Source organism: Falco cherrug, chromosome 7 (assembly GCF_023634085.1).
Source record: "Falco cherrug isolate bFalChe1 chromosome 7, bFalChe1.pri, whole genome shotgun sequence".
NCBI lineage: Eukaryota > Metazoa > Chordata > Aves > Falconiformes > Falconidae > Falco > Falco cherrug.
In genome coordinates, this window is record NC_073703.1 from 12,489,463 (window position 1) to 12,560,936 (window position 71,474).

General features: G+C 43.9%; 2 protein-coding genes across 2 annotated transcripts; one reads left to right on the forward strand and one right to left on the reverse strand.

Annotated features, from left to right (window-relative positions):
* The first annotated feature begins 677 nt into the window (after positions 1–677).
* On the forward strand, positions 678–17,577 carry FAH (fumarylacetoacetate hydrolase). Its single transcript, XM_005436601.4, has 14 exons — positions 678–857; positions 3,184–3,294; positions 3,939–4,060; positions 5,176–5,225; positions 6,590–6,680; positions 7,222–7,319; positions 7,571–7,623; positions 9,015–9,114; positions 9,815–9,945; positions 10,719–10,794; positions 11,410–11,456; positions 12,439–12,540; positions 13,528–13,645; positions 17,356–17,577. Exons 1-14 carry the CDS (start codon positions 777–779, stop codon positions 17,433–17,435), a joined length of 1,260 nt encoding a protein of 419 aa, XP_005436658.1. The 5' UTR covers positions 678–776; the 3' UTR covers positions 17,436–17,577.
* A 7,856-nt stretch (positions 17,578–25,433) lies between these two features.
* Positions 25,434–33,171, reverse strand: CTXND1 (cortexin domain containing 1). The gene is made up of 2 exons (XM_055716605.1): positions 33,029–33,171; positions 25,434–28,210 (listed from the first exon to the last, which is right to left on the reverse strand). Exon 2 carries the CDS (start codon positions 28,154–28,156, stop codon positions 27,977–27,979), a length of 180 nt encoding a protein of 59 aa, XP_055572580.1. The 5' UTR covers positions 28,157–28,210; positions 33,029–33,171; the 3' UTR covers positions 25,434–27,976.
* Between the last annotated feature and the right edge of the window lie 38,303 nt (positions 33,172–71,474).

Consider the following 71,474-nt stretch of genomic DNA (forward strand, 5'->3'; position numbering starts at 1 on the left):
GCTTGGCTATCACAAGCATCTAACCTTTTTCTTCATTGAAAAGGGGTGGTTTTTGCTATTTAGTTCTAATTTCGAGGATACTCCCTCATTGCTTTCTACTTTTCCTGAATATGGGTGAATTTTCTCCTGCAGATGGGAGAAAGCTGGGGCTGGGAGCAGAAGGAGCAGCTCCCCTGCTCTTCAGAGTTGGTTGCACATATGTTTCTGGTTTTAAGCTGCTGGAACCACCTGGAGATAATGGAAGCACCCTGTCGGGTGCAGCAGTACAAAACTAAAAAGCACACAAGGTGCATTTTCAGGTGTGGGGTGTGCAACTTCCCAAGAGCTGCAGAGCGCCTGGTGGAAGAACCGCTTGGTGTGGGCATAATCATTTCTCTCTTGCTCCGGCATGTAAATGACCCTCAGAAGGTAAGTGAGTGGAGTTACACCTGGTTGTAGAGCTGCCTGCTGAGATCCCCCACCCGCCGTAATGCACCTGTTGGAAGCTGGAGCTGGCAGAGCCCGTTTCTCCACAGGTCCCTGCCTTGCTGGCACAGCAAACAGCTGCTGACTCACAAACCTCTGGCACTGATTAACTGCTGTCAGGGGGAGCAGGCAGAGGGGTGGGATGGGGACGGAGCAGCGATTGGTTTGGGGCTGAGGACAGAGGGTGGGATTTGGTGCTTCTGTGCTCTCGGTTACAACATCTGGAGAGGATTTTCCTCCTGCTAGGAAGGCACCTAGCAGCCCGCGAGTTGAGGGCTTTGCTCCGTAAGAGGGACTGCTCCGTGTTTAGCATGTCTTTCATCCAGGTAGACAAGGACTCAGATTTTCCTCTCCAAAATCTCCCCTACGGGGTTTTTTCCACTAAGGAGCAGGTGAGTAACAGCAGACTTTGTCCTTGGGGTGTTGTCATTCTTCTGAGGCTATGAACAAGTGCAGAAATTCCCAGCAGCCTGGGATAAAGGAAACCTTCCCAGCCTGGGACACTTGCATGGGCTTCCTGATTCGACAGCAAAGCTGTAGCTGCCGCATTGTCTATTTTTTTCTTGATGTGGTTGATTTGATGACAGCTTCTTTAAAATTGCACACAAAAAAAGAAAAGTTAATGCTGACGAGAAGTACTTTGGCTAATGCATGCCGTGGTTTGTGTGCGTGTGACTGGTTTTGTGAAATCACTAAATCTGCGTTTGGTCCTTACACTAAGAGGCTCAGCGCAGTTTGCACTGGCTTTTTTATTTTTTAACTCAATTCCTCATTTTCGTTGTGACTAAGTGTAATCACACCGTCACCCTTAAAGAAGCCGCATTTTAATCTACCGTTAATTCTGTAGCACCCAGTCCCTCTTGAACAGCATCAGCTGGCGGAAGGCGATAGCGAAGCCTGAATAGAAACCATTGTGTTTGAGCGAGTATTGTCTCCTGGTCTGTTCAGAGCTGCTCTTGGTGAGTTTGGTGGCTGGAAAAGTGCTAAACCAGGGCACCAAGTGCATGTTTCAGATCTGAAGCAGACCTGTTGTGTTTTATTGGGCGTATGTTTATGCAACCATACATTAAACACGTAAAAGTGTGTTACGTTTAAAGCTGTGCCCAAAGGCTACAGGCGGAGCCAGCTTCAGGCCTTATATTTTATGGTCAAATAAGAAAACACGGTTCAACCATCCTTCCAAGGAGGTAGCTCCCAACTCCCATTTTCATACGAACTGAGCCCAGCTAGGCTGAACCTCACGCCTCCGGGTGCCTGATGGGATGGAGCCCTGGAGATGTGACCTCCAGGAGTCAAGAGCTGCATCACGGAAGGAAAAAGCGGAGGATTTATTTATCACTGCTCACAGAAACTTCACCATTATCTGTAGGTTTCTGCTGTCTCAGCTTATCCATGCAGGCTTAAAAAAATAGAATTTAAACCGGAAGATTGTGTTTTCTGATGTGGTATTTTCCAAAGATAAAACCGAGATGGTTCGTTTAATCTCTTCCTAGGTGTGTGTGTGTGTTATCTAGCAAGTTTGGATTATTTTTCTACCTTCTCCAGTAACTGTTCTCTGATGAAAGCATCTTCACTCAAATCCTATGAAAAGACAGGCAGGAACTTGTGGAAATTATTTAGGAAAATAATGTTCTAAAAGTAGCCCAGTATTTTAATGATTTCAAGCTAAAGCAGTTGGTGTCATTCCTGACTACCCCGGTTACAAATTAACCTGCCATGACCTGTAGTTTTTTCTGCAGGAATGTTTGCTGAATAAATACTTACTATCGTATTTGGAATCTTGTTTAGAAATTAAAGGTTAAAAAATAGTTTTAATAGCATGGATTTTCATAGATGGCTATTCCCTTTCGGTAAGCTAGTTTTCATGATGACTAACTAGTTTGTCTTTATGTGCCTAAAGACACAAATAATTGAAATTTGTCTTTGAACGCCGCAGCATTTTTAGAACCCTCATACAGCTGTGGTGGGGTCGACTGTGCTGCTCCCCCGCCGTCGCCGCCGGCTCCGCGCGCGCTTGGCGCAGCCCTGCCAGAGCTGCTGTGGATGAACGGGGTCTTTGTGTCGTGGGTTGCATCTGTCGGTGAACGCAGCTGCAATGCACCGTGCGTGTGGAAAGCTGTTCCCCAAGCGAGGATCTCGGCGAGGGTTTGCACGGTGTGAGGATGGGTTACGCGGGGCAGCCTCGTTCGAGGGGGTCCAGAAATAATGTGGCTGAGCAAGGCGCGCTGCGTTCCCGCTATCCTCGCTGGAGCCCAGAGCGCCCTTGGTCTTCTGGGGAGGAGCAGTGGTGTAGAAACGCCTACTTCTCTCTCTGGTTACAATTAGATCAATCCTGCCCATAACGTGTCTATGCTTCAGTTCCCCGCCTGTAGGAGGAGGGATAGCATTATTTGAATTACACGAAGTGGGAAGCATCGTGCTTCACAGCGTGTTTCACGTGTTGGCTTATTGTGCAGTGCTTGTCCTTAACAAGGGGTGGGCAGATACTTCTGGGGGAATGGGAGCTAGTCATCAACTAGCTTTTAATGGGCAATTAAAATGTGGTTTTTTCAATTTTCTTTTTTTCAATTAAAATGGTCCATTGCTGTGATATCAGACCCTTGTCCCTGATGGATTAAACTCTCCATAGCTGCTGCCTTCCCCCATGCCCTCTTTGGAAGATTTGTGGGTACAAAGCATAAACTCTTCTTCTCTTCCCCCTCTCCTCTGGCTTTGCAGCCTAGGCACAGGCTCGGGGTAGCAATTGGAGACCAGATTTTGGATCTCAGCGTCATTAAACATCTATTCAATGGACCGGCTCTTGCCAAGCATCAGCATGTCTTTGACCAGGTATTTATTAGTCTCTTGTTCTGATTTCCACACACATTTTAGAAATATTACATATGGGATTGTAGCAACTCGTGGTGAGATAATGGACATGAACTGGAAATGTGTCATCAGGCAGGCTCTGCTTACAGAGAAAACTCATTGCACCTGTGATAGCAAGGAGAGCAGAGGCACCAGGGGTCCAAAGGACATTTTTGCTGAAAGTTTCATCAGACTTTGGCAATGCAGAGGGCTGACACGAAGCCTAAACTTCACTTCAATCCTGCTTGTACCTTCAGCGCTCCATGGCAAGGGATTGGATGGGATTTTAGTGATGGGGAGGTTGTGTTAAGGGGAAAGATAAATACAAATGACCTCTGGTTACAGCTAGTTGAGATATCAAAGCTGCTAAGGCCTGAAGCAGCATGTGGGGATGGGTGTGATGCCAACACACAGCAGGTCCCGCTTCAGAGGCTGGCGGTGGGCGGATGGGAGCGCAGTGGCTGTGAGCCCAGGATGGGCAACCTGGGCACTGCGCTGCTGCGTAGCCCCGGCCCACAGCCGTTCAGCCCCTGGCTCAAAGCGCAGGGCATCCTCCATGTGTGTGAGGGTTGCGCAAAACGTGGCCTTTTACCTGCCCCCCCCCCTCTCTCTGTGTCACCTGTCAGCCTACCCTGAACGCCTTCATGGGGCTGGGCCGGGCGGCGTGGACGGAGGCGAGGGCTGTTCTCCAGAAGCTGCTGTCAGCCGGCGAGCCGGCCCTGAGGGACAATGTGGAGCTGCGGAGCAGGTGGGGGAGTGCAGCTGCTGCGGGGTGCGGTGACCTTTCTGCTGTGCCCTGCATCGCCCCATCACTTGGCGATCCAAGGCACCCAAATCGGAGGTCTGAATGTGGCCGCCTGCCACCTACGTGGGAGTGAAATGGGGTCTGAGTGTGCTCAAGAGCTTCCCTCTTGCAATTAGATCTCTGGTGAACCCTTCGGCTGCCCACGGGTGCGGGGTCACGCTCCGCCTGGGCACAGGAGCGGGCTGCCCTGGGGGTGCCGGGGCAGGCGTGGGGCCAGGCTGCGCTGAGCACAGCCCCTCTGCCATGGCCGGCAATGGGGCTGCAAGGGTCCCCACTCCCCCGCCCCCGCCTTCCCCAGCACAGACCTGCCTGTCACACCTGGAGCATCTTCCGGTGTGGGGACACCCCTCCGGTTGCTCCTCAGAAACCGCCTGACTCTGCTAAAATGGATCTGTCGTGGCTGTTTGGCTTTGGGTACGGGGCAGCACAGTGGTGTTGGAGCGGGGGGGGGAGGGCCCTGCTCCGCTCCCTGCTGTGCTGATGGAAAACACATGTGGCCATTAATCACACACCTTCACCTCGGTCCGGGGTGATGCTTCAAATGCTGCAAGCGCCTGCCCTGGCGCAAGCAGGAGCCATCCCTCCGTGTCTTGCTAGGGTGATTGAAGCGCACGCCTGCAGGAGAGGGGCTGAACCGCTGCTTGATGCAGGGAGTTTCCCTGAGCAGGCCCAGCAGTTCAAATTGGGCACCCTGGGAGCCACATCCCAGAAAATCATCCTCCCCACGCAGCAGGGACCCGCTCGGCTGTGTGCACGGCCCAGGGTGTTTCTCTGTGCCCCTTGGGGAACCAGCTGGGTTGCCCCAAGTGCGCTTTCCCCCTGCTCACACCCCGATGGATGCTCCTTTCTGCCATACCCACCCCAGCACCAGCAGCTTGTGCAGTTGTCTTAGTTTTTCTGCAAGGTTGGCTTTTTTTTTTTTTTTTTTTTTTTTTTCTGCAAAGCTTTGAAAAATAAATTAAGGAATGACCTAGGAGAGAGTGCCAGCCTCTGACATGCTTCTAAACGGTGAGAGCTGCAACTTTTCTGAGAGCTGAAGTCATCATTTTTCATTTCAGAGCATTTGTACCTCAAGCTTCTGCGACGATGCACCTGCCAGCCCACATCGGTGAGTCCCCTGCAGCCCAGGGCTGCTCAGCCCTTCGCTCCTGCCTGGAGATGCTGCTTCATTTCCAGCTTGTTCAGACAGACAGATCATAGCTGTGACAGGGAATGGGTTTTGCAGGAGCCAGAAGTAGATTATTGTACCTAATGAAAGGTAGGTGCTCTCTGTGGCACAAGAGGGAGAAAAAAAAGAAAAAAAAAAAAAAGGACTGGGGAAGCTCAATAGCAGCCAGAAAATTCCTGGATGCAATGTTCACTAAATCGGGGCTGTTGGGTGCCATGTAACTCTTGTCATCAGATTGGTGTCACCAAAGCCCTTTGTGACTGGAGCCAGGGAAGATACATTTGTTCAGTTGCCAACGTTTTCCCCATTTGCCATCAGAAAATAATTCGGATCTTCCAAAGTTTTGCAAGGCAGATACTCTGGCACAGCCTCATGAACAACCATGAGTCTCCACTCCCAGACTACTATTCTGCATCCCAAATCTTACCTCTGCTCCCGTGAGGCTGTGGACTGGAGATAACTGCTTTGGAGTAGGTGCATCCATATAGATATATGAACATTTTCCTGGTTTTAACAGAAGTTTATATTTGGCCCCAAACCAACTTGATCAAAATCACTCGAGGGATGTGTCCGCCACAGGAGCAGGGATGTCACCTTGCTCGTTTCCCAGCCGAACCCTGTTCCCGCTGGGCTTTTGGCTTTGGGACAAGGTTAGCTTGGCCCAAAGGAGCCACGAGGAGTTTCGGTGGATGCGCTGCCTTCCCAAAAATAGCTTCAGGGGTGAATATACCTTGCCAAAAACCTGCTGGCTGCTAGCACTGGGAGCGCTGGGAGCAGAGCCCTGCCCGGGAGCAGGCGCTGCCTTGTGCCTTCGGGGATGCCAGGGGGCTTACCCAGCCCGCAGAGCAACGCGCCGGGCTGGATGCGCCCCCCCCCCGGTGCCGTGTGTCCCCCCCCGGTGCCGTGTGTCCCCCCCCGGTGCCGTGTGTCCCCCCCCGGTGCCGTGTCCCCCCCCCGGCCGCGCGGTCCCGGCTGTGCGCGCTGGCGGCGGCAGAGGGCAGCAGATGCCCTCGGTACGGCCGGTGCCCCGACGGGGCGGGCTGCGGCGCTGCCTGCGCTCCCCCCGCCCCCGCCCGCAGGCGGCCGGGCTCGCACGCACCGCTTGTAGGCGAGCTGCTAAGCGCCACTTTTATCCTATTAATTGCATCCCTGTGCTAATAATGTTAAATGTTGCTACATGCCTCTGCGCAGCGCCCCGGCTCTCTGCCTGTCCCGCTGCCGGCGGCGCGCCGTGTGCTTCGGCCCCGGCACACCAGGGACTTTCCTGCCATTCATCCCCGTGTTACGGGTTTCTTTTCATGCAGGAGATTACACTGACTTCTATTCCTCGCGCCAACACGCCACGAACATTGGGATCATGTTCAGGGGGAAGGAGAACGCTTTGATGCCTAACTGGTGGGTAGTCCAGGTTTTTCTCTGTGCAGCACTGTTTTGCACGCTTATCTGTACTTTTATATACTTTTTTTTAAAGACCTGAGTATTCTTTCAACAAAACGCGGATTTCAGTTCATAGCGGCAGAGAAGAACCTGTACTGCCAAGAGTCCGATAGCAGAACTGAAAACCACGTGTCGCCAGCCTCAGCCCAGTCCGCACTGCATCTCGTTGCAGCAGCCGCACCGATCGCAGTGCAGCCCTCGGGTTCGAAGACAGATTTACCTAAGAAAGCAGGTTTTGCTGAGTGGCAAGCAAGCAGGGTTAGAGCTCCAAGGAATTAAGTGGAGCAGTGGCACAGAAGCATTAAGACTGATACATGGCTTTGAATTATAGTTTGCTTATGTCTGTATACCAAAGCAAGTAAAGTGCCAATGTCCATGACCATCTATGCAGAGTTCTCTCCTCATACCTCACACCCCTGTGGCGCTTCCACCCCAGAAAGCGGCTCTGGATGGTGCTGGTTACACAGCTAACCCATACTCTGTGATGCTTTTTCACAAGGTTGCACTTACCTGTTGGTTATCATGGCCGGGCATCGTCTGTTGTGGTGTCAGGGACACCCATCCGGAGACCCGTGGGGCAAATGAGACCCAACAATGGTGAGTCCATGGTAGGCTTTTAATGTGGCTTCTTTTTTCCTTTTTTTGGTTTTGCCATAGAGTAGTGGAGAGGAAAGGTCTGGGATGTCTTGTCTAAAGCCCAGCCTGGGGTCAGGACAAGAGGAAGCCCTGAGTTAAGTCCATCTTGTGTTTGCATGCCAGGGAGCATCAGCTGCTCTCTTTCTTCTGGCTGTACCTTTCATTTCTCTACCTGCCTCCCTGTCATAAAGTACTCCTTCTTCTATCCACAGATAAACCTCCAGTGTTTGGTGCTTGTAAGTGTCTGGATATCGAGTTAGAAATGGTAAGATGGAGCTTTTTACCCTTACTACTTGACAAATGTTAAAATAGGAACAGGGAAGATAAGGGAGGTTTAGCTTCTTCTGGCGTGAACGTCTCATCAGGCCCATTCTCTGAGGAGTCTGTGCAGCAGGCAATAAAGATTTCCACGGAGGCAGCCTGCCCTTCTGAGGAGTTGCAGGGTGCATCTGCTCACCAAGGGGTTTGCTAATACAGCTTTCAGGCTGGAAACAGCTCGTCTGGCCAAATCTGAGTGCTGGTGCAGCACCGTGAAGCAAGCAGGCATCATTCTTTTTATCGGACACCACAGCCTGTTATCTGGTTAGCAGTTACCTCTGCACTGCAGCCACGACCTTTTAGTGGTTGCTGGGGATTTTAAACATACAAGTTGTCTGTGCCTTGCGTCTAGAGAGAGGAAGCCGTGAGTTCTTGGGAGTGCAATTCAAACTGCTCAGCCTTCTGGCTGGGAAGATGAAACCTGTGCTGTGGGTGTTGTAACAAAACATCCTTGGAAGGTGCCTCATCTTGTGGCTTAGTGTGGCCCAGAAGGGAGAGTTTTATAGGATTCTTCATTATGATTTATATCATTTTTATATGGTTTATTCCCCGTATCTCCCCTTAAAAAAAAAAAAAAAGTGGAAGAAGTCTAACAGTAAGGGGAAAGGTACTACAAATGACGTGGCAGCCTAATTGAATGCTGCGTGCTTTGCAGACCAGCGCTGTGAAGTGGGAGGCAGCCCCACAGAGAGGGATACGCAAAGTGCTGCCATACGTCTGCTTGGCAGCCTGGGTCTGCTGTGAGAGCAGATTTAGTCTGATGAAGGCTTTGGAAGAAAAAAACTTCCATACTGTTGGCAGAAAGGGACAACTGAGATTCCCTGTGGGATTCTCTGCTGCGTGCTCAGGCTGTGTGTTTTCTAAGGGAGCAAGCGCAGGCACCCAGTTCACGACCTCTTTTACTTCGTGGGCACATTTCTCCACCTGCCTCCCCTTCCCTGCTGTCATGACAGGCTCCAGCCGCGTTCAGCATCCCCTCGGATGACTTCCAGCTCTGTCCTGTTCACTGTCTGCAGCAGTCACTTCAGTCAGCAAATCTGTTCCGCATCCGGAGTGTAATTAGGAGGGACCAGTTTTGCTCCTGCATTTTGACAACATCAGGCTCTTGTTTAATGACTGCCTCTTAGCAACGCTGTGCTCTTAAGTATTTCAAGCCCATCAGCTTGATGGAGGGAAAGAAAGAGGGAGCAGGCCATAGGTTTTGTCTGACTGTGTGTGTAAAAATATGCAAAATCCCATCTGGTCCAGCCTCTCTTGCTTGTGCATGTAACCCTCTGCAAAGTAAAGGTTTTTAACTTCAAAAGCTTCCTTAATCAACATTTTGCTTTTCAATTTCAGGCGTTCTTTGTCGGTCCTGGAAACAAGTATGGGGAGCCAATTCCTATCAGCAGAGCCCAGGAGCACATCTTTGGGATGGTCCTTATGAATGACTGGAGCGGTAAAGGATGCTGCAGCAGTCTGCCTGGAGAGGGGGTTACAGTGTCACGGGAAACCTTAGACAGGGAAGAATTATGTGTTTTAGTAGTAGAACAGTGATCATTGAAACCACTGGGTACAGTTTAAAGGAATGAAAATGAAATGCTGTCTGCATTTCTCAGGCTTTATCTCAATCCATCTTCGATCAATCAGTAGAACCAGAAATTGCTGCCTAATGAAGATTTATTTACTTATGAAAGAGCTAATATCAGTCTGGTTTCTTGGGGGTAGGGATGGAGCAGCACTAAGGATGGTGATTCCAACAGAGGATTGATTTCAGTGTCGGGTCGGGGTAGAAAAAGTATTCGGCCATCACAAATCCCTCAGTCTCTGCATAGATTTAACTGGCTGAAATTGTCCCTACAACTGACATGGGCCATTAACTTGTGTAAAAGCATCACCTAAACTGGGGATAGAAATACTGGTTTTATGGGGATGGCCTGACTTATTTTAATTATTGCTGACTTTTCTTCCTAATCTAGCTGGTCTAAGAAAATTGGTCTGAGGCTCTGAAAGGGATGGATTTAAATCAGGATTTGGGCACAATAGCTAGAAAAGGGTGGTGATAACATTTCAAATCTGTGTTACTCTTTCATAGGTGTGATGGCCGTGCAACTCCTAGGATATGTTTAACAGCATTGCTTTGCATTTTCCCTTCCCAGCCCGTGACATCCAGAAATGGGAATATGTTCCTCTGGGTCCATTCCTGAGCAAGAGCTTTGGCACAACCATCTCTCCTTGGGTTGTCACCATGGAAGCTCTCATGCCATTTGTGTTGCCAAACCCTGTACAGGTGAGCAAAAGAAAGGGTTGAAATAAAGGAAAAGCAGTGCTAGAAAAATCTCAGCAGAACTGGTAGGTCCCATCAGTAAAAATCGCTGAGCTGTGTCAATGCAAAGCCCTTTCTTCATAGTGGTTACAAGTGTGATCCTGCTTCCAAACATACGGAGGCACCCTGGGCCCTCTGAGTTCAAATGCTCATTGATGTCACTGGTGCTGGCACATGACGCCTTGAGCTGTCACCTTGCCTGCTTGAGCAGGGTGGAAAAATCATCCCCTTTAAAACACCTGGAAAATAAACTGATCAGAGAGCTTCTTGTTAGCGTTTGGTAGCACGTAGCATCCAGCAAGCAGCGCAGAGAGAGTACGCTCAAGCCAAAACACTTGGTTCAAGCATTTCCAGTTGTCTGCATTATGTAGATGTTTAGCTAAAATTGAAAAAGATAATAAGCAGTCTTGCAGAGAACTCCCAATCTTCCCAGTGCAGGCACAGAGCAAAGGCATGCAAGCACTGTGTTGTGGGTTAACATCCATGCCACAATGGTGGAGAGGGCTTCGGAGCCCATGCACAGAAAAAGGAATCACATTATATGGATATCACATCTGTTCAGAAAGATCTTTAAAAGTGTTTGCATGAGACTAAGCAAAGCAATAATCTGAGCAGTAACAAGGGTGAGGTAAATGGGGTGTGCAGCGCAGGCTGGTTAAACAAAAAGGCACTGCGGTGGCTTGTGGAATTTTCCCTTTCTGTTTGTTTAGACTGTGGTGCCATTTATATGCTTTTAGGATCCCAAGCCACTGCCCTACCTTCAGGATAAGGAACCCTACACTTTCGACATCAAGCTCTTCGTTGCTATTAAAGGTACGGCAATGCTGAGTGGGTTATAAAGCTGAAGTTGCCAACTCAGGAATGCAGAACCACCCTGTATTTCAGACGATTTGCTCTTGGCTCTGCAGTCCTCCTTTTGCATTTTTGCCCAGATTGCCTCTGTCAGAAGAAGAGGCAAAGCTTTTCATGCTCCTGGTTGGCCGGGCAGCAACGCGTCAAGGAGGGAATGCCGCCCAGGTGACCAGTTTACAGTGAGGCGGGTCCATGTGTGGGCTGCCTGCATGGGCAGGGGTATGTAGGGCATGGGCAGGGGTACACAGGGCATGGGGAGAGCAGTTGTATGTGAGATTCAGGTGTTAACCTGGCCCAGACCCCCAGCTCATGGCCCTGCTGACCGGTGGACCCAGGTGCTGCTCCTGTAGTAGAGCAGAGAGTAGGACACTGGCAGCTTGATTCTACCCCGGTGCCACCCACACGCTGGTTTTCTATGAAATGCTGGCCTTTGTAGCAATAGAAAATGTTATTACCTGTTTCTTGCTAGGGCCTACAATGATATAAGAAATCTCCATCCATCTGTAAAATCAAAAGACATCATTCATCCAACACAAACAAATTACTTCCCCGTTTCTTATTTTCTGTTTTCTGCAGGAGAAGGAATGAGCATGCCAACTACTATATGCAGATCCAATTTCAAGGTAAGGCTCCAGTGTCTTTAATTTCTTTGAAATCTTGCTGATGCCATCAGCTCCATCCTTAGGCAATTTCAAACACTGGTTTTTGCATCAGCTGAAGATCAGACATGGGTATGGGGTGGGGACAGACGGACACAGAGGGAAGAGAGCGGAGGGTGGTGAGAGTTCGCCCCCCCCGAGATGGAAGCACCCCAATGCTTGGGCACTGATGAGGGGGGAAGCTCTTGCTGCTGTTCAGTTTGGGGTGCTCAGAGCATCGTCAGCTGTGTGCTCATTTGGCAGGGATGCTTCACTCGCAGCAAAGGGAATCACCTCCTGCCACTCTGAGGTGTAATACAGCCTCACAGCTGCAGCTGCTGATTTAGACGCAATTCGGTGCTGCAACGATGCCCCTAGCCCAGCTCTGCCCCAGCCCCCCTGCGGGCAGCGCGGTGGCTCGGCCACTACCAGCTGCTTGGAGGCAAGAGGTATATGTATCAGCTGCAGGATTTCTCAACCAACTTTATATTCACATTTGGTTCTTTGCATAGTAATTACCTTAATCAGTAAATCAGCAGTCAGCAAATCAGTAATAAGGAGACTTTTTCTATAAAGCCATTAAAATATTGGACTTAATCATGGATCCTGAGTCAACAGTACTGGCCTTAAAGAGGAAGAAGAGGAAGAATGACATCCAGCTGAAAGAAGAGCAATTTTAAGGGACTAAATTGTATGTTAAAGTATGTGTTTTATATGCACATAGCAACTCCTGGTCATCATTTAGAAAGTAACAGGCCAGGACACAGTAACTACTGAGCATGCAGCACTAAGCAACTCGGAGATTGCTTTTAGGTTGCTGAAGGTTTCTGATTATATAAGGAAACTTTTCTTTAGGGACAGTCTTACCAGCAACATCTTGCAAATGCAATACGTTCTGCATAGCCTAGTGGCATGCCAGAGATGTTTGTCCTTCATTGCTTTAGTGTCCTCCTCCTCCTTCCTCCAGCACATGTACTGGACCATGAAACAGCAGCTGGCTCATCATTCAATCAATGGGTGCAACCTCAGACCTGGAGATCTCCTGGCCTCCGGCACCATCAGTGGACCCGTAAGTGTTTCGATAATGACGGTCACTGAGAACTGGTCAGCAAGCCAAAACCGACTGAGCAGGGCCTTGGGTCTAAGCCCTGTTTGATTTGAGCAGCCATGAAAACGACTGCCGGTCTTTCCTAGGCACTTTGGGCTGCTGCTTTGGCAGCCCCAAAATCACACTGAGTAGTGGTGGGGTTTCTGTTATTGTTTTTTAATCTGTCCTGCACTCCTTTCCCTAAGAACTACTTTACTGTGGATGCAAATTAATTTCTGTACACAACACACCCATATGGCCTGTTTGCACTCTCTGAAATGCAGCTTCTTTATTTCTGAGAAGAATGTAAAAGGTGCCAGTGTATAACTTTTAGTTTCGCTAGTACTACATGTGAAGTTAGCTCCAAACAAGCTACTCTTCCCCTTGAACTGCCATATGGGCAGCTGCTGCAATATATAGGTAATTTGCACCTTCTGAAACATCAATTATACATCCTGTTCGTGCTGTCTGCAAGACAGCCTCAGTAAGTTGTTTCCAAGGTGGGATACCTGTATTTCCATTTTAAACATTTCTGGAGTCCTTTTTCTTTCCTTCAGACTATTGTTACTGCAGATTGACATTAAAGACTTACACACGTTCACCAGCTTTGCTCTTCCAAAGTACAAAACATAAATACAAATCTGAAACGTGACTACACAGAAGCACTGGATTTGTAGAAGTGCCCTTGATTTGGTTCAGTTCTTGCTGTAGCAGACCCAAACTACTTTTACAGGGTGCAGCACTGTGTTAAACACACCAGATAATGGCGGTAAGCATGACTGCTTATAGCGAGCAAGCAATTAAAATGCAACGGCAGGAAAACAAGCCAACATATCAATGAATTAAATCAACAGCCAAACTCTTTTCTATAGCGCTAATGTACTTGTGTGCCCGCTTCCAGCAGCAAGTAGCTTAACAGCAGGACCGATACTAAAAAGTTGTTTATTTGTTGGTGAACTCTTGCTGCAGGAGCCGGAGAGCTTTGGCTCCATGCTGGAACTGTCCTGGAATGGAACGAAAGAAATCCCTCTTGGCAGTGGACAATCTCGTAAATTCCTGCAGGATGGAGATGAAATCATTTTGACAGGTAATGGCCAAACAAACGCTCTTACACTGCACCAAGGACACGTTTCCATCGATTGATCCCGGTAGCGCAAGCCCCTGGCAGGGAGATGGGCTGTTCTGTGCACACCTGCCATGCAGGCACAGTTGTTTCCATCCCACCTGTCACAGGAGGCAAAACAGGTGGATAGAAATTTCCCTGCAAAAAATGCTTTTTGGATTAGGTTATTTGCTTTGCTAAGTACTTCATGATCATGCTGTGCCTGTGTGTGAGTGCTAAGGGGGCGATGGAGGTAGGTTTGCCTTTAAAGGCGAAAATATCCTGAGACTAGAAGCAGTTGATGTATTGTTGCCGCCACAGTCCACATTTGCATGTGGAGCAGAGCTTGACAAATGCTGGAAAAAGTTATTTTGCAAATAATATTTCATTTGTAACATAGGCATATTCAGTGAAGTGTGCTGCAAATCAAATATGTGGAAAACAGCAGGAAGCCTACCAGAACAGCTGACCAGCTTGCTGCTGAAAAGGGCTATGGTAGAGACCTGTTTCATGCTGGGTCATGGTTTTGATTTTCATCTTGATAAATTAAGGATTTTATGAATTAAAATCCACCATGGTGTTTTGTGATCTAAATCCCACTCCTACTTCTTTTTAATCCAAAGACTAGTGCAAAAATAAATCTATTTTTTCCTTTCCTCTCACCTTATCAACCACTTTATGGATTTGAGGTGGCAAATATTTGGCAAGATCAGCCATGACAAACTTTTGATTCAAGTCTGTCTATGTCTTTGCTACATCGCCTACTGAATTTTTAGAGAATATAGTGTTGGACGCTGTGCATCATCAGAGGAGACCCAGCCAGTGCCACGCCTGGCTCTGAGCGAATCCATCACACTGTGATCAGAGATAGGCTGCACAGAGAACGAAGCAGCTCAGGTGATGAGAAAACACTTACAGATGTGACTTGGGGCAGAGAAAATGCGACTAATGCATATGCAGCTACCCGAAGGACATGATGGTGTGTTGCTAGGATGTGTTCACATAGCTGTGCCTGCTTAATCCAACCAGGACTTAGGATTTTTGCCAAAATAGTCTAAAATTTCTCATTTTTTCAGAAAGCATTTTGTGTGATGAACCATCCTACCCCCCAGCATATGGATATGTTGCAGTCTCCCAGTGATGGCTCTACAAGCAATTTTGGTAGTGCTGCAGCCAGAGCCCCAGTGCCTCCCGTGCAATAGCTTTGGAAATCATGGGTCTGTGAGGTGCTGCCAGTTCTGCAGAGGAAGATGCCGAGACAATTGGAGGTTGAGCTGCACTGGAGAGAGCCCCAGATGAATGAAACAGAGGCATCCCCCATACCTCTGACATCCTTCAGCCCCCCAAACACCCAGTGACTATTCATGCTGCAATGTATAAGGCATCTGACGCTGCTCTCCATAGGTTCCCTATACATTCAGTGCAAAAAGATGCTCCTCCAGCAATTCAGAGTGCCACGTCGCCCTTCCCAGTTGCAGATGTACCTCCAGTAACTATGCCAGGAGCCCTAATGAGGGTACAGTTAGGTATTATGAGTGTCTCTTTGGAGTTACATGCTGACATCTTTATTGGCAATGGGCACCTTGCAGTTTGGGAGCTGCTGGCCCAAGGTGGCCACCTGAGGGACAAGAGGGACTGGACCGTGACCCATGCTGTTCTCCGTGCCCGAAGCAAGCTGTGTTAATTTGATAAATACTTGAAATCGTGAGTGTGAATGCCTTTTATCTTTAAAGACGGCACGGTGGCACTGTCGTTAACCTGGGTGAAGGCGCGGTTGACCCAGCGGGACGGTCTGGTGTTAGACACTCTGCTGGGCTGTTTTACACTAGCAACAGTTTGTAATTGCAGCGATCAGGGCATCACGCCATCTGCGAGAGCCAGGTGCTGCTGGGGCTGCCTGCTGGGACGGTGGGGGGTCCGCTGCTATTTAGTGATGTACGGCGGGTCCAGCGCCTTGTGGCACCCCTGGGGCAGGGCTAGTGCTATCACACCCTCTCCCGAGGCAGCACCATTAGCTCTTGCCAAGCGCCCAACCCATAATTCCTAGTCTCCTATTTCAACTTCATGTTCTCTCTCCCCTTATGGGAGCTATTTCAGAGCCTTAACACATAAAAAGTGAGAGAAATATATTTTTCCCAAGAAGCATGGCTCAGGGAGGGAGCACTGCAAGGGAAGGGTTGCTGGTGGCACGCTGCAGCTGGCTGCAAAATTCTCTCCGTAGCTCCTTGGCACTCTGCTCAGGCCCGTGCTGCTGGCAGCACAGAGCTTGCTTTGTTAAATGTGCTGCCGCTTGGTACTGCTCTAAATCCTAGTTGACAGCAGGGATAACTAAACTGGACTGAAATAATAAGCCGGTGCTCAAAGGAAAGCTGGCAGTGAAGCCTAATGAGACAAACAGAAACTGAGCTGAGCCTTAAAGCAAGTGTCTTACTCGAGTATTGCTTACGACTGATCCCAGCAGATACTGGGATGGTGTCTGTGGGCAGGCTGTTACACGAGCACCTATAGGCACTGCTGTCCTGGGAAAAACTTCCTTCCAGGCTGGTTGTGAGAGCTGCACTGTGGGTTGGAGCTGGCCGGGTCTGTCCTCCTGCTGCAGCAACTTGGGCTGCCCTGCATCCTCCTCCTCTTCCCTGGAGGAGATTCCCGCTGATCCATGCTAAGGGTGGGAAACAGGGTTAAGGTCTGTTCTGTTTGGCTCCCTCTTGGCTTCTTGGAGGCAGCTGGTTCTTGTCACATGGAGGGAAAATGAGATATTCCATTGTTGTAGGAAAATCCATCTCTAATTACGAAATCAGTCCTTAAAGTACCGTATATGCTACTTCTGTCCTTCCTTTGATCAGCTGTCGTAGCAGAGAGCTACAGTAGGTCTCCTCAGCTGCTTCTTCCCAGAATAGTCTTCCCAGATGGGCCAGAAGCCCCTGGCTGTGTCCCCTCCCCTCCTTCATCTGCAGCTTTGTGAATGGATGCTGTTCTGGAGCAGCTCAGCTGGCCCGTGGCAGCAAGAGGCACTGCGGCATCTCCGTCCTAATGTCATCTCTCCCGTCACACAGGAGCAGGGAGAGATTGAATCGTCCTGTAGCTAGCGACGCTGTCACGGGCCGGTAGCTTCAGCAGCAGTCAGCAGACCTTCACTGCCTGTTTATGTAATAGAGGAGAAATTAATATTTTGAGGCAGATGCTGAGCTTCTCATGGAACTAAAGCACTTGATCTTAGCGAGCAAAATGGATTCTGCAAGGGTAGGTCCTGCTGTTTGAGGAGGTTTAATGATCACCTTTCTGGCTGTAAGCATCCCGACATCCCAAGAGCAGCCCTAACGCTGCAGAAAGAGAATCCAGCTTTACTTGATTAATTGCAAGGCTGGGCCAGGCAGAGGATCATCTTGCCAGTTAGATTGATGATGCTGCAGGTCAGGTTTGAAAACAGAAATATTGCACATCTTGTTTGCTCTTTAATCAATTCACCGAACTTGCATATTGCTGTGTTTAACATTTTGTGCTTTTTTTTTTTTTTTTTTTTTTTTAAATATTCCTGGGCTACTGGAACTCTTCTAGGTGTTCTGTTTGTCACCCCTCGTTGTTTTTCTGAAATGTTTCCACTCTGTTTTGGTCTCTTTATGCCTTTATTCACTTCTATTCCTCATGAAGTCCTGCTGTTCTTACGGAACAAGCTGTCTGTTGTTTTCTGGCCCTAGGTTACTGTCAGGGCAACGGCTTCCGCGTGGGATTTGGCCAGTGCTCAGGAAAAATCCTTCCAGCCCTGTCAGATCCATGATGACTGGAGTAAGTGACATCCAGGGAGGAGGATCTCACCCCCCACCGCTAGCAGTGACGCTGTTTTATTCAGATTCATTATTTTTATATGAGTAATTGGAATCTTATTATTTTTAATTATCAATAAATATCTTAAATATGAATGTGGCTCTCTGGTGTGACAAGAAAAAATTTCAGTGCTAGCTTCAAGTTCTCAGAATGACTGAAATGGAAAGTGAGATTCTGAACTCTTACTATATTAATATATTTTCTTAATTATAAAAAAAGACTTTCAAGTAAACTGAAATATTGAGAGTACTAGGCTGATGATGACAGCTGGGATTGTGTGCTGACTTTAGTTTCTTACAGTGTTGATATGCTGGAGGCAAAATCTTGAAGGTGAGTTGCATATGGATGCTAAAAATTCGTAGATCATCCTGAGCAGAAAAGAGTTACGTGACTGTGACTCAAGTACTTTGTAACAAAGCTATCTGCAAATGTGATAATCAATACAACTGAAAGGAACAGGGAAGCAAACCGAAAAAAGTACTAGACAAACTAACAACCTTTTAAATAGCGAAACGAGAAATTGGACTGTACAAAACATCCCCAGACAAGTAACGGCAGCCAAGAAGCCTCAGCACTAAACTCCCGGATCTTAGAAAGAAAATCTGTGCAGGCTTTGGAGCTGAGCCCTTGTGCTGCAGCACCGCGATCCTGGCGATACACCCCGCAGGCTGCAGCTGCCCCCCTCGCCCCCCGAGCAGGCGGCTCGTCCCTGCTCCTCCTGCCCCAGAGGGAGGAAGGGTGCCAGCCCTGGGAGGGGAGCCCGTGCGGGGGCAGCCCTGCTCAGAGAGCGTGGGGGTGCCTGGTGCATCGCTCCCCGGGCTTAGGGAAGGGGATTCCCCATCCCCCTCGCCCTGCGTCGGGAAGGGAGGGTGAACTTCGTGGCTGGAGCGATTGCCGGGTGCTCGCTGGTGGCAGTCACACCTTGGCACCAAGCAGGGGCTGTGCTACGAGGACACAAGACGGCAGAGCCCCTTCCCGCACTCCTACGAGGCACCTCTTGCCGCGCCATCCCCTTGCAGCAGGCAGTAAACAAAGCCGCACGCCGCTTTCCTCAAGTGTAAAGGGCATCTGCCATCTCCCGCTGGTCTACAAATCAATTTAACTCTGTGGCCAAGTGCCAAATCACATCAATTAGAGGATGTTACTGACTGAAGGAGCTCAGGAGACCGGATAATGAACTCTGGTACAGTGCAAGGGGAACTTGTTAAATATTTGCTTGGTCCTCAAAGTGAAGAGCCTGATGAGGCTGCCGCCTTCGTGCAGCGACAGCAGGATGAGCGCAGGCTGCAGCTTCCCCCGGCCTGCCCCCTTGCTCCTCCCGAGGTCTGCTGGGCAGCATCGCTGGTGTGGGCCCTGCGGGTGTTTGGTGTCATCCTGGGGAGCGCCCGGTGCTGACTGGGAACGTGAAGCTCTTGGCCACATGGGAGAGAAAAATGAAATGGAAATGAAGATTAATGAAAAAATGTGGCAGTGCAGATAAATCACTGCTAATGGGGCACGTTCTCTGAAACGGGCTCTCTTCCAGTCTGCAATAATAATAGTCCCTTTAAAGAATTATATTTGGAGGATCATCCCCAAATCAATTTAAATTTTTAGCCTAAGACATTCCACTATCACCAGGAGGGATGACCTGGCCAGGAAAACAGTGGCTCATTGTTTATCAAGGAAAAGCTGTTTCCCCTTTGGGCTCTTGTGGAAATTCTGAGCTGAACTAATAGGCAGATATTTATTTAATGTACTCTGCCTGGGTTGTCAATTTATTGGATGCCTTGTGCTCTCTTTTGACCTCCAAGGACAACCACAAGTTGACATCTTCCCTCTTGGACTTAGAAATAACTCACGTGGTTCCTCTGAGCACAGCCTGGTTTTACTCCTGGCAGCGCCAGGAGGATACAGAAAGCATTTATTCAGTGGAGAAATTTCTCTGCAGAAGCAACATCCACATTGCACCTTGCTGTACCTGACGTGTTGGAAATGCAACGTCTGAGGAGAGGGGTGCACACACAGAGAGGCAAGAGCTGATGGTGGGGCAGCATATCATCAGCCATGGGTTTTGACCCTGATGCAAGTCTTTTTGCAGCCAGGAAGGGCCACGGTGTCAATGCTTTCTGAGTGTAGGAATACTTAGAGAAACTGTTAAATCCATAGTGCTCTTCCCCAGCTTTCTGCAAGGTGAAGGCAAGTCCTGTACAGGGGCAATGAGTTCCTCTCCCCAAAAAAGCCAAACTGATGCTGCAGGTGCTGCCAACAACTGGGCTCCTTGCCTGGGCAGACAGGAAGGTCAGTGGTGCTGAGCACCCTGCTGTGAACCAAGCCCCGGCAGGATGGAGGCACAAATGCCCCCAGGCTGGCTCCGGACCCAGAGCCAGGCTGCCGGCCATGGCCCCGGGGAGGAGGGCAGCTCTGCATCTGCTGCAGCCACGCTTCCATCCTGTGGCCACAGCACCAGCGTCTGGCCAAGCACCCCTGTGCCATGCTGGGGATGGGTGGGAGGTTGTAAGGTCCCCCCTGTGACCCCAAGGTGACTGAGCTGAGCTCCTCTAGCCTGGGGACATCTGGAGAAGTCCCAGGTTCCCAGAAGGTGGAGATTTTCTGGAAAGGAGTTTGGATACAGTCCTGAGAACAAGTTTCAGAGGTGAGCTGGAGGAAGTCCAAAACCTCGCTCAGGACAGAGCTCAGAGACATCTGCTGCCTGCTGCATGGATGGGGGCCAAAAAGCCAGAAGATGCTAAAAAAAGGAGAGAAACATTTTTTATCTCCAAGGCCACTTTCTTTTCACCCCCAGGAGGAAATAGTGGGCTCCCTTCAGGTGGGTGCTGCGGGGAAGGGGGCTCCATAGCTGGGCTGCCCCCACCTGCCACAGCGAGCCCAGAGCCGCCAGCACTTGCTGATTGTCACCCCTGCCAAGGTACACTGTCACGGGGCAGGTGAAGGGTGTACCCGTACTGCAGCGTGCGGGGCTGTCCTGAAAGCAGCACGGCCTTTGCCTGGGACCAGCAGCACAACAGCCAGAGCAGCACCCACCGCCCGGGGGGGCAGCAGCCACCAGCAGGAGCTTTGGGAAAGACCCAGGTGCTCTGGGCACATCCCACTTGCTCCACCTCCCCTGGGGCAGCTGCGACCACTTTGCACCCTTGGCCTTTAAATGGAAGGTCATGGAGCTCTCTTCTGGTTTTGGGGGAAGGTGTCTGCAGGGTAAGGCTGAGTGGGGTGGGAAGGTGAGGTTCCTCAAGCTGGAGGGGGCTTCGGCTTGGGTGCTCAGTTCAGCATGCAGGCCTCGTGCTTAGAAAAGTTTATTTTTAATAGTGCTGTTTCAATTGGGTTGAAACTCTCTGCAAAAAGCTTCCCCTTCACTTCTGGAAGCTTCTGCTGCAATTAGGTTTCAGCATGGCTCTCTCTTCTAGAGGCTAACAATTTTAATTTGATTAGATCAGTTCTCCTGAGTCTGCTTATAACTTGGCTTCCAGTAAAAATTAAAAAGAAAAAAAAACCTCAGAGCTCCTTTTCCTCTGCCCTGTCATAGCATCAGGTTTGTAGGTGCAGGATGAGAATTCCTCCTTGGATCTTTAGAAGCCTGGAAGAAAATGAAAGCTTTTCTGTGGTGTCAGCCACCTGGGAGGCTTCATTCAGAGCTGTGCAATGTTGTGTGGGAAGAGAGACCCTGCCTTCCTGACCAGAGGAAATGGAAGTGTGTGTCTGCACGGAAACCACAGCTCCTCCGCTTGCTTGGAGCATCCTTCCTGCTGCCTGGATGCTCCATGCTCGGTGGAAGTCAGCAGCTCCCAGCAACCTGTGCCAGGGTGCAGCAATCCTGGGTGTGAGTAATGATGAGATGTTGGGTGAAAGGTCTGGGAGGGATGCGGGAGGTGCTGCTGTGCTGTGCTGCCTTGTCAGGGGTGGTCCTTGATGCGACGAATCCTACTGCCTCATAATATTGTGCCTGGTTTTGTTATTTTGCTGGTAAGAAAATTAAGGGCAGCCTCTGATACTGTTTGAGATGCATTTTCTTCTAGATCAAAGCATCACCTAGTTGGTTTGTAATGAAAAAGCTGAGTATAATTTATAGTAGATCTGTTGGTATAATTGTCAAAAGAAAAGCATGGAACAAAACCCTACAGCATATTTCAGAATTTAAAGGAAACAATGGATTTTCTGTGTGAACTGCTGGCATTCTTCAGTAAAAATAGTTTTCTGCAGAGATTCTAATTAGAAATGGATGTGATATCATGGAAAAAAAAAATCAGTTTTGATGAAAACATTTGAGTCAGCAATATTCGTAATTCCCTCATTAACCAGGCAGCGATAACTCAAAGTAAAATGCTCTTTCAGTAGCTGCTCAGGGTCAGGGTGGTGGCTTGTTAAGAGGGACAGAGCTGATGGGTAATATTCGCGTTGGGTTTGGCTTTAAGCACTAAGGCAGGAGGCAGTTTCTCAGGCTTGATTGCTGCTTCTGTTCAAGATGCCCACACAGTTGCTGCTTTGTGAGAAAGAAAGAGATCATTTCTGGAATTCTAAAATTGATAGAAGGCTTTGGAAGTACGTGAGGGACATGCTGAAGTACCGGCACCATGCTGCCCCGTAAATATCTGCTATGAGCTGCCCCTTTTTCTCATGTCCCCTCATTCCCAAGAAAATCCTCAGCTCAACACTTTTTCTGTTGCACTTATGTTCGGTTTTCCATTAGGTTTTTATTATAGACCTGTGCTTTCTAATTTTTACTCCGTTTGTTCCATATTATCTAACTGGCAGCTGTAAGAGAGCTGGGGTAGATGCAGTTGGTGTGTCAGGGAATGGCTGCAGGAGCAGAGGTCCCTCAGCCTGCAGGATCAACATCTTTGTCAATGAATATTAAGGGACTGGTTGGGACCTGCAAGTGCAGGGAGGGTTTCTTGCCCCCCTCCTCTCTGCGCGCTGGATACAGGGCAGACATGCTCAGGGCTCAGGACCGGTGCTGCCAGTGCCCTGGAGCTGCTGTGTCCTAGGGCCCTGCTCCAGGGGTGGCTCTGGGGGTTGCCTCAGGGGCCGGTGGGGTGCCCAGCTCTGCTACCCACTTGCCCCTACCAGGTGCTTCATTTGCTCTGCAGAGGCAGTGCAGCTGCTGCTAGAGAAATCCAATTAGTCTTAAATATAAAATACATTTTGAAAAACTTAATTTTCCATATGGCTTCAGCACACTTACTGCAATTGTAATACACTTTTGATTGATTTGCTATTTCCCTCCTGGAGTTGCCTGGGCAAGTCCCAGTACAAAATGTGGAGCTTTGTAACTAAGAACTTGCATCATTCAACATTTCCTAATGCCGTTGTGGATTGAATTGAACCCTAAAAAATAAATTCAACTAGGAATCTTAAACTGTGTGTTGATTTAAAAATGTATGAGTGAGCAGTGTTTTCCTCCTGGTTAGCAAGAAGGAGTAGTGGCTAAAGTGTACCAAGCAATTTTAACAAAAACTGTTTTTTAAAAAATAAAAAAGTGCAACTGCAAAAATGTTGACTGAAATCAAGAATTCCCATTCCAGCATTAAGACATGGTTAAAACTGGGAATTGAATATCCTTTATTTAAATAAAATCACCTGAGATGTAAAATCATGAGAGCTGCTACGACAGGAGGTTTGAAGCCTGGCAAGTCTGGGTTGGTGAGGTCAGAGATGGAGAGGTAAGGAAGGGGAAAAGATTAACTTCAGTTTTCCAGCCTGTGTTTAGCAGGATTTTCACACCATGGGCAGCTTGGCTGACGCCAAAGCAACAGTGCTGCTGTGCTGATGGCTAGTGCAGATCCAGCACCACTGTGGACCAGGACAGAGCTGGGTGTGAAGCAAGGGAACGGGTGTCACTCCCTGCATTGCCACCTTGACCTCAAAGATGCAGAACTGCAGGAGTGGCTGCTCCTTTGGGATGACTCCTTGCCCCAGCAGTAATGCCCAGTCCACACGCAGGTGATGGTGTCACTGCTGTCCTTGGATGTCTTTGGGTGAAAAGCTCAAGGCTTTCTTCGTAGGCTCAGTTATTGCTGAGCATTAGTGGGGGACCGCATGCAAGCTGCAGGTGGCGCAGGGGACCAGCATCAGTCTTGCTCCATGGAAGTTTAATTTTGGGGTTATCTTGAAAAGTCTCTGCCTTCATCTCTCATATAGTCACTGTTTTCTAGAGCACCAGCTTCTAAAGTGAATCAGTTAAATACCCGAGGTTTTCACCACCCTCCCTATGTGTGCCATAGAGATTGCTGGAGTCTGACCACGAGTCCTGTGTTGACTTCTGAGCTCTAGTAACGTGGGCTGAAGTTGCCTGCTGAGACCTGTGATGACCCAGCAAGCTGGGGACACCTTCGGACAGCACAGGCTGCAGCAGCATTGCTTATGCGGTTCCCTGGCTAGCATCAGTCCCCGTTCCTTTCAGATAAACCTTTATGCTCACAGTTCTCCAGGGTGTCTGTCCAAATTCAGCCACTGCTGGCTTCAGTTCAGGTCTGCCTACTTTAACATTAGCCAGAGGAGCTGCTCTGAAAACAGCACAAAGACTCCATCCCGCCTCTGCTTCTGCCTAAGATGGAGTTAATGATTTGTCAGTGCCGTTTTGCCTTTGTGGCACAAAGGTCCTTCTGCCAGAGGACTCGCTGCAGGGGCAAGCAGACACATAAAGCACCCAGCTTTCAGGCAATAGAGTCCTTTTTATAAGATAAAAGAATTGGCAATTTCTCTCATTTTTTTCAAGAGGAGGAGTTCCTTGGGTGCTTTTTACTCAGCATATCACATACTCTGGCTTCTTCAAAGAGACCCCACAGATGCTCCACACTCCTCGTTTTCAGCTGCTAGCAGGGGGGATTCCAGTCTCGATGGCCCTGTTTCTTTTGCTATGCTGTTTGTTACTGATCGTGAATTGCTGAAATACGGTGTGTTGCAGTCCCCCGCTGAACTGAAGTTCAGCCCAGGGCTCTTGCTGTGAGAGTAACCTGAAATAGCCACTCTGGAGGAGCTGACCTTCCAGCAGAGCCACCAGAACACTTGGAGCTGGCTCCATCCTGAGCTCCTGAGAGTCTGTAGTGGTGTTGGTACACAGGGAGCAGTTCTCTGCTCTCACCCTCCAAGGAGGGCTGTCAAGTATATATATCTTTCTTGAAAACCATGTGTTTGAGAGCTCCTGGCAATTAGAAGTGAAGTACAACTGAGACAAGAAGGTTTTCCATGTTGAAGCTGTTTATTGTGTTAGATAAATACATTTGCAACAAGTTTGAATTATTTCCTCTGAGTGCAATTGCTGGTAGTATGGCATAATGATTAAAAAAAGAACCAAAAGTAGCAGAGGCACTTGTTGCATGCAGCTGAAATTGCAACTAAGCCCAGTGATGCAGCCCCTGCTGAAACCGACTTTCCACTGGCTGCAAGTGCAGCTTTGCTGGCGGGGTTCATGCTGCTGGCCTCGGGCGGGAGCTGTAAGGATGCACCTCGGGTGGGCAAGTCCTGACTCCAAATGCAAGGAGGATAAAATTTCTGCTTTCAGCATGATGTTTAGTATTGCTTTTGATTGAAGAGTGGTAGGGTTGTGTGATTGTAACCAGTGGGGAAGGCAGAAATCGGAATGCATTTACATTATCTATATTAAAACAATCACATTGACTCTTATGCAGTCATGTGAAAAGATTGGACATGAATACGTAGATGTTTATGGAAACTTTTTTGTCAAAAGGATGGACTTGACAGGCTATGCCAGGAGGACGAGAGCCTTTTATCAGAAAATAGAGCTACCCAGAGGGGTCTTTCTGTCAGGATTTTCAGGAAAATCCCTAAAATGGTTTGTACAGCTGGAAAGATGGACAAAAAAAAAAAGAGGTGGCAAACGTTCTTGCAAGGCAAACTTGTTAATTTGCTTTGCTCCTGCAAGGGCCATGTGTTGCTGTCCCTGCCACGCCAAGGACACAGCACACGACCAACCCTGGTCTCAGTGTAGTCAGGCAGCCCGCTCAGAGGCTTAAACTGAAGCCTGTGCTGAAGTCCTCAGCTGAACAGAGGCTTCTCAGTGACGCATGACAAAGCCAAAGAGTTCTGCGTGCAGATAAACATTGAGTGGAGTGTTGGCACTGGGAGGTGTGATGACAAGCTCTGTTCTTGCTCTGCATCAGCTGTGAACACAGCCAGGTGACCTCCAAACTGAACGTTCCTTTAGCCTGGAAATAAATGTATTTGGTGTTTTGTTTTTATTTATTTATTCTGTAAGTAGCCCCACTTGTATCAAGGTGGGATACAAGACTTAATGACAAAAAATGGGTTCTAAACTTTAGCCCAGGGAACAGAAGCAACCTTCTTTGAGCTGGGGCATCCATTCCTATGGTACAGATAGACACACTCATGAATAAGGCAGACCAACGTGTTTGCTCAAAGTACGGTGAACATTAGCATTCACAACTGAAAAACTCCTCAGTTACTGGTGATTAAGTGGCTAGCAGAAACTGAGGCTAAATAACAGCAACCTGCAGTAAGTAACCGAAGCAGTGGAAGTCTCTTGCTAGAGAACAGCAATGTTAAAGATGTCCTCAAATATTCTGCCACCTGAATCGGATCCTCCTACAACAGAGATTAGCAAAAACTGCAGTGCAAAAGATCCATGCAAAAATCTCCACATGCCTCGTAGCCTGCTATTTTGGGACCTCTGCAATCACAGTGCTGAGCACCTTGCATCCAGACTGTCCTCGGAAATCAGTGGAATATATAGCAAAGGCAGGTGCCATTTGGCATGGCTCAAAATACTGCAATCTCAATGGGAGAGTAAGCGGAGGTTTGGACACGTCCTCTGCCTGGGGAGAACTTCCTTTGCTGTATACTAAGATTCAAACCTTCCCCATTAGTTTCATGATGAGGAATTGTGAATCGATACCTTATTTCTGTGTCCCGAAGACTCTCCAAGTGCTTTCTGGTATTATGAGACCGACAAAACAATGTGAGACAAGTTAATATTGTTGTACCCATCTCACCAATGAGTAGGTAGAGGCACGTAAAGAAGTGACTTGCGTGATGGTCTAACAAATCTGTCAAAGTTGAGAACAGTAACCTACAAAGTCTACGTCCATATTCCTCACCGCAACCTTCAGTTCCACCTCTGTCACCCACTGTGCATTGCCTTGTGGCAAGAACCTAGAGGTCAGGTAGGATGGTAAGGAAGAGGAGAAATAGTGAAATGTCCTTCTTGCAGATTTGTGCTTTCAAGTCTTGTCTGCTCAAGATGCTTGTTGTGGTTGCAGTACCTACTCCATGTTGCTTCAGCAACTCCTTATAATCCCATAAACCAAACACTAGTCACTAAAAAAGGCAGCTGCGAGCAAACCTTAGAATTTGGGGATCAGAGGACATGGGAATCCCTCAGTCCCCACTCTTCAAAAGATAAATAATAAATTTCCAAAGCTCTCACATTCACTTGTGCCTTCTTGCATAATGGTTGTCTTGGTGAATTAAGAGGAGGAAATGTACAGCTATTCACCTTACAAATTTGTTGGGAAATTCCTCTTTTAAAAGTGCTGAATTTCTCAGAGGTAGAATGCACATTAGTGTATGTTACTTTAACAGTTATGCTGAGGAGTCTGAGTGACAAAACTAGGAGCAATGTTTCTGCTTATTGTCATATCTCGTCCCAGTGAAGTGCATCTAAAACATGATGGATGGATGAAGCTACATATGGAATCACTCTGAAAATCACAGCAAATTCTGTGTAGCTGAAACCAGCAGCATCCAAACTTTGCTCCGTGGGCTTCTGGTGGCTACCATAGCAAGTGGTCTGACACATCTGGCTAATCCACGGACCTGTGCCCGATGATATGCCTGGTTTTTGCATGAGTAGGCTAGAGCGAGGTGGTGCTACATGGTCACAGAAGTCCATGACCCCCTTGGAACTGTAGTCTGAGTGCTTCTGTATCATGGTCACTGGAAATAGGGTTGCAGTGGGGTCGGGAGTGTATGTGCAGAATCGTGTGAGCTGAGATTAAATTCACTCATATAACCCTACCTAAGCACGGATGCTTTAGCAGTTCTACTCTGTGATGCTCTGTGATACAAAATTATAAAATCTGGGCCTTTTTTTTTTTTGAAACGCAAATATAATGACTGAAGAAGATATTTGAAGCAATCTATTTCCAGGAAGGACAAAATGTTCCTGTTGCTTTTCCAAATTGTGATGGTTACCCTGGATTTGTGGGAGATACTGAAGGGAGAACAGACTGTGCTAGACCAAGAGTTATATTAGGAAATGTCTGGAGAGTCTTGTGCTACTTGAGTTACAATGATAACTGTTTTCAGTAAAATAAAGGTTGCTGCATAGTATTAAACTGCGCTGCCAGAATGGCTTGCTGATATCCTGACCTGTTGAGCAAGAATCATTTACACTATGTGCTCTTAGAGATATTGCCGTTGCCTTGCATATCTGAAAATGGCTGTTTGTGTGATAGCCTTCCTGGTGGGAAAAGGCCTCCTGGATCGCAGCATTTTATGGCTCTGTCTAGGGAAGTCCTTTCAGTCATCTAGATGCTGCTCCTCCCATGTAGATGTAGGGATGGCACTGTAAGGGTCCATGATGACTTTTGCACAACGAATAATCATCACAATCAGGAAGAGACAGAGGAAGACGAAACATGCTAATGTCAGTCCCTTGTCCACATCGACGTACACAGGCTCTGGGGTTGGTCCCTCCATTGTTTATGTCGCTCTTCATCTGGGTTTATGTTTGCTCCTAACATCATCAACCACCTGCCAAAAAAAAAAAAAAAAAAAAGACTGCATCAGACACAGGTGATTGCTGCTCTGGAGTATGGGGAAACGCAGGGGTGGAAATAAAAAGAGAAAACCTCTGTGATATGTTCTTGTAGGGAAATGAAGCTGCTGGGAATGTCATAGCTCAGGTAACTGACAGCTGTGAAAGGAAGAAACCTCATCTCCACCTTAATTTAGCCCATGAATGCTTCTTGCTAAAATATTAGACAATTAAAAGAGATGTTAACGAAGGAAAGAGAAGCAGTGGTGAATGAACACTATCCCCTTGAAATACCATCTCTTGAAAGAGCTACAGACGCTGTTCTTGTCTCAGCATTTCCCAATCATAATAATATTTCCCCTCTGCTAGTGTAAAAGAGCAGACAAATGGCAGAGCAGACTGTTTCTATCCCAATTTTCCTCTCTGTCCAAACACTCCCTGTCTCTCACTGGCACAAAGCGAAGTGAGAATTATGCATACTTATTTTCCATAACATTTAATCTCTGGTACTCATAGGTTCTCCAGGCAATAGAAGATTTTTAGGAGCAATATAATTTTGAAGTGGATGTTTTATCACCCAGAGAAGTACAGGTTATTATGTGATTAGTACTAGGATTATCTTATTTGATGCAGATGCCTGTGTAGCTGAAGGTCTCGTCTGACCTCATCACCTGAATCCATAACCAAAATGTCTTCAGTAGAGGTTGACTCCCTTCTGCCTCTGCAAGTTTGCCTCTGGATAATTCCTTAGCTGCTAACACAGGTTGCTTTGCATGAAGATGCTGAAGAAGGGGAACTGACCTGGCTTGTGGAATTGGGTCACTGCCCAGGGGTGGGGGAATCTTCTCCTGACATCCACCTTTGGTCAAGGTGGGAGGTAGAAATCTTGAGGGTTACTGTTGTAAAAGAGCAGGAACATGAATGTCTTTTTAAAACAACAAATTGCTCACATCAACTGCAATAATCTAAGAACTCATCCCTGCTTTATTTGGAGAAGAGAGGTGGGAAAGAAGATGCCGATCCCTAGGGAGAACTGGGTGACACTTGGGTATCAGGTGGTCCAATTGCTCACTGTAACTACATTAATACAGTTAGGAAATATCAGGTACAGATTTCATCTACACAGCCATGTTTGCCTGATTACATTTCCAGTGAGCTGCTGCTGCTGGCAGGGCTATTTCAGTCGCAGTTCACATCTGGCTGAAGCATCATGTTCTTCCACATCGTGCTGTGCCAGCTGTGAGCGGGTGTCCCAGTGACTCCTGAACTCTTGTGCCCTGCAGTGTTTTTGGTTTCTTTCTTGGGGTGAAATAAGGACCTTTTATTTGAAAAGTTCACAGTTCCTTTTCTGTCTCATAATTTACTCCTTTTCAAGTTGTTTTCCAATCTCACCACCTCCTAGATCCTACAAGGGAAGCATAAATCAGCTGGGCCCTCCAGCCTATTTTAAGCACAAGGACGGCAGATTTTTTTAATTTTCTGAAAGCACAGAAATTACTGCAACAGCTGGTTCTGCAGCAGGGAGAAGAAAGAGAAGCTGATGACACATAGTGAATGAAACCAAGCAGACATCATGTGTATTTACCAGTCACATCCTTAGGATGGGCCAGCACATTTGGGCTCATGGAGAATCACTGAGGAGAGTAGGATCAGACTTGTAATGCTCACCTAGTCTGATCAGAGGTCTGTTATTCCCAGAAGACACTCTTACCACTATTTCATCAGCCAACGGATCTTATGTTACAGTCTATACCTTCATTTGGAGAAAAAGAGTCAAGGCTTTGTTAAAGGCTGAGTATTAAGTGTGGATACTTGTTTCCTTTTTGCTTTTTTTTTTTTTTGTGTGTGTGTGAAGCTAAAGAAAACAATGTTATCAAAACTACTAATGTAGCCCAGTCCTTCCTGAAGTATGCTTGTGAAGGTCTGACAAAGATGGATTTGTTTTTTCCCTCCTGAAATTCTGGCTATGGCACCATGTGGTGTTATTTCACAGCAAGTTACCTCCTGCAGAATGTCAGAACTACCTGGTAATTTCCATCAGTCCTGATCTTTGAAGAAAAACTGCATTTTCAATCAAATGCACTTTCTGCTAAACAGTGAATCATTTATGTGGAAAACGATCTGAGGTTCCAAGTAGAGATCCATCCCTTGGAGATTTTTCTCTTCAAAATGGCATCACACGATCTCAAGTGGAGTCGTGGTTCAGGTGCCGCATCCTTCTGCGTGCCTCTGCCCCCAGGAGTGGGGCTGGATGATGTTTCCCATGAAACACCTGAGCTGTTGTGAAGCCCCCTCTCCTACTGGAAGGGAAAAACGTGTTATGGAAAGGATATGCCAGGCAGAAAGCTTTACCCAGGGCAGGGTGTAAGTGTATGGCATCTGAGCTGTAGTTTGCACAGGAAATTACAGTGACAGTTTGAATCCAGTGGTTTCAGGTTTAGGTTGATTTGTTTTGCCAGAAAGTCAGCATTTTTGGTGGGAATATAAATATTTTTTTCGAAAAGTTGTGTTCTTGAGGTGGTACAAATCACACGTCTTCCCTCCTTCTGCTTTCCCCATAAATGTGTAGTGTTTCTATGCTGCGACTACTGGTCCGCATTAAGTTATTACTGATGGAGAACATATTTCTTGGGGCTGGCCAGAAGGGCCTGGCTTTCCAAGTTGCTCTTCTCACAGCTTGACTGCTCACCTGAATCTCCCTGTGCACCAGTATTGTCAGAGAGGGAAACCTCCTCTGCTGGTCCAGCTCATCGGAGCCGCAGCAACATGATGCTCGTGCTCATCCGAGTGGCGAGGTGGGTCGGGTGTCGGAAGACTTTTGGTGGTGTTCTGCGGTTCAGTACTGCAGCTGCCTCTTGGTGGCCTTGGCAGTGTGGAGACAGTTCTTGGCACTGAACAGACCTAGGTGCTGGAACGGGGCTGTGTCTGAGGCAGTTATCTCCATATTAATTTATTATTGCTGGAATATACCACTGTTCTAGATCAGGCATCTAGGCACCAGCAGAAGATGTTCCTTTGGATGGGAAAGGAGTTATTTGCACGTATTCACCAGGACTGGTTCCTCCTGAGGAAGGCCAGCTCTTTGGTTTTACCGTTGACATGCTGTTTTATTATTATTTCCTAAAAAGCTTCAGCACCGCTGCAGATAAGGATCTGCCTATGGATACACCAGTGCACAGGGAGGGAACAGGCTTGTTTCCATGGGAATATCCAGTGCACCTCATCTCTCCCAGCATGGACATGCTGCATGGCAAAGATGTGCCTACATACATGAGTGAGGGAGGGTACCACAGCTACGTGCTGCTCCCCACTGTCTGCCAGGTACTTGTAGTCTTACATCTCTGTAATAGCTGAACAACTTGTCCTGCTTATTTTCTGTTTTCCTGGTAAATGCCTCAACCTTCCCTTGCATTTCCTTGGTGCCCAGCGGTACAGCCAGATTTGGAGGGGGTGGTAGAAGCATCTTACAGGTTGATGCAGTTAGTCCATGCTGGAGGAGGCTCTGCCTGCACGTCCCACCATCTATCTCTGCCACGGGGTATGTGCTGTGTATGTGAGCAGAATGGTTTTGCAGATCCTGGTCTGGCTTGTGAAATCCTTCAGTGCTATTGAAATTAATTCTTGCTCCAGCTACAGACTGGTTGGCTGGATGCTTTGCTTTTATTTACCAGCACAGCCAAGGTTGACACCGTGTGTGTGTGTGTGTGTGTGTGAAACCAAAAAGATCAGCAGAAACAATTATAAAGTTTTATACTTGATCAATTTTTCTCTGAATAGCTGAATTGCAGAGAATTACTTTTTTCCCCAGCTTGTCAGCACTGAACTGAGAATTTATTTTTTAAGTTTTTCAGATTTGATGAAAACATAATTTGGTTTAAACAAAAGCAACAGATGGAGAAGGGCAATCCCTGGTTCAAACTATCCGGCAGTTTAGCAGTCCTGCGTGTATGCTCTTTTGTAAATCCCTGGGTGTTTCAATGCGATCTCTCCCCTTTAACTCCTGGGGGAATAGATGGGTGCTGCAGGCGGACCCATCGGCCCGGGGACGGAGCTGGGCTGGCTGTGCTGGGCAGTGTAACTCGGTACCAAAAGTGCATCTGCACTTGGCTCCTGGTGGATCGCAGAGGGCCAGGGCCAGGCAGCAGCTGTATCTCTTCAGAGGGGTTGGCGTCATTAGTTTTGATGCCCTGCCCCCCCCCAGCTTCACCTTGTGTGACTATTCTTGCAGTCAGGAGACCCTGCAGCCTGGCAGGTGTGTGAGAACAGTCAGGGACCGTGGCCTGGGGATAAAGAACTTTGGTACCTCAGTGTAGAATCTGTCCTGAGCATTTGGTCTTTGCCACTTTTTTTTGTTTCCCAGTGCTCCTTTCATGAGGGATTGCCACGGAAGAGAGGATATATTCATTTTTGATGACCTTATGTACGCAGGCAGGCAAAGACATGTTGGCATCTTCTTTAGTATACCAGCACTGTTACGGACTATATAACGCTTGTGCTCATCGGTGTGGCTGAATTTTGCAATCATTCTTACCCATGCAAAATAATTTAAAAGACATGAGTTTTTTCCAGATCTGACAATCTTGGCACTGTCACTTTAAATATTAGGTAATAACGTACCACATATATTACATCACAGCGAGCTGGTCAAAACCATACCAGTTCCTACACTGGTTAATCATATTTCCACTCATCTCAACCCATAGGATATATTTCAAAACATATTCTTTTTCTTTCCTTCTGTACTCCTTTCCCAAAACAACAGATGTGCAGGGAAGGGGAACTGTGTGATTTCATATATGCAAGCAGATGCCTACCTTCCAGGCCTGGGTAGGAAGCCTGTCACATCCCAGCATAGCAGCATTGTGGAGTTAAAATCCTTACTGTAGTCATATTTTAAAAGTTTTGTTAGTCAGTGTGGCTTTAACGGCATTCAGGCTCCACTCAGGTTCACGTCCACCCAGACCTGGAAGCAGTTCTCACCGGTGTGTTCTGGAAAAAAAAAAAAATAAAAATTCACAATTGCTCATCGCGCAGGATGTGGGCGTTACGGCTCTGTTAGGCGGTTGGGAATTGTTCCAGCGACAGCCTGAGGCAATCGGATACAGTCACACACAAGACGGATTCGTCAGATGTTCCCTAGAAGAACATTTATGATACGAAGAGTGGTGTTCGAGCCCGGAGTAGTCCTATCCTTATTTCTTCTTAAACAAGGAAAAAAATCCCATTTTTAATTCATAATGAAAGAGCAGCCAGGTCTGAATTGATAGTGTGCAGGAGTCTGCATCTGTAGTTAGTTTTTAAAAAACCTTTTATTACAAAAATGTCCAGAATAGAAGTAAAATGTTTCAGTTCTTAAACAAAATTAAGCGATAACTCTGAACTGATAGACCAGGATTTAAAACCTATTAATTATTAGGATATTTTTCAGTCTGATTTGAGATGATATTCTTTTTTATGTGCACAGAAAACAATTTCAACCAGACAAACTCTAACAACTTGCTGGATGACAAACCCATTGCCCCACTCAATTTTGTTAACTCTGAAATGTCTTATGGCCCAGAGCCCAGGACTCCTGCCCAGCAGCACCGCTCACCAACCCGCAGAGAGATGGCACAAAACCTTGTTTTTATTCATTGAAAACCTTGATTTTATTCATTGATGTGATGGCATCTGGCCTTTGCCATGGGCCATACCTGCCATGCTAGGATCTCTATGAGCATAGACCAAAATGACAGCAACTCTTCCAGGGAAATTACGGTCTAAGTGTAAAAAACCAGACAATATTTGGCGTGAAGAGCACATGGTGAGACAGGTAATGGCTGGGACCCAATGCTGATGACCCAACACCTTGAGTACCAGTAGGACGGTGAGGTTTACTTTGCAGACAGCTTCTCTCCCATCTTTGAAGGGCATTTGGGTGCTGACCAAGTGACAGATGCTGGGTCAAGGGCCAAAGGGAAGCATTGATCGGCCTTTGATCGGTAATGAAGAGAGGTGGTGGGAAGAGGCTGTTGTGGCACTTGGAAGGGGAGGTGGCTCTCACATGTCTGGGGGAAGCTCTGAGGGAAGGTGCAGGAGCTGACCTCTGCAGTGCTATTTGGAGCTGTGGCAGGGAGAGATGTTTGTCAAAGCCAGAGGAGAGGAGGTTATAGTAATTCCAGTTGAGAAGTGGTAAGAACCTGCCTGGTTGTTTTTAGGATGCCTGTGGAGATGGTTACTCTGGGATGTTGGTGTGGAAAAGTGTTTTAAGGCTTAGGATGTGAAGGCTGGAGAGAAGAAACCAAAGATGACCTCAGATCCCAGGTGAGGAGACTCACAAGGACAGGGTGTTGCTCAGGCAAAGGAGTAGAGGTGAATGGCCAGGCAGGAAGGTGAATTGCTGCTTCAGGTATATATTGTGTGTGTCAAACTCACCTTTGCTTTGAAGTTCAAATCTATAAAAGACTAGTTGGGACATTTAATCATACTCTAATATTCTTAACAAACTAGTTTTGATTAAAAACTCACTGCCTCAGAGTCAAATGCTGTAGAGAGATATAGACAGATGGTCTTCTTTCTATATCCAGAGAGCAATAATATGACCGTTACCTTCATTTAAAAATTAATTGTCCTTTAATACTTACAGTTCTTCCAGAAGAAAATCAATACTTTATTTCAGTAACTCTGGCTTCCTGTGAGCACGATTTCTCCTATGTACCTGTAGCACACAGGCAGATTTAATCTTTGTTTTTAACCCATTATTTGGCTCTTTGGTTCAGGTATTTTTTGCTTGCTTTGCATATGGACTTCCAATCTTTATGCTCAGCTTAGTTTACGCAAACTAGTTTATTCAGTCCAGCCCACTCAGTTATGGTCAAGAGACAAATAATCTTCCCTCAACACACTTGCCTTTAGCCAGCCATAAATTACTGGATGTCAGTATTCCCTCAGAAGACTCAAGGCATCATTTATGGGTGCCCCAAAAGTTGAAAATGAATAAGCATATAAATCAATCTGGGGAGAGCGTTAAAAATTGCTGCTGCACAAATGTTTCCTTTTTACATAGCCCCATGGAAAGAATAACATTAATCTTCATTGAAAAAAAGATGCAACATGCTCCTAAAATAACTGTGCGCTGCTTATAATTTGAGTGTGTCCTAAATCAAATAATCTTCTCACTCACTTGAGGAGCATGTGGTATTACCTGTTAACAAAAGATTAAAAAACAGATGGTTGTGCTTGGGAGCAAGTTGCTGTTTCGAGCTATTGAGCAAACCGATGGACAGTTGGGTTCTTGAGAGAAAACCACCTCCAGTCTCCCAAAGTTCAACTTACATGGGTAATCCTTGACTAAACTTTGCTGGAGTGAGAGCCTGTGAGAGCACCCAGGAACCTTTTTCAGAAGCTGGAAATGGTACTTCAGAGGTAAAAAAAGTGGGGTAGAATCAGTGATAGACCTTATGAGTTTCTGGCTACTGGGCACAACGGTGGGAAGTGCTAGGACTTCAGAAACGTGTGCTAGCTAAACAAGGGCAGGTGAGCCAGGCCTGAGCTGTAATGTTGTCTTTGTATCAGCTGTTTTACAACTCATAGAGAAGCAAGAGAAGAAAGGACACCCAGTGTTCCTTCAGAGACCAGTTCAGGTGTTTTTGCTACATCTCCGTGGTACTGCCCTCAGTTGGCCAGGCTCTGAGCAATGTGTGAGCCAAGAGCCCAGCTCAGACATGGGAAAAAAGATCTGTGTCTCCTGTGCATGCTGCGGGGAAACTGGTTCAGTTCCCTATTTGCGTTTCTGCTGCGGGTGTAAGAGCTGCAGTGATTTTGTGACATGGTTCGCCCAGTCCTCCTTGTGGTACTCGCTTCCATCCGCGGGGCTGTTGGGATCATTGATTCATCAGGTGCTGAAATCCTTTAATAGTTGGTGCTGGGAAAATGCAAAGCAATACCTACGATATGTGAAGTTTAGATGGGCTTGGAAAGGATCATCTGTCCGCAGCAGGACCATCCTTCATTCAATATGTGTTTTGATAAGGGGTCTGCTGCTGCTTTTCTTATCACTCAGTGCTACGATGCACAAGGTGCACGTCCCCTTTCATCATGGTGAGTGGCAAATATAAAGGAGTCTTAGAGAAACAAATGGATTTTGTTTTTAAGCCAAGGCTTTTAAGGTCTGAATAGATAGGATATGAACTCATTTTAATGGAGTATCTGCTGTTTAAACTCTGCTGTTTAAATCCCGTGGAAGGAGACAAACATGCCTGTTGGTCCTGTCAGTTATTTTATAAATTAAACTGTGGCTGTTGGCCAGGAGAAGTATAAGCAAAGCTATGTAGAAATTTTTCACCGCAGCAAAGTTGACAGGGAGGAAAAACATCTTTTTTTTTTTCACTTCTGCTCTGAAGATTTTTTCTTCTTTTTTTTTTTTAATTTTAATTTTTCTTTTTTCTTTTTTTTTTTTTTGCAAAAACAAAAGGTGCACTTTGAGGTAGAACAGCAACTCCTTTTTACATGAATTGTCTCCCTTGTGGTAGTGATGTCCAGTATTCTCTAACTTGCAGAATATCTCCCAGAGACACATCTTTTGCCCTTTTGTCTTGAAAAGCTACATACACCTGGATCAGACTGAGGCTGTATCAACATTTTTTACATTTGAGGAAAAGTATTGTGGATGAATGCTTATGAAAATAGTGGGGTTACACCTATAGAACTGCCACAAACATTGGCATGAAGAAATCTTGTAACCCTTGATTCACCTTGAATTGCTTATTTAAAATGAAAAGTTAGACACTAACTAATGCAGGAAACTCCTAGTCAAGAAGGCATTAAATTAATAAGTCAGAGGCAAAACAGGAAAAAAAAAAAAAAGCTACGGGTAGCTTTGCTATAGTAAAAGATGCAGGTTTTGTGCATGCAGGTACTCATCGATCTATATTGATAACTAATTCATAAGCTTTTTTAACACAGACTTTTCTCGGATACTTCAGAAATTTGCGGGGAGAGGGACATAAGAAAATAAACATAAGCAAAATTCAAGCTCAAAGGCCAGACTGCATTTAGTTCAAAACAAAATAACATGTTTTACACAGGGCTCCTGTCAAAGACGCTGCTTGTGCCTGTTCCTTTTCAGAACCGGTTTAGTCCACGGGGGACAGTAAGGATAGAAGTTTGTAGCTTGTGCTCATGCATGTAATTTACTGTGCTATTTCTCTGTCTCTTTGTGGTGATCTAATCAGAGGCGTGATGCCAGCTACACTACATCGTATCTTAAACTGAAAAAAATTTTGCAAAGGAGTCTTAAAGACTGAATGGATAAGCCATGGGATGCAGAAGTGCTCCCATGTAGGAATATGGATTTGACAGCAAAGCAGGACAAGACATTACAGACTGTTCAGCATCTGCTACCAGGTCCCTGGGCAAAAATGGACCTACAGAAAGGACAGCCCCAAAGCCCAGAGGTGTTTCTGGGTAAGGATGAAAACCCTTTAGAAATCGTTGGCAAAACCAGCCCCGCTTAAACAGATTTATCTCTCTTCGCTAGTATGAGGCGTTAGAGAAAAAAAATAATTGAAGATCTGAAATGAAAAGTTAGGGGCCTCAGGTGATCTGAAATGAGTTTGGGCTAGGGCTGTGTCAGGAGCAGTGCTTTGTGCTGCATGAGACACCCAGAGAAGCTTGCTGCTCCTCACCCTCTCCAGCTGGAGAGCCAGAATTGTTGCAGCATGTTAGCTAATTTTGGTTATAATTTGCCAACAGGAGAAGTAGAAATATCATTACTAGACTTTTCCCTGTTTTCTCAGGAGAACAGTTTTTCTCTTGCTATTATAAGAACTGGGAGAATGAAAATTGGCCCATTTTCAGAGACACTGAGTGCCTGGAGCACCATCTGGAATCAGTGCGACCAGACAAACAATTTAACATCACAGAAAATCTTCCTGTTTTCAGGCCCCCTCCACCCCTTTCTGCACAATTCTGCACGTGAATGCTGCACAAAAGCTCCTTTCTGATGAGGATCCAGTTGGCATGAAGATAAACTATATTTTCAACCCTCTCCCAGCAGGGATGGATTGTATTTTCCTTCAGAGAGAGGCCAGATGATTTTTATTACAAATGAACCAAAACCTTGAGGCAGGACATGCATTACATTTCCATGACAGCACTGGCAGGAGTGAAGGATCCTGATAAGAATTTAAGGATAATTGAGCTCTAGTCTCCAGCTCTGCAGGTAGATAACAAATGCAGCAGCCTCCAAATTCTGTGTGCCACCGAGTGAGGTTGGTTGAAAGGATAAATGGCCCATTGCTCAGGAGAGTGAGGATCACTCAGGATCCTGAGTCTGTCCCAGCTGTTCAGGGTCTCTGTCTCTTGTCCTTCACAGGACACGCGGACTGTACCTGTACCAGTAAATCAAGTGTGTCCCAGGCTGTTTTCTGGCATTGAGGCTGGCTGGCAAAGAGCAGCGCATGCAAACACTGTTAAATTTGCTTGACCTCTGTAACAGGTCGTTGTACTACAATGTGTTTACATAGAGGGATGACAAAATAAACTTGTGAACTTTGAATTATCTTTTAGTTGCAGAATATAGAAGAAGTGCCAGATGGATGGGTGTAAAATACAGTTTGTGTATAAGCAAAGACAGAGAACAGTCAAAAATGATCTCTGAGAATGGTAAAGCAATTGGACACTTTCTGAATGGGCTTTGGTGGCATCAGGTGGGCAGAATACGGGTTTAGTGATCACCAGCACAGCCTGACATTGAAGACTGTCCAAGTGGTGAAAAGCCAGCCAATGGCTCCTACCTTGCCGACATTCCTGTTTCTGGGGCATGATCCCAAGTCTGCTGTCCTGAGGCACCCAAGCCCTGGGGGACTGCTGCAAACTGGGCTGTAATGCCATCCCCGAAGCAGCTCCGACTGCAGTATCCCTGAAGCAGCTCTGACTTATGCTAGTGATGGCTTTGGCCATAGCTTGCTTTGTGCTTGGGGTTTTGGGGGTGATTAATGCCTTTTCATTCCCTTCTTCCCTCTCATCCCAATCTGTATTGGCAGTAGTACCAAGTACAGTCAGTGGCCTGAGTTTTACCTGTGTTGCTACATGGTTTCGTTTGGTTTTTTTCTGATTGTGCTCTCAGTACGCGTGCAGTCATTTCATCACATCAAGAAAGGTCCTTTCCTCAGCTGGAAGCTCATTGACTATTCTATAAAACTTGTCAGAGCCACTCTTTAATTAAGACTGTACTGAAAGGAGCTTTGATTCCAGACACGTATTACAGCCTGATGTTGTTTTCTTTGTCATTGCAGCAGATTATTGGAAGTGTAGTCCTTGATTAAAAAGGTTGTGTGCAATTACATTCCATCTCCACATCTCCAGCTAGATCAGTAGCTTGTCAGCGGGTCATTGCGAATCAGACTGCCAGAACCTTTGTACATGTTCAATTTATAAAAGACTGTGTTTCTGGCACAGCACCCGATAGTCCTATACAGCCAATACCTTATTAATGCGCCATTAGCCACAGGGGACATTTTTAAGTGAACCTAATGTACAGGTAGCTACGAGGGTTTGCCTGAACTGACTCAGCAGTTTGGAAGGTCTTTTCTCCCTTGCAGGGATAACGCTAACTTCCAAATGTGCTTAAATGTCCCAAGTCTAAATTCTTGTGTTCCCCTTCTAGCCACCGTTATTATTTTGGTTTCTGGTGGACTAGGATCGCTGCAATATGAAAGCAGGTTGGTGTGCTGAGGAGCAGATACCTCCTGTTAGGGAGCAATCTTTAGAACAACTGAAATAGTCAAAGGGATGGTCAGTTGCTTTAGAAATGCCTGAAGAAGCTGGGACTTTCCAGTTTGGGAAAAATGTGGCTGAGGAATAATTATGTTTGAGCTATACAAAGTCACAGATCAGGTGGGTGGGAAAACTGTTTCCTCCTAAATAAAAAAAAAAATTGCCAGTTTCCAAAATAGGGAAAGTTTGAGGCATCCAATGGAACTAGTAGGAGATCAGCTTGAAACAGAAAAAAGTACTACTTTATTCAGCAGACAGTGACTTCCTGAAACTTGATGCCCCAGGAGAGCGGAGACAGTGCCAGCAGGTTCAAAAGGGGTTGGATGAGTGATGGACATAGGTCTATAAATAGACACTGAAAACACTAAGCAGACGTCTTCCCTGTAACTTCCTGAATACAACGGGATGGATGCTGGAGGATGGCCTGCCAACCGTGGCCAGGCTTACACGATACCCCTGATGGGCATCTCCCCTTGAAGCTACCAGAGACAGAGCACGGGGCTGGACGGACCACTGGTCTGACCCAGCAACAGGTTTCTTATGTTCTTACTTCTTTGATTACTGATGCTTTCAGGCTGACTCCTGGAAAGTCCCCATTAAAAAGAGAAAATATTTAAGGCCTGATCCAATTTCACCTTCAATCTCTATTCATATCTGTAAGTAATATAGCTCTAACACTTTTAAAACCAGGCACCGATCTTTGCTTCTAGTAGAACTCTGTCTCTTTATGTTTACATATTCAGTACAATAATGAGATTCCTCAAAAGCTTTTCATGCACGAAAGGAAACTAAGCTCAAACAGCTCAGTCCTATGAATAATAACGTGAAATGTCTCCCGGTGGGTCTCTGCCTGCCCCCTGACTGGTATTTGTTTGTTGTCACAGGCTCATTTTATATCTGTGCTCTTGAAAGTTTAGTAGTTGATTGCAAATGCAGGCAATGGAGGCTAGCTGTCTTGCAGAACACTTGACTTTGGGCCAGAAAGAAGTACACATCTGACAGATATAAATTACATTCCCAAATCTGTGCGTCCTGGAAAAGATAGAATTACCTTTGTACATCATCTCTCCAGACACAACTCCATACCGAGCATCCAGCCAATGATCTTTAAAACTATGCAAGGAGCAAGATGTGATGATACCTTTAGGGTTAACTAAATTTTCCTACCTTGTTTGATGTATTTCTGTTAAGATTTATGTTAGGACAGGAACTAACTGGACTGCAGTCATACCTCGTGGCAAAATTAGCCTTTTTCTAAGGTGAATTTTTATATAAATGCAAATGCAGATCTGAAACTGGTTTATTTAGACTTAAGTGTTCTTTCCTTCCCATCGGATTGTTTTCCCTGCAAGGTCTTCTAGATGGTCCTGGTGCCGTGTGTTATGGTAAGGAATGATTCCAGATCTCCCACAGGTTTGATGTGCCACAGCTGAGTCTGGGAGCATCTGGAAGGACAAGATGTTCAGCTCAAAACCTGCACTTGCTTTTCTGCCTCTCAGCTGCAGTTCTGCTTGGTGTGATTCCATCATGGCCGGGTCCAGAAGCTACCGCTGCTCTTATGCCAGCAGCAGTCAGCTTTCTTAAACCAGGGTTTTGATTGAGGAGGGGGAGGGTGAAGTGGCAGCAAGCCTTTACAACTCCAGTGTGGTTTGGTGTAGATCTTCTCTTAGAAGGTGAGCAAGGGCAACTGGTTCTCATCAGTTCTGCAGTGTTTCTGATGTTAGCTGAACCACAGAAATAACAAAGCCCATGATCTTATCCCCTGTCATTGCAGATTAACATGAAGAATTATCTGTTTGCAGTGGGGTGTGTGTGTGGGGGGGGTGTTTCTCTTTACTAAAACCCCCTGTCATTTTCTCCTGTGTGGTTTTTTTTGTTTGTGATTTGTTGGGGGTTTTTTGTTGTTCTGTATCTCAAAAATGAGACATCTGTCTGTGAACAGCCTGGGGTGCAAAGGTGTAGATGCTCAGGTTTTGTGGTGGGAGCTGACACAAGGCACAGGGATCCTCTACGGCAGGACAAGGCAAGGAGCCTTGTTTTGCTTCAGGCTGGTTGTTTAGAGCAGGGATTGTTTGAGTCACCTGTAATGGGGAAGCACAGACGTCAATTCTAGCAGAGTTGAAGAGTTAACACTTAAAGGCAGGCAAATGAAATCATATGACTGGTTCTATTTTTCTAAATAAGCTGAAAGTAATTATTAACCAAGACTAATATATTAAGCAAAGATACAAGGCAGCTCCTTTAATCGCAGAAACCTCCAATGCCGCCCCGCGGTCTGTAAGTCAGGTCAGTGCCCGACAGCGCTGTGCTTTCTGTTTAAGCCTGCTCTGCAAATTGAATGTTGTAAATTGAGATTTAGCCAAACATCTCTATCCATTTATGTGACTACCCCAAACTCCACCCGCTCTTTTGGGGGGGGCAGCAAGGGAAAGTAGCCTGAGACTGCTGTAAAATTTAGCTCTTGCAAGATACACCAAGCCTCGAAGAAAGACATGTATTGGCTGGTTGCTAAAGGAGGCAGAGTGTGGGGAGGAGGTTGGAGATCCTGCTAACAAACAGCCTGATGCATGTAATGTCAGCGAGGTCAGCAGCCCTGTAGTGATACCATGAGTAAATAACGGGGCTTGTATAGTGTAGAGCTGCCTAGAGCATCTTTCCTGGGTTGAATGAACATTGCAACTGCAAAGCATTCAGAAGCAGAGAGATATGCAGCGCTAAGCTAGAAAATAGCACTTTATGGGCATGTTAAAATATGGTCTGCACATTGCTAGGTACCTTTCTTTGAATGACACTTCCCTAGCAGAGAATAATGTTTGGCTTGCATTTACTTGACTGTGAGCACCCTTGAACTAAATTAGTTTTGTAAACCTTGGACAGGCAGTGGGCGGGTTGATTTCTAGAGAAATTCTTTTAATAATAAAATGCCTCATAAAAACTGCATTAACTTCAACCAGGCAGACTGTGGGCAGCTAGAAACTTCTGATTGCTTCACTTTAACCCAGTGGTTTTGGGCTAACCAAAATACGAATGCCTGACAGATGTCATCATCTTTCTGGCAAATGTCCCCGTGAGCAGGGAAATAAAGGGCAGCGTTACCCACGTGGACATCTGGTCGGTCAGGTCTGAGAAGAGGGAGACCCAACGCGATATTCAGACTGGGTAAAGTCTGTGCTTCCGAGACACCAATATGAAATCAGTGTTTTCCCATATTATGCAGCAATATGACAAGCACAAACTCTATCCCTCCTCCCCCTCAGTTCTTTTTGCAAGTGCCACACACCGACTCATAACTGACTCTGCACTGAGAAAGGCAGAGGCTTTTGTGCCTTGCTGGGTGGGTCCGTATGTCTGAAGGCATCGTCTTGACATCTTCTGAGGCATCCAAAACCAGGTCTGAGAGCTAAGCCATCTCAGGAAACCCTGCTGAACTTTGTCTCTGAGGAAAGCCTTTCTGCCAGCAAGGATGCTGTAACTGGAACACTGCATTCCCAACCCAAATTCCCCTTGGTATCACCTCCAATCCCCTGCCAACTAATAAACCCCTCATTTTCTCAAAGGGAAGTCCAAGCAGAGTTTTGACTTTGAAAAATAAGTGCCAGCAATTATCTGACACTCAGTATGGCCGGTTCTATTGATATGCAATTTTTAGTAGGAAGAGTTTAGATATTATAGTAGCAGCATAGAAACCGAAGCTTGACCACAAAGAATGGTGTTCAGATTATTCCTTTGGCATCTACTAAAGGTACAGCTGAAAGTAACAATTCTTCCCAGAAGTCTAAGTCCTGATAGACTGTTGTGTCGCGACTTAAACCTCCTCTCAGCTTAGGCAGAAGGTTCCTGAAGGCTACTCTGGAGTTTGTTGGTTTTTTTACTTGGTGATGTACTGCAGTGGATACCAATTAAAGGATTTGCCAGGTTTCTTATAAATATAACCTTGGAATTGTATTAGCAATCTCATGGTGAAATGTAGCTAGCCTATGCATATCTGTCCATCAAATGACAATGTAAGTGCAGTGGTCAGGAATGAATGCAGATCTGCTTTTAAGAACTTAACTACACACTGCTCTGACACATGTATCCACTGGTTTGTGCTGCAGGGACTCCCCGCCATTCCTTTCTATTTAAGATCTTCTGACAAAGCTAATTATGGTAGCAAGCAACTTGCATCAATGTCATTTAGGGAGTACGAGCATTTGCATTTTCAGTTCTTGTGCATTGCCCTGAATTTCAGATGTGGTTTGTTGGTTGTTGAAACTATGCATGAAGACATTTCAGTCACTGGTCAGATGTGTTTCAAAGCATAGTAACTTGTTCCTCTTGCAGGCTTTGCTTCTTTGAGTAAAAGTGTGATGGTATGCTACTTATATATGTTTAGGAAAATTCCTTCACTATACATTCACCCTTTTTACTCTACCCCCTGTCTATCGGATAACTGATAGTCTCAGAGATCTGCTCTGTTGTAGGTAGTGACTCTAAAAACCATCTTCCTTTCCCTTTTTCTTTCTTTCTTTTTTTTTTTTCTTTTTCTTTTCTTAAGCTTGAGAAGGAAGATTGCTTTTCAAACTCTGAAAACTTAGCCTGGGAACTGGATCTAGGTTCTTTGCTACCTCATGAATCACCATCCTGGGAATGATTCTGCACTGGAAGTTGGAACAGCCTGATAATTCAGGAGCCAGGAAACATCCCAGCTCCCCCACACACCCTGGGCTTACATATGGCGTTGCTGCATTGCTACTGGATATAAAAAGCCTACAGGATCTGATTTTGTCAGGAAGCAGCTGGGACTTTGAATGCAGATGAGAAGTAGACTTAATTCACTTGAGTAAAAAAGAGGTCAATAGAAAACGAAAATTATTTTCCTGTCCATAATTGCATTTTAAGTACATAATAAGTAGATGATAGTAACCTTGTGCTGAAGGGTCCAACTGTTCTTAATTGATTAAAATAGCTTCTGAGGATTGTATCTATTCAGGATTTAACACAACATAGTGTTATACTATTGCACCAGGATGGGTTTGCAGTTAACTATGACTCTCTTCTCTGGGTAGGCAGCTTTGAATTAATGTGGTTTTCCCACAATTCAGATACTATCACCTGGCACTGACAGTCACCTGCCTCTGTCCCACTGACCTCAATAGCAGGGTAATAGCAATAAATCTGGGGCCTTTAGCACCCCAAAAATCCTGCTGTTTCCCATGTGAGCTGAAGGAGTCTTTTCCAGTAGTTATGTAAAGTTCAGCTGCTGGAAAGACGTAGAGGTTAGTGGTCAGATATGCTGAATTGAGAACATCATGCCCAGCTGCTCTTTCCTTGCTTTCCCTTCCCGCTACCCCAATGCCAAACCTCTGCTATAAAAATCTGTTGTTTCACCTCTGTCAAAAGTGTTAAGGAACTTCCCCCTTAATAACCCAGAGCAGGTCTGGGAGCTGGGCTGGCAAGGGATCTACCAGGTAGGGGAGAGTGATGGGAAGTTATGGATGAGCAGGTGGAAATAATAGTTTATTTCAGGTCAGTAGGGTGAGAGCAACCATGTCTGGCTTCTGGCTCTGTCCTGGTAAATAATGCATTGAGTTATAGAAGAATGGAGATAGGAATTGAGTTTCTCCTCCTCTGTGGTATCTTCAGACCTGGGATTCTGTCTGGGCTTGTATTTCATTTCTCAGAGATGGTGGGCTGGGTGGTGAGTACATGAAAGACTCTAGGAAAAGTAGGGTTCTAGAGGGTTTTCTGTAGGGTTCTAGAATGAAAATATTATTTATCCTATCCTTGTCTAGAATGAAGGTTTTAGTTCTCCAGCCAGAAAATGAGAAGTTCACTTCTGAAGTGTCTTGGAGTTGGCTGCAGTGTGGGTTGCCCAATATTAAAAAAATAATAATAATAGCATAATCATCATGGCAATACCAGCCCAGTGTTTTATCCCACCTTCTTTAAACAGACTAAATAAATCATTGACTTAATAAATAACTTTCCATGAAGTAGCATGGCAACTGCTCTGGTTTACTGGCATGCATGCAGACAACACACACTTGAAAGGCAGCATCCCTGGGCTTTGTCTTTTAATTACAGAGCATTAAATCACACAATCCACCTAGCTCTAGGCTCCCTCTCAGCCGTGTCTTATATTAACCTGTTGTCAAAATAAATATGATTTGCAAGTATACAAGAGTCAGGCTGATATTTTAATTTTAGATCACTTGTCTGAATACAATTTTCACATAAGGTTTAAGCACATGCCTAACTTTAAATATGTACGTAGGGCAGCCCTGAGAAGTAAAGCAGTAAGGCCAAGATACCTAATTGTATTTAGGTTCTTAAATTCTCATAGACTTTAATGAAAGCAGGGCTTCCTAGGTAGGATTCAGGAGCCAATCTATCCCTATGCCTTTGGCTTAACTGAAGTCCAGCTAACGCTGTCAGAGTTAAATGCATGCTCTAAGCATCTGCTTGGTTTGCTGGATGGCACCTAGATACCCTGTACGCTGCAGTCTTTATACTGGATGTGATACTTCTCTTTCCAATCTCTACCTCTACTATTGACTGTTAAGGCAGGAGATTGAAGCATTGCTAATTACAAGTAGGAAGTAACTTTCCAGCTTCAACAAATTTACCTGAAATCCTCTCTGGAGTTCAGATTATTTCCTCGTATCTCAAGAAACAGTAACAGTCTCCTTCCTGTAGATCAATGCGTATACATTAATTTAAATCTGTGACAAATGATAGCAGATTGAGCTGAAAAAAACAAATCATAAATCTATGCTGACCAGTCACATTTCTTAAAAAAGGCTCAAAATAAATTAGAAATTAATACAAAGCCTTTGACATTGTAAGTGCTTCAGACTAACATCCACACAGATGGTAAAATGGAAGTTTGGTCATCGTATTAAATGGAAGGAAGGACAGATACATTAATTAAGAAAATATATAGCAAGCCTGACCTAGCAGTCATTAGAAACTCAAATCGATGGGTATTTGTCTTGCAGGACAAAACCATTACAGCTTACAGAAACATTGAAAGACTGTGGACTTTGCCCAAGTAGATAGGAAGAAAAGCTTTCCAAAATAGATTTCTAACGCAGGACCTCTTCAAGAGCATTTAATTTACAAGTACTGGACTTTTCCATTTTGCAACTGAATAGCAAAACCTACCCCACACCTGCTGAAAGCACAGCCTGATACAACCACTTCAGTAGCATTCGCCCCAAACAACAGCTAGTTTTTCAATGCTTGATGTTATTACTATGAAAGCAAGAGTTAAAGTACCAGAAAGATAACTTCTTGCAATAAGCCTTTGGCCAGAGTTATCAAATGTAGATTCACGTTCCATTTTAAGTTTCAAGCTGCAGTGATGTTAATAAACGACAAAACCAGCCTTAGCTCCTAGGATGTGCTGAAATTCATGAATGGTGGTTCTGTCACTGTCAGGACTCAGAAGACAGCACAGGCAAACCTCTGGGAAACATCCTCTAGCCATCCAAAGTTCCATATTCTTTTTTGGGAGACATGTAGTAAATAACAACAGTACCGATGGACTTGCGTATTCATTTTCAGCCTTACTTTGCATCTTGGCGAGATGTCACTGCCAGCTTCAGTCATGTAAGATCATGTCTGTAATGTCCCTGAACTCTTAAGAGTGGCAGCAGTCATCTCCATGTTGTTTAAAGAGCATCCCACTTTTATCGTTCGCTGTGAGTTCTCTCTTTGTATTTAATAGGACACAACACGGGTAACTGCTGTTAGATGTTTCAAGTGCTAATCATTAAAGAAGCAAAACTATTCAGCTTTCAGATTCATTTGCTTATACCCTGACTTTTGCAGGACTCTGTTTGTAGATATCGTTTGCCAAATGCTGCACTTGGTGACAATAATACAATCTGGAAGTGTTTCACCAGAAGCACTGAGCATTAACTGGGGATAAAACTTGCTTCTTCTGTGGCTGGTATGGTTCAGTTGTAGCTAGATTTATCCCCCACAGCACTATGTGCTTTGGTACGTTCCCTATGCATTCCGCTTCAGTAGCTCACTTGCCGTTATTTTGATTTTATGCTGGCATAAACCTATGGTAAGACACTCCTGTGAAAACTTTATAACCTCAAGGAATTATTTGGGACACGGTGAACTAGGCATAATTCTGTCCTCGTATATCCCCATAAACAACGAAGTCCATAAATCATCTTCCATCTACTTTGGCATGCTGTGGCACTCAGGAAAATGCTATGCAGAGCTCTCCATCATGCAAATGTAAGCTGGGACCCTGTAGCCAGTTAAGTCAGCAACATGAATACTTGCTTCCAAACAGCAAGCAGAGAAAACCAGAAGAGTAACCTTCCTGATTTCTCCTTTTTTTCTTATTTTCCCTATGTATTTAAAACAAAATACAACAAACAAAACAAAATGCGACAAACCACACAAAACAATGCATGCACATACTAGAGCATCTATCTGTGGATCTGTCTTTGCCTTAGAAACATCCTTTTCCTCATTTTACACCCTTCAGGCCCAGTGAATTTTGTTAATTGTATTTTAAAATGTGGGTGAACTGAGCTGTGTATAAGACCAGGGGTTTTTTGTGGGTAATTTTTTTTTTTCTTAAGAAAAAATTTTTAAGGGTTTAACTTCTACATAGTTAAGTGATTCTCTATTCTGTCTAGAAATGTTCACTGGTGTGTAAAGTGTCTAAAAACAAAAAATTAAGAATTGTAAGGATTTGTGGTTATTTTGCTGGAGAATTATCTGGAAAATAGGGGTGTTGATGGGCTTGAGCTCCATATGCAAACCTGTTGGCTGAAATTTTCAGCAGTGGCTTAAATTTCCTAATTTCTTGCCTTACGCTCACAAGGTCAGCATGCAGTGTCGTCACAGAGAACATGGGTATTTTGGTGCTTGGTCCCATACTTCAGCGAAATGAGCTCCCACTGCCCCACCAACGCCACCTCTCCCATCATACCTGATCTGTAACACACAATGAAGAAAATCACCGCCCTGATTCCAACACTTAGAAAGTTTAAGCTGCAAACTATAATATTTAGCAGTTAATATGGCAAATTCAGTGAGAAGGGTGTTGTATTGCTGCAATTTCAATGCCGTTCAGAAATGCTGAGGCATATTAAAGTACTTTGATGTCATTTAATGAATAATAGATATATTTATTACTGGTATGCCACTCAAGCAGGGAAAACAACATCAGCTTGCATGGAAATAAATCGGCAACCGATATTCGGCAAACAGAAGTTGATTGTATACAAATCTTTCCCGGGGCTGGGGTGGAAGTATTTTCGTGAGTGCCTTCTGCTAATCACTCCTTTCTCTTTGCAAAGGAGAATTGTGAATTTTCCCCCCACACCCCCCGCATGTACTTGTACTTCCTCGCCTTTTTTTGGTTCCAGCAACTGGAAACTTTCTCCATCCTTTGTAATCTGGTGAAAAAGTGCTTTTATGCCTTCACAAATTCCTTTTCTAAACATTAACCAGTGAGCACTTCATGGAGCAGTGGTTTTCGCAGTGCCCTTTCAGAGTCCCTGTAGTTGTTCTGCTGTACAGCAAATGCGGCACATTTTTCAGAAGGATTGGAAGTAAATGACCCCAGATTTCATATTCTGTGCTCACAGTAGTGTCATGTTTTTAAACAGTAACTTCTCAGAAAGTTACTGAGGTCTAACAATCTAAAAAAGAGATGTGTAGAATTATCTTTGCTATTTTTAAGACACAGCTATTATTCATTTAAATGTGTTCTAACTTGCTAAATGTGTATTACAAGAACTTTACTTGTTATTTAATATCCTGCCTGCCAATTTGTTTATGGGCTCATTGAATGACATGTTAATCAAGTTTGTATTAGCCAGAGCTGTTTGAAAAGAAAGTGCTAATACAACCAGAAGAAACGATAAGAATAGAAATCAGAAATCAGAAATAGAAATCAGAAAATGTTGCCCAGAAAATCTATTTAGAAATAGAATTAGTTCTTTGGGGGGGGGGGGGGGGGGGGAATGCATTAAGATAATAAGATAATCTTACAAGGACATCAATTGGACAAAAGAAGCAACAGTTAACCCATATGTTATATGAGAAAAACCAAAAAATTGCAGAAACTTGACTGTCCCCTTCCTTGTCCCTCTGATACGTGGTTGTAGTTAGAGCACTTACTGATTTTTAGTTCATAATAATACAAATATGGGAAAGAACATCGAGATCCTGATTAGGAAAGCCTAATTGTGATTTCACTTACCCTAGTAAGTCCTGGATCAGATCTAGCTTTCCTCACCCTTACATGTTTGGTTTTCTAATTTTATTCCTTGTTTTGAAATTGTCTTTGATTTGGCTTTCAAGGTGAGGAATATGCTTAATAGCAGCAGTGCCACGGCACTGCACTCAGGAGAGCTGGCACAGCCATCTGAAGCCTTGTTTGCTCCTGCTCTCTGATCTCCCTTCTAGCAGCACTTTGCAAAACCCCCTCATTTTAGAAAGAAATGCTTCCATAATGGAAGAAAAACAAAAGTTTAGACTAGAAAGATGTCGATTGCTGCTATGAAGTAAGGTGGGAGATTTATTAATAATAATAGATAATAGATCATGTACAGGAAAGGTTGACAATTAGTCTAATCACTCAAAAATTTTTGAAGGAACAGCTATTCTTATTTTCCCCTGATGGTTACTACTCTGTTTTATGGTTTAAACTGCTCTAAAAAATGCTGACTTTCTCCGTGCAGTAGAACTTCCAGCTATTTCAGAAAAGTGCTATTGAGTAGTTGTGCAATAAAATTAATGTCTGCTTGCAATCATATACCCTGCTGCTGTTCAAAGATCCTCTTCTCTCAGGAAACGCGGTGAATTTAATAGAGCTGGTGGACAAAATTTTCTTTTCCTGATCAAACTTGCTAAACTTTCCAGACATTCCATTGGGTGACACACTTTGTTGGATCGTATGATGAAGAGGATAAAAAGATAGCACGGAAAATGTGGTAACAGAGGAGCCGCAGCTCTAGTTTAATGCTTTAGAAAAATTCCATCCAGCACGGCCCCTTCCTCTCTGAAGAACAGGGAGCCTTGGTCGTACTGCTCCAGGTGAAGGGTGAGACAATCCTGGTTTTGCTCTGCTAGAATGAGACTTGCCTATTGATGGTCAGAAACTTTGCAATTCTGTTGAAATACTGAATTTAAATTGCTCATTTTTCAGCTTACACAAGCCCTACACAAAGAAAAACTCTAGCAATTGATATCTACTAAAAAAAAAAAAAGAGATTTTGTTCATGGGAAAAGGAAAAATACTAAATATTTTTAACTTTTTATTTTTTAAAAAAACAAACTTTTTTTGCCCCAAGATGATCTGTTTAGGGGCAAAATCAGGTTCTTGCAGGAAACAGATCCGGAATGTCGTATAAACCATACTGGTTATTGCCCATGATCTTTGCTCAGAGAACAGTGATGCAAAGTCCTTTGAGAGCCTCCCAGGGATTCTCTGCTTCTAGGATCACAACTCTGACTGAGACAGGAATATGGGATGGTCGTTATTTCCTTGGGGTTCTCTTTTGATGTGGCAGTAATGCAATAGGAGGATGATTTATACTGAACATCACTTGTAAGAAGAGAGAGAGAACAGTTCTGCAACACTTCGTTGAGATAATCAGCCACTCATGTTGCATGATAGTCTTTGGGGAATGATTCCACAGTTAGCTTCCCCAGAGTGAAAATATGCCACTTAATACACTGGACTCTGTGGACTACATTGCTCCAGTTGTCATGAAAAAATCATTGATTGAAATTCTGTTTTCTCTGTAGCTGAATCTGGTTTCCTGCAGTTATTCCTTCCTCTAAGAGCTGTTGGGCTGCCTATGCCCAGACGTGAGCTTGTGGCAGGAACTACTACTGCTTGCTGAGTGTCTGAGTGTGCCCAGGACACTCTGGTCCATGCTTCAGATGAGCCACTGCTGTCAGCTGCAGTTATTTCTGGCCAACCCTAAACAGCAATCTGCTAGTATTGTGCGTGGTGTCCTTATTCCTGAGGAGTTACCTAGAATTACCCATTGTGTGATTTTTCAGTTAAGCTTTTGTAATGCCATCCACCTTGCACTTGCAAAGACACTTTCAGCTGATGCTGAGCCATTTTGAAGAACCCTACGCATCCCAAAACAAGGGCATCTGGCCCATCTCAAATCTCTGCCTTGCTACTTCCCTACCCTACGTGTGCACAGACTTCCAGTGTCCTCCAGTCACTCAGTTCGTGTGCTTGCCACTGTTAAACATCAAGCATCTTCTTAGACCAGACCTAACTGTGGTGTAAGCTTTTCTATACATCGTGAACTCAGTCTAAGCAGAAGCAACTTGCAAGTGGAGGAAAAAAGAAGACATCACAAGGAAGCTTTGGTTTGATTTTTTTTTAAAAGGAATAAAAAGTAGTGGGTGTGGTACTACAAATTCCCATTTTTTATTGTTTTGCTTCCTTTGTGGGGTGACTTGCTCCATTCCTCCTGTTATATTTACTGACGTCTAGCTTAAATTGTCAGTTAAATGACTTCTCAAAGGTTTTTATGTAGGAGCATAAGGAGATTACAGGAACAAATTGTCAGGAGAAAAGAAAGCTAGAGACAGCAGTTCTGATCCCTGTGCAAATAAGGAAACAAGACTTTGTTTATACAGAGTATCCCATTCTTACTAAATCCAACAGATAAAATTCTACCAAAAGTGCCAGTGTTATTTCCTTCTCTGCTATTCATTTAAAAAAAATGCTGTAGGCATTAGTGTGTTGCAGATACTTGCTTAAATTACAAATAATGTCCACATGTAAATAAGAAAATGCAATATTTTTCTTGCTGTGAGATGGAAAATCACTTGGAAAACTGTCCTGCACTGTGTCCAAAATATCAACAAAGCATTTGTGCACTTTGATGTCCCAAGGCAATGTTCTGAGTCTGATGCCAACCATCATTGATTTCCATTTTGGAATGATTCCTTTAAAAAAGTGTTTCAGTTTGAACAATCTAAAGCGGGCATAATTATTCCTTTTCTCAACACTCTATGCTAATTCTCTGACAACTATCCACACAAAAGCTTTACCTGTGGTGGGTGGGCAGTAGGCAATGCAGAAAATCCCAGGTTAGTGCAAAAATGGTGGGGTTTTCTTTGCATGTGCATGTTTTCTGTCAATCTCTAACACTCACGTACCCACACGGAGATTGTGGCCTGAGCAATGCAGCATCGTGTCGGTCACACCTCAGAAGGGTGGGCTTCCAGACCACTGCAAGTTCAGCTGCCTCAGAGTTAGATCTGGGCTTACCCCTTTGTGACCTAAACCATCAATAATATATGCACTAACCTTGCCAAATCTCTCTCTGTCCTCTGCTTAGAAAGCGTTGACTCCACAGAACCTCCTTTTAGATGCCAAATTCTTTTTCTTTCAATTCCCGTGCTACAGTCAGCTTCCAAATGGACCCTACAGCAGCTTCCTACAGTGTTTGCTTCCATCTGGGCGAGGCTTTGAAGTGCAGTAGAAAGGCTCGTGTTTCCAGGAGCTGAAAAGTTTTTCTCCATTCACCTGAAGAAGTGCCTTTCCAAGCTGTTAGAGCTATTTCTAGCGAAGTTCATGTTGATGCCTCTCAGTTATTACTATCACGTAACACGGCAATAACTGTAGATAGGGTGGTGAACTTTTTATTAGAATATTACTTCCAATATGGTAGGGTTATGTTTTCAAGATAGCAAGTGGCTGTGTTAACATATCTTTAGAAGTTACCTCTTGTCAGCTGAGACTGAGTAATAGACTGCCTAGGAGCTCTTAGTCTATCTCAGAAAATCAAATAAGTTTAAATCACTAAATCACAGATTTCATAAAAAAGCTCAGCCTAGGCTGATTGCCCCCAGCCAGTCTTTCAAATTTAGTTTTAAACTGTAATTTATGTGAATTAAAAAAAAAAAAAAAAAGAATTTAATAGGGTGTTCTCTTACCAAACCGCTCAGTGGAGTCACTGGAGGATATATAAATGGTTCTGAGGGCAGCGTGTTTACATACACACAGTTTGATTCCATGGGACTGGATTGCTACGATAGCAATGGTAACTCTATTGCATCGAAACAGCGAGACTGATCCTTCATATTTGGAAGTGATGTGTAGGCTGATGGGTTTTGACCACTACACATACAGCAGATTCAGACATTGGAAATACCACAGAAGACTTTGTTCTATGCTCAGTAAATTTATACTTTAGCACTAGCCAAAAGGGGGAAAAAAGCCTAGCAGTCACTTCAGGTGTTTTCTTATGAACAAGTGACCGTTTGATTAAATATCACCCGAAAATATAACATCACTTTTAGAGCAAGATCCTAGCTGCAGGGGAACCAAAAGAAAGCTGTTCTGTTGACTCATTGCACAGTTTAGCTCAATCTGTTGTGTTTAATCTGTGCTTCCCTCACCTGTGGGCAGGGGTAGGGAGCAAGGCTTGTAAGACGCTATCACAGAATCTGTAGGTTGGAAAACATCCTTAAAATCAGAGTCCAACCGTTAACCTAGCACTGCCTGCAGGCTCAAGGAAGGAAGCTCAGAGGTGCCACAACTGTAAGATGAGTATTAAAAAACAAAAGCTTTGAGCATTCTTTGTTTCATAAGAGACTTAGTCTATTCCTTTCATACTGTGGATAAACGCTAGAAAAATTTTGCATTGTTTGTGGGCTCCAGTGGCTCTTGGGTCCTTCGTAGCAGCCCTTTTCATGGGCAGCTGGTGGAAACCCCAAAGACGAACCCTCAGGTTTGCATCTCTGCGTGTGTACACGTACACAATTGTATATAAAATGTCCTCTCTGTTTTTTACCTGTTATCCAACCTCTTGCTCTTATGGACAGTGATGTTTTCTGCATGGATTGTGCTTCCTAACAGCTAGGTAGCACCCCTGTAGGTCAGTCGTGCTGTCACAGGTTAGTTTTGGAAACAAATACTGCTATCAGCCATCCCTGTGACTGTTTGCTGTATGGGTCTTGTCCAGTAAGCTTGAAATGAAGCAGTGTATAAACATGCCCCTTCCCTCAGCTTCTTGCTGCAACGGTCAGCTGCCTTCGTCAAGAGACAGGTGTATCCAGCTGGGACCCATTCAGCTGACACATTGCTTTTTTTCTCTTAGATTGAAGTCAATAAATGCTTTAGTACCAAATACTGTGTAAGGAAACTTTCCTGTGGAATATATGCTGCTTTCATTTCCTTTCCAAATCTTGATTTATTGGGCTTTTTTGTTTTAGTTTCTTTCAGAGATACTGCTTAATTTGTATGCACTTATTATTTCTTAGCAAAATCTCAGTTTTATGAGGATTATTAAGTAAACGCTCAAAAGGAGGGGATTAAAAAAAAAAAAAAAAGACAGACACATCCCCTTGCTGGCTTTTTCCACTGGGCTACATTTTGAGATCTAGGATGTCTAAAGGGTGGTTTAAATAAAATCCCAAGCTACGGAGTATTATACAAAACATTCTCCCTAGGCACAATATTTCTTCATAAGAAAAGTTATTCCAACTACTTCAATTCCATTGGTAACCAAATTTTATTTGTGCTCGTATTACTCTCATTCTTTTTAAAAAAATATTATTTCCTTTGTTCCACATGTAATTTAAATCAAACCACTACTAGAAAACAACAGGATGGCACATAACTTCATTGTCTATAACAATTCTGTTATAAATCTTTAATGTATGTGCAAGGACTTAGGCAAATAAAGCCACTGATGGAAGGCTGGCTACTTACACAGGAGAGGGTTGCTCACAAAGGTGAATGTTTGCAAGGTCAAGATCTCTTGCACTTTTTCTTTTTTTTTTTTTTCCACCACAAGCAGAGTAACCTTTGCAAATGCAGGTAGCTGTGGATTGCCAAAAGTATTCTCAATATTCCTTTCGCAGAAGTCTTTTAGGTTCTGATCCAAAGTCAGTGGGAGTCTCCTCATTGCCTTCCATGGATTTGGGATCAAGTTTGTCGTGGTTTAGCCCCAGCCAGCAACAAGCACCACACAGCTGCTTGCTCACATCCACCTCCCCCCTGGAGCGATGGGGAGGAGAGTCAGAAGACAAAAAGGTAAAACCGATGGGTTGAGATAAGAACAGTTTAATAATTGAAATAAAATATAATAACATAATGATAGTAATAAAAAGGGAGATGACAAAAAGAGAGATAAATAAAACCCAGGAAAGACAAGTGATGCACAATACTGCTGCTCACTGCCCGATGCCCGGCGAGTCCCCGAGCAGCAATCAGCCGCTCCCAGCCAGCTCCCCCCAGTTCGCACACTGAGCACGATGCTCTATGGCACGGAATATCCCTTTGGCTAGTTCGGATCAGCTGTCCTGGCTCTGCTCCCTCCCAGCTCCTTGTGCACCTCCTCACTGGCACAGCATGGGAAACTGGAAAGTCCTTCACTTAGAGTAAGCACTGTTTAGCAACAACTGAAACATCAGTGTGGTGTTAACATTATTCTCCTACTAAAACCAAAATCACAGCACTGCACCAGCTCCTAAGAAGGAAATTAACTCTACCTCAGCTGAAACCAGGACAGAGACCCAAAGCAGAAGGCGGTTGGAGAAAAACTCCTTTACAGATGTAATTATGGGTTTGATTTTTCTTTTACTTGCTATTACCAACCTGTTCCCATTCTCCAGGCAATTCTTAAAAGAGCTCATTACTAAGATCTGGCAGAAGGAAAATGATATGAAGCAAGAGCAGGTGTTTTCTGAACAGAAGAATCTGTTTCTTTTCAGAAAATAACCATAGTGAACATGAAGATGACAGCTGTGAAAGCTGCAGTGGTGTGACAGAGTCTGAACAGGAGAAAACATAACGCTAGTCATCCACGGCATGCTGACCAAATACAGCACGTGAAAAGAGAAAGATTTTTCTGAATACTTCTGCAACCGAACTAGGATTGGATCAACTTTATTTGAGTATTTTTCTTTCTGGCTGCCTTTTTTTTGCATCTTGCAAAACTGCAGTGATGATACAGTGACCTCAGTGGCAGAATAGAATCCAAAAAACAGTATTTTCTGGTGGTTTGCAGATGCAGACAGTAGAAAATCTTTCTGTTTCCCTTCCTAGGAAAAATTTCCATTGGCTGTAAGACACAAAGGCATGCAAAATTGCAATGGTATAGGGGTTCGCTAACTTTTAAACTTGTATGATTTTAGTATGCAGTGATATTTTTGAAGTTCTGGTGAGGTTACTGTGCAAGGATCTCAAATTATTTCTTCTGAAATGCTCTCATATGCTTGTAGATGAAAATTTTGAAGCATGAATCCTAAAGAATCCTCAAAAATGGAAGACAAAAAGACTGATGTTTATTGTTTCAGAGTTCAGTCTTTTTGGCCTGGTTTACCTATGTTTCATGACTTCGAGCAATTATGAATTGTCATTAGGACTTCTAATAACAGGAGAGACTTTCCTGAAAAAAAAAAACAACTTGCTGGCAAAAATCAGCTCCTCTTGAGGGCTAAGGCTTCCTCTTCTTTTCAGTCCTGCTATTTTTCATATTCTCTGATGGGGCTTCTGGCTCGTGGCTCCCACCAGGCTTTTTAAAAATCACTGCTGAAAGCGAGCAAGCACTGCTCAGCTACTCTTGATATACTGATATGACAAATTCTTTCCCTGATTCCCCCGTAAAGAAAGCACAAGGATTGCAAAACCACTTGGGTAGCCCCACTGACTAGATGCTCCATTTTTGTAGTGGAGGTAAAGGAATTAATACGCCAAGACGCAATCTGATGAAGAGTTAATGCCTCCAAGTGAGGTAGAAAAAAAGATCTGTTACTATATCCCCTCCTAGCTGAACTATGCTCAGACTGAGGGCTGAATTTTAAACTAAGCTGGTGGAAATCCAGAACAATTCTGCAACATATGGTGTGATACGGTTATTTGGTAAGAAGTCATAGATATATTGGTGATGCTGACAGAGGGAGTGGGAGCTTGAATTTGAATATGGAAACAAAAATCAGATGGGTGACATCAGCTACTTTGGACCAGTTGATAATATAAACTAAATGTGTGATGCAGCAAATTCTCCAGTAATTGTGAAATCAATCAGGCAGGGCAGGGAAAGAAAGGGGAGGGTTTTCCACCAGATAATTTATATTTGCTTGAGCATGTGGTTCTTTACAGCTATCAGCACTGATCGAATGTCTAAAGCAAAGCAGTAAGAGAAAACCTGTGACTTATGATAAAAAGAAATAAATCCTTTCTCTCTTTCTAGCAGAAGAAATGTGAGCATCTGTGTTTTCAGCAACCTTCTGTCTCATTTCCTCATCTTTCCCTCTGAACAAAGTACTGACTGACACTGGGGATAGAATGTTTTTCCTCTCTAGGAATCTCTTTGGCTGACTACCCTGAATTCAGAGTATCTGTGGATAGGACCCCCAGAGGCTTAGTCTTGCCAGAGCTAGATGAAATAGGTTTGAAACTTAAATGCTGAAATAATGCTGGGAAAAGGTATGTGTCTCTGCTGCCACTGTTCAAGCAAACCCTCGTTCAGTTCACATGCCGTTTCCTTTGTATTTATGTTCTGAAGGGTTGAAAAGATCATTAAAGATTCCATGAACTAACTCATGAATATTCAGAGATGAGCACACAGCATTTGGAGTTTCCTTCAGATTTTTCAGTGAATATCAGGTATCTGATTTGCAGTCTGTCACCGATGATGAAGTTTATTAGGATACATATTCTCAAGCCTTGTTTTAAAGTTCAATGTATTGAATTACCCTACAAAATGCCAGAAGCCAAAATTCTTGCCTGAAGTTTTAGGGAACACATACAGAAGGTGAAGGAATCATGGACCAGTTCTTCTGCATCTTCTGAAGGTCAACCTGCCTTACAGGTGTACTTTGAAGGTACTTTGCAAAATGTCAAGCATGATCTTTCTAATTCTGGATGCTTTTTGGGTGCACATCTATACCTTTCGAACATTTGGAAAAGGCAAGTACTTTACTTTTACTCCTGTTTAAAACAACAGCTCCGGCAGCAGTATTTAGGAAGTACTTAATCTTAGTCCTTTAATCCTCCTTGAATACTACTGCACTGCTGCTTTACGCACAGTAGGTTCTGGGGCTTGTGTGGGTGTGTAAAGTGAAAGACAGACACAGTGGCAAAGGAAGTATTCTGAACTGTAGCTATTACAGAGTATTAAGCAATTGCCCTTGGTAAGAAGTGATAGTAGCAAATAATAGCATATTCATTTTGTTGTTGACAATGGATTGTCTAAGCATATATCTGAAAATTCCAAATAAATTCAGTCTTGATGCTCATAGCAGATAAGATGCTAAGAGATCTGCTTTCATACATATGAATAAAATAATTATTATGCAGCATATCTAAGTAGTTGACACCATCAGAAAGTCTACCCTTGAATAACAGGAAAGGAAGAAAATGTCCCTTCTTTTGTAGTCAGAAAGAAAGTATTGACTACATATGTGGCATGTTTTGGACATCACTAGCTGTAAGATACTTTTCTTTATAAACATGACAGCTCTACTAAGCACGGTACAGAAATTCTTGACTCTTGTGCGAATACAGCTAAGCTTATCTCTTTGAGAATGTGCTGAATGTCGTATCTTTTAATGTAATGTTGTCTGTGCCATTGGTTCCTGGTGCAACTATGACACGCATTTTACTGTACTTTGAAATTACGGAGCATGTTTATCTGCCCACTGTATGTTCTTTTATATGGTTTTGTATTGGAAGTTTTGTCCCTGGTACTTAAATGACAAGCTAGTGCAGTCATATTTCATATTGTAAAGAAAAGCCCGTGTTTCCACAAGTGAAAAAGTGGTAGAGATAGTGGCGTGAGTTAAAGTAGTGTAGGTGACTACAATGTTGAACAACTACTGCTAATTAATTAAATTGACTTGCAACTCATTACTGGCAATGTAGGATAAAATTAGTAAACTTCCCTTTGCATATATCTCTCTAAGATTGCAATGCCACAAAGTGAACTTGACTTATGAGGCAAGGCTCCTGCCAGGATTACTTAAAAGACAGGACAAAGAAGGGAAAACATTTGTTTACTAATACACATATTCTAGACAGTTGAGATATTAGATTTTATACCTGATTTTCTCTGTTTTTAATCTGACATGAACAATAATATCTGGCGAATAATTCTAAGGTTCCAGTCCATGAAACACATTTTGATTAGAGACTCAGAATTGCGTGAAGGCATAAACCCAGCTATAATCTTTCTTTTCGTCTTGTGATTCCTATTGTGTATCTCATCCAGTATGTTTCCAACATCAACTCTTATTTGCATTTCTTACTGTCCCCCCCCCCTTCATTTTGTTCCTCAGAAAAAATAATTTGAAAACAGTAGCTTGTTAAATTATCAGAAAATGTCTGACAATAATGTCATCAAAACTGCGCGTTCTGAGTACATTCTAGTTACAGGTAAAACCCCTGCTATTTTCTCATGATAGGTAAATCAATACTAGGTTTATAACATTCATTCAGAGATATCTTATAATAAATCCTTTTATGTTCCAAATTCATTACTGGCTTTGCTGGATATCTAGATGCAGAAAATGGGGACAGATGACATACTGATCGTGAACCCATTACTGGAAAAATTGCACTGATCTTAGGTTCAGGTCCTTAAATGACTGCAATTATAACACCTACCAAGTGCACATAAACAGAAAAGGAGAAGTTGGGTTAGGAGAGAAAGGGCAGAGGGAAGCAGATCAGATACAGATGCGATTCATCCTCCTCATAGATTTGTCCACCTTCAAAGTTGTACAGCTAATGAAGAATAATTATCACTTATTAATTGCTCATTATCTTTACGATTGCAACTCAATAGCACCATATGTCACAAGGGTTCTCTTAGGCAAAAAGCAGAAAATTCTCTTGACTGCAGTGTCAGAGAAAATAGTTCTTATGAGCATCTGAGTATTAATCTCAAGAAGAAAAGTCTCTAAGACACGCATGTTGCGTATGAGTGGAAAGATGTGATAACTTCCAGGGTATTTCTTGGTGTTGTTAGCTGTGCCTAGAACTAAACATTACACACATCTTTAGCAGCATCTCGGCAAAAACTCTTTCAGCAGAAAATGAACTTCGTTTATCTAATTTCTGAGAATTATCCCTCCTAATAAAGTGACACTACAAATTTTGCTCAGAACTAAAATGACAGATAAATCAAAGAGGAAGATTTTTCTTCATTATGTAAAGGCTTCCTAACATTTCCCAATAGTTTACAATAACTAAACAATCCCCAACTTTTAAACAAAAATAGAGTTGGAAAATTAAAGACTGCTTTCATTAGTGCTCCTTTACAAGAGATTGATGGCTATTTAATACTGATATTTGACTGAACAGCAAGAAAAGAATCCTTAACTTTTGGCACTTGCATGTACTGATCTCTTAAAAATTTAGCGTGCATTGCCTTAAAGAGTTAAACACGCCTGAAGCCCAAAATGGCAGTTATTCTAAAGCCAGAGCCTCATAAGTCACTGAGAAAGCTGTATCAAGAAACCGGAGGAATGCAGCTTAATATTAGTCCCTAAATTAACAGAGTGAAAACTGCATAGTCAAACTTGCTTTAAATGCTGCACAGAGTTTTTCCAAAGGCCTGCAATTATTGCCGAAACTCTGATTTTGCAGACACTTTCAAACTATCTAAAAATCCCTATTCTTATAAATCAAACTTTAAATCATGCTTTCTCTCTCCTACCCAGTACAAATACAAAGCTCTTACTGCAGAGTACAGAAACAGAACATTTGAATCTGAAGAAAACCACAGCTATGCTATAATAAAGTACTCTGCTTATAAACATTTATCTACAAAAAAGCATCTGCAATTTCATACCACACTGAAGAATTCACCTCAAACTAGAAATTAGCCATATCCGGTGGAGTCAAATGAAAGTATTATTCATCGTCAAGGTACTCATTCATATAGTTGCAATCTACAATTTATCATTATCCAAAGGCACAGTCCATATAAATCCAGCATTACAGTAATAGTACAGAAAATAGTTTGCACCTAAGTATAGGGAGCATGCTGCATAATTAAGAAAGAGCACACGAACAGGCGCTGACATTAAGTTATTAAGCCCCATCTCTATTTAAACACTGTCAAACATGACTACAGAAATAAGCTACAAAGCGAGCAGCACTAGTTCAGCACAGGACCATCGAGCAAGCACTCCCCTGCAATACACACACATCCACACAATGCAAAATGATACAGTTAGTGTCACTGCATATCAGCTCGATTCACTTGATTTAGAAACAACAACAACAACAAAAAATCATGCAGCTCTGACACTGCTCCCAGACTGTAGGTTGTCTCTCTCCGAGCAAAAGCTGCAAGGCTTCAGCTCCTGATTAACCCAGGGAACAGGCGCCTGCTGCAATATCCAAGTCACTTACTGCATTGCTTTTCAGCGTAGCGAAAGTGGCTGCTCTTCCCGGGCACACATGGCTTGCTCAGCCGGAGGGGTTCTCTATTCAGCGCAATCCAGCCTCAAAGTCTCTGCATGTGCAAGGTAATTGCCTGTGCTCTGTACTGGGGTTTTCTGGCTGCAGTGACTGCTCACCCTATCCATTGCCTCTGGTGTATGCTAAGTAAGCAATCCCCTGGGTCTTCATAACGAAAGGATGAAGAGTCACAGCTTTTAAGAGCAGATAAGGTGTTCTGCCGAAAGCCTCTGTGCTTCCATGGCATTTTAAAGGCAAAGGGGCTGGGGATGCCTTCATCTTGCCTTATGGCTCTTTATAGTGCAAGTTGTTGTATTCTGTAACTTGCAGCCAAACGCTATTTTTTATACTTCAGAGAGGTGTTGAGTTTTCATTACAAATTCAAGCCAATATATTTTTAAATGTTGAGGAGCAAACACTTTCAATTGAACTTAATCTTGTATTTTTCAGAAGTACAAGTGAAAGGGAGGGGTTCCCTAGCTCTGAAACAGACTGTGCCAGCCCTGCTTACATAAAGGGTACAGTCAAAAAGTAGCAGCCTAAAACTTCACGGATTAACATCCCAGATTGAACACGCTCCAAGCACTGCTCTAGTCTTGAAGGAGGGATTGTCACCCGTGTCCATTGTCTGTGGAGTGTCTGTCACTGTATGGTGGGGGGACTGGTCCTACCGCAGGCTGGCGGGGTAGAAATAACAAGCAGTAATAATAAAGAGGCAGCAAGAGAAAGAGCCACAGTAAATGATTTCTCATTAGGGATCCTAAGTTTTTCATTACGATGACATGTTTGACTCTGTGCCTTTGGGAAGCCGTTGGGTAATTGCACTTGCTTTCCCTGTAACCAGCTCGAGTGAGGTGCTGTGAAGCCGGACTGTTGCCCACTCCAACCCTGACCTTCAAAGGGACTCTTGGGAGAAAAGGTCCATTCTGGCACTGTGCTTCCCTGTCACCCAGGCCTCCAGTGACCTGCTAGTGTTAATTGTGCCCAACTGTATGTGGCAAATTTGTGAAAAGAAATATATGGCAGTCCTGGAGACAAAAATGTGATGCTTCCTCCGCATAGGTGCCCCAGTAGATACACAGCAATCAATGACTAGGATTTCTTAAGACTAGGCTTAAGGCTTGTGTTAGGCGTTGATTCACTCATCCCTCTAAGTGTCTTGGGCAGGGGAGATTTTCTCTGCCACTGGTGGGGGCACTGAGACCTCACGAGAATAGCAGCAGCTTCATGTTAGTGAGAGGAGGCTTTAACTTTAACTCCCTTACTAATGGCTTTGAGCATCCTCAGAGGCTGAGTATCACTTTGGGTAGTGTGGGGAAATCCCAGCCACTAAAACAGCGTGGCTAATAAATTCTGTGGGAATATTAATTGGATCCTTTGGAAAAAGGGCAGTCAAGGACAGGCGTCTAGACAGAGCATGCCACATTCTTCCTTTGGAAAGTGTTTTATCAGCTGGACTTCAGCTTTTTCTGGAATTTCTGTATCAATGCAGCTTTCTACGATACGCCTCAGCATCATTGGTACTGTATTATTGTTATCAGTGCTGTAATTTCTGCCTGTGAAAATGCCAAAGATACTCAGTCTTCCTGGCTGACAGATGTTGCTGAAAAGGTGCTGGTTTGCACTTTCACAAAAATAACATCTTGGAGGAGAAGGGAAACAAGCACACAATATATCAGTGTCAGCGTCATCTGGTTTCTGTGAAATGAGAAGACACTCGTGTAGTAGAAAAAGTGACCTTTTTTTTTCCTCTCTTGTGCTCACAGCTGTTTAGCACCTCAAGATAACAAATTTGTTGAGTCATAGAAATAAAGAACCATCAAAGGTGCCTTGAATTTTTATTTTGTTGTATATAGTAATTAAGTATCAGGTGCATGTGTCTTAAACTTTAAAATGCAGAAAAGCCACAGTCCCTGTCCTAAGGAGTATCCAGTGAAGATCAGACCAAATGACGAACACATGTAACAAGCAGGATTGCCAGGTGATGGCCTCATTGCAAGAAAACTTGGCTGCACTTGGGAGCTGCAGCATTGGTAGCAGAAACAATTAACTCACACTGAAGGATCTCAGCTTTTACAGGACCCTGTAGAAAGGTACTCAAATTCTTGTCTTTATTCCTCTCTCACCCTTTTGGAGTATATTGATCCTTCCAATAAGTCCATTTACTTTCCTTGGTTGGGGGATAAGCTATAATGGATTTCTCCGAAGTATGATTTGGACAAAAATAATTGAGTCAGCACAGTAATTAGGTGTGGACCTTTTTAACATTCCAACAGACACCAGCCCTGGCCACAGGCAGATAAGTAGTTATTCTGACAAGCATAATAATCTCATGTTCTGTAGCTGTGGTGAGGGCAGAGGGAAGGATTATAGATTTCAATGGATCATTTTCCTCTAGTTTTCTGGGCTCCTTGCCTCAACTCAATAACACAGCAAAACTCTGCTATGCTAACACATCACTTCACTTTACTTTCTGCTAGTAACAGTATTTTAAACCATGAAAACAAAAAAACCCCCACAAACCCAAGCAACTGATTTACTGGGGAGAAGCACAAAGGACAACAGCACTCCCTCAAAGCCTTTAGGAGACATTTTAAATATAAAAGCACACTTGTGTCCCCACTCAAAAGAACAAAACCAAAAACCCTAAACCCAAAACTGTCTATGTGATCATTTAAATGAAAAACTAATATGATGTAAAATAGTTATCATATCTACGGAACAGACCAATAAATACCCTGGAAGTATGGGGTTCACAGTTTGTTGTTGTGTAGGGAGGTACCAGCGACTAAGAAGCAGTGTTGCACAGGATGATTTAACTGAAGAGCTTTGCCAAGATAGCTGGAGAGTATATTATATTTGCAAACTGCAATAAAAAAGAATTGAATTTTAACCTTCCTGCTAGGGAAACAGAAAGGGCTTATAATTGACTCTGGACCTGTAATATTGAAGAGAGCCATATAGTGCAGAGTGCTTGTCCATGAGAAAAGTTAAGTAGTTCACAAATGAATTTATGTTTATTGTAAATTTATTTATTCCTTTGTCATAAATGTATAAAGATTTACATAGTAGCAATACAGTTGTGTCAAGAACAGACTCCATAAGCCTAAAAGAATTTGGGAGCAGCCTGGATATGCTTTTATTGAATAACTCGGTGTTATAGGACAGGTTTATCGTGGCTGCATTTAACAGCCCCAGCAACAGCCTGGGATAACTTGTGGTAGCTGTTGTACAGCAAGGTGAAGAACGTGGCCTGCACGTTGGGCAGCTGAGCTAGAGGCCAATGTCTGCAGGAAGATCACCTTCTCACTCCCGTTTCAGGTGGGGAAAAGAAAAATGGGGAGGAAGAGACTGAGCAAAGGCTGCTCAAGTCACTTGGAGTCTTCAGAGAGCACAGCTTCAGGTTACAAAAAGACAAGGATATTTGCTGCCTCGTTCCAAAGAGTTAGCAAAAGATCATCCCTTTTCCTTAGTTATTCAAATAACTTATGTAATTCAAATTTGAAATATGAAATTTTTCTTGCTTCATGTTTCAGCTGGCTTTGTGGTCAGCTGCTCACTGCAAGCCATAGAAATCAAGCACTGGAAAAAGGACTTCCTTACTGCACATCATCTTGTGACAGTAATTAGAGGAAGATCTGCCTGATATTGTGTCCTAGAATAAAAGTTATTATAAAAATGAGCCATGTGCACATCAAGGGTTAGGACAATATTACTTTGTTTCATGTGTGAGATCAGATTTGCATTCACACTGAACGAAGCTTATCACAGTTAAACATGGTTAATGTGTGAGATGGACACCCATTCATAATTACAGAGCTGATAATCTGTATGCTGTTATTACAGAACAATTTAACATAATTGAATGACCAACACCTTAATTTTCAAAATAAACATATAACTGAAAAATAAACAGGAAGGCATTTTTTAGGAATCTGCTTTAAATACACATCTTCACTTATTTCAGGTGAATTTTCCTGAATATGCCTACGTAGGCAGACCCTGTAAAAGTGAATGCACAGGAGTCATGCCTGTCCCCTCCAGGAAGACACTTCCAAATCTTTCTTAAACTGATTTAATCTTATGCCATTTGAGGTACTACAGTTTATGAAGATGAGGATGAAAAGGAACTGGGTATTTAGTCAGTAAAGCACCTCACTTGAATTAGAGAAATGCTTTCTAATTTCATGGGGCAATTAACTCTGGGGATCAATATATTAATTAGCTTTTATTTTTCTCTTAAATTAGCAGATTTCATACTCTTCTATAGCCTGTTTCAGCTTATCTCCTTTTGTTTAGTCTTAGTGCCATTGCTCTTATTGACTTGCTACAAATAAAAGGGGTTATTTAATGCACAACTTTTAATCCAATATGTTTTTCCAGTTAAAGCCATAAGTTCAACTTCGCTTTCCTTACCCTTCCTGTATGATTGTTCTCTCTCAGGTCAAGAATGAGGTAAAACCCTCATGTCGCATGGGAAAATCCAGGTATGTCCCTAGTAAAACTGAAAGTGGGATGATGGGACTGGAACTTGGTCTAACAGAATATTCAAGATCACTTTAGAAAAATTGTATTCCCTGTGCCCAAAATTGCATTAGGCTCTTCATAGGTATGGAAAAGGCAGGCTCAGCCCTAAAAATCCTTCAGTTTGGCAAAGACATGTGCCATGAGAGTATGTGGGAAGCTACGGTTTTGTATTTCAGCAAGAGGAAAAGAGCAGCAGAGTGTTACTGAGGAAAGCTGATGATGTGCACTGAAAGGTATGCAGACAGCCCTGATTGTCCATGAGATCAGAAAATGTCTTTTCCCCAAACACATTTTGCATTTGGATCTCGCCACTGGATTTTTTGGGGGAACTGACTGACCCTAAACTCAGAAGGCTTATGTGTTCATTTTGGAGGTGGTTTTGACTTGACCATAATAACCATAGGCTGAAGGATAGTTGAAGTGGTGCAGTTTAGATTTTTCCAACATGGGGATGAGAATTTGAGGTGGCTGTGGCAAGAGGCAGGAGCTACTGAGAGTCCTGAACAGCACCTGAGGAGAGTGCGGTGACATTTCAGAGGAGAGTGATGCAGCTGCCTCTTGGATATGCTGAAGGAAAAAGGAAAGTGGGAAAGTGAGACTTGAGGTTGTGAACAAACCAGAGCCCCAGCTATCACACACTGTGCCAGGACAGAGGCTGGGAACTCACAGCTCTCATACAGGTCATGGGACAAAGCTAGGACAAGTGACCAGTCTCTTACTGCTCTTCTGTGACAGTTATTTATTGCACAGCAGTGAGAGATAATGAAGTTCCTTCCCCATGTGAACAGAGTTAATCCTACCTATCAAACTTCTTTTGGTATTAAAAATTCAGAGGAATAAAACAAATTATTTTTATGTAGCCAGTTCCTGAAAGCCCCCAAGAGTATAAAAATTGAATGAGCTCTTCTGAGAAATGTTTTCTTCTCTTTCTTCCTTGTCTTTGGGAAAATGTATGATCTGATGATCTGTGCATCTTTATTCTCATTCTCTTCAGAGCTGAAGTCAAACACTCAAAAGACTGGGTCAAAAGAAGTGCAATAGCAGAGAAAGCAATCCGGCTGCAAATGCAGGATTTAGTAAAACGGGTCTTTTACGCAGCCAGCCTCTACAAAGAGAAAGGCAAGTGCAGTGCCGATGCTGTCCCATTAATGCTCTTCTGACTTAATCTAGAGCAGCTGAAATGAGAGAGGAATTCGGGTTCCATAATTCTTTCCGAGGCTGTGTGACACAGGTAATGGTGGGCAAGCAGTGCTTTAAAGAACCTGCTAGCGAATGTTAGCAAGTAACACCTGTGAGTTATCTTTGTAGCCCAGTGTTTCTCCAGGAGGGAATTGAATTGCTTTACAGTTTTTGTATGCTGGGGCTGGGAGCGCTGAGCAAAGAGCTAATGAACCCTCCTGAAAGCAGATTTGTTCCTTTGCAGAAACTGATGTACTCAGTCTCTCAGTGGGACCAAGTCAAAATGGCTGTGGTTCCTACTCTGGGATGCTGGTGACCTGGGACTGACTTGAAGTAAGAGAGATGGGAAAAACTCTTCTGTTCATTTCAGATGGCCTCTGAGGGCAGAGCCAGACTATTAGAACTTGTTTCAACACATGAATTTTAGCTTATTAGCTAATGTCTGGATACATCAAGTGGTTAATAGTTGGGTGTGAATCTGCTTTTAATGCGTTGTATTAAGCAACAACTAAAAACTTGTGAATTAAGATGTCTAGGAAACAAAACTAAATCAAGAAATAATTATTTTAAGTTAGACCTTCTTAAGAGATGGAAACCATCTCAAAACAAAAATAGGTTATTACAGGACAGATCATAAGACCTGTGGCTAATTGGGTCATACATTGTACCAGGTTTCCCTCAAATATTTACCACTGTATGCGACACGTATCCCTTGGAACAGTATGCAGGTAAAAAATGCATCAGATGTGGGATGTGTAAGTCATAGATGAGGAATAACAGCTATGAACGATGTCATTCATCTGCGCATAATTTTCAGATTATGTTGCTGTTACTCAGTATCACAAGACATTTATGACTGGGAGAACCAAAATGAAAATATGGACTTGGAACAAAAAATGGTTCAGCATGCCAAGTGGAAGGCTGTTTTGGTTTTTTTTTCTAGAGAGCTAATCATGCCTTCCTGCCATGGATGCTTTGGGGTTTCTGTGCAAGAAGCAGGCATCTTGCTGTAGTTAAGAGAACAACAGGAAAACCTTAAAAAACCCCATAGACCTTCCAGTATGCCCCATTGCCAAAGGAAATATATATAGGCATGTTGGGCTGAAAAACGGTCTGAAGGCATTTCTGAAAAAAACCCTAAAAGTCAGACTGTTTTTCTCTTTAGCTTAGCGTGAAGCAAGGGAGAAAAAAGTATCCGATGGCACGTGAATTAAGAAAAGGTTAAAAACACCTGAGAGAAGTTATGATTCTCTTTTCTTCAAAGATAACCTCATATTGCTTAAGCAGAGGTGAAAATACAAAATTAGTCATATAAATTGATGTCTATTGGAAAAATCCTTCTGTCTCCCTTCAAACTTATCTTCAAAAAAGAACTGTGTTCAGTGGGAAAATGTCATGGCTTTTACACCTGGTCTTTAGCACTAGAGAGAAGAAAGTCCCACCTGCACTGTTTCCTCCTGAGGTTTCGATTTGTGCTTAGAAGCAACCACTGTATAAATGATAACCAGCCCCTAAGTCCCCAGATTTCCTTTGCTGATGTAAAAGTACCTAGGATCCAAACGGAGAAATCATAGACTCCAAACTCACTGGTGGTTTTGCAATCCACACCAGTGGAGCTGATGCTCATTTGGAAGTGCCGTTAAGCTAGGAGCTGGCCTTTAGTTAGTGAGCCGACAGGTGATGGGCTTTGCGTGGGACATGTCTCGGTTTTGCTGTCATAGTCCTTTTTCTTCTGTAGAGCATTTTTTGGCTATATGAAAGGCAGCACTGAACGTGCTCCCAGTTTTTTTCATTAGATTAAATAATTTTCCAGGCTTATCCTCTGTGATTTCCAAGGGGTGCTGTAAAACAGCGTGCCAAGCCCAATTTAGACAAGAACTATTATCTCTGAGGTTTTCTGGCTGATGTGTTTGGTAAGACGGTACTTAAATTACACCTGTGGGCTTATTATCTAGCTACACCACAAACCTCACTATGGTCCTGAGATGAAGATGCACAAATAGGATTTTTATTTTGCTCTTGTACCTATTATATATTAGTCTGTTCTATGTCAGTGGTTGATTTGGCACAAATGATCGGCTCTGACCAGAGCTTATATGTAGAGAGAAGAGCAAATATACCCCTATATCTTGATTTACCCACTACATGTAGCTCCTTATAAAACATTACAGCCTTAAAGATTAACAGGCAATGGAGGAAAAGTCTGCATTCAGATAATGAGGAGTTTTCTGAGAGAGATACAGCTGGTGCATTAGGATTTCATTCATTGCACTGTCATAGTAAAGGATGCAAGAAAAGTTTCAGTTATAGTTCCAATAAAATCAGCTCAGCTTGGTGACAAAATAAATCAACCTCAGGCCTCAGGCATATGACGAACAACAATTCCGGTTGAGACTTCCATTTCTTTATGATGAAACTGTCAAACACTATTAAAAAATCATGAACACAATTTTTTTTGTAAACAAAGAACACTTCATTATAATATCTGCCATCTGATCTTCTATGTCCAGTGTGTATTAGCAATGAAAATTAAATGCCTTTCCTTGAAAAATACAATATAAAAGAAAAGTAACAGAATATAATTTTTTTGCATACATAGAAGGACCTGGTTATATCATGTGCACATTTATTTCAGTGCAAGCATCTTTTTTAATCAGAATCTTCATTTCTCAGCTGTTTAAGAAAAAAGCTCTACTCCAGTAAAGTTAGAGCTCAATGACAGCAGTTCATTACAGCAAACAAAAAGCTCAGTTCCCTAGAGAAGAATAACATTAGGAATGATGAGTTGTTTGTTGTTTTATGATCAAGTGACTGTGAATGGTCCAGTACTGAACTAATTTATTTTTTGCTCATATTAGGATTATCTGTCCTTTACTAAAATAGTTTTTAAATCTCTGCCACAAATTGAAATTCCCTCTAGACCTTGGCCTTGTTATTGTAAAATAATGTTTTTTAGGGCTCTGAGCTTTCAATTTTTTTAGTGACCTGCACATTGAAAATATGAGCAAGGTTTGCTAGATATTTTAGTATAATGAAGATGAGAAAAAATCTGATTCCTATCACTGATGAGTGTGAGCTTGTTTGCAGCAGAGTAACCATCCCAATGTGACTGCTGGAAATCTTCATGGGAATTCCCTTGCAGGCTTTCTCATTCACTATGCAGCTAAGAAGGGAATCAGAGCTTGTTCTAACCTTTTCTGAGAAGCCTTACACATTGACAACAACAACTTTTACTTCTTTCTGCTATTCACACCACACTGATGGATTTTTTTTAATCACATGCCAGGGAAAAGAGAATTAATTCCTTTCAACGAGTGCCATTGTCTAGGAGAATCTGAAGACATAGTACAGACTTTTCCTCAAGGGCATCCCAAAATCTG

Bases quoted from the DNA above. Each gene is read 5' to 3' on its own strand.
- FAH (XM_005436601.4), top strand. From the start codon at position 777: ATGTCTTTCATCCAGGTAGACAAGGACTCAGATTTTCCTCTCCAAAAT. The intron at 4,061-5,175 runs GTGGGGGAGTGC...TTTTCATTTCAG, and splicing joins AATGTGGAGCTGCGGAGCAG to AGCATTTGTACCTCAAGCTT. The intron at 5,226-6,589 runs GTGAGTCCCCTG...CTTTTCATGCAG, and splicing joins GCACCTGCCAGCCCACATCG to GAGATTACACTGACTTCTAT.
- CTXND1 (XM_055716605.1), bottom strand. From the start codon at position 28,156: ATGGAGGGACCAACCCCAGAGCCTGTGTACGTCGATGTGGACAAGGGA.